The following is a 60,477-nucleotide window of genomic DNA, read 5'->3' as shown; positions in this document are numbered from 1 at the left end:
CGCCCCCCCTTCCCCCCTCCCAACTTTTTACCGCCGTTTTCCCGCTTTCCTGCCAAGCGAGGCAAGTTTAGGGTTTATCTCAGTGTAAACTGAGATGAAAAGCTCTTTCTGATGCTTTTTCTTTTCAGTCTGTAGGGCACACTCGCAGGGAGATGCCATTCTTCGCAGCTGTTTCTGGGCTCGAATGACTTAAATCCAGAGCTGGCTCCTTCACGGCGAGCTGCCCAGGCTTTTTGAAGCCTTTCACCCTTAAAAGCAGCAAATCATTTGTGTAATGATTGAACACCCTTTCTGGAGCCACTTTTGTGAAGGGACCTGGTTTTGTCTTTATCGCAGCCCCTTGGTTTTGTTCCTTTTCGGTAGGAATTGGCAAGCCCTGCGCGAGAGGGTATTTGGCTTTCTTTCTGCGTTTCTCCCCAGCAGGAAGGAGGGGTGTTTAATAAGTTGACATAAACCAGAATCACACGTATTTTCCGTGACAGCTAGAAGAGTGGCCTTGGCAGGGAAATGAGGGAGGGAACAGGAAAAGTCGGTTGGCAGCGGGTGGGGAGCGCACCGGGACTCCAGACAAAGTGCGGTCGGTGCGGTACGCGGGTGGACAGTTCCGCGGTCGGTGCTGTAACCCCCTGTGGGAGCATTGCGCTTCCTTGCGGGCTTTACAGGCGGTAGGGTAAAACGAGCGTGATGCACAGAAATGGGAAGCACGTGAAATTCCCTAGAGCAAGTTATTTTAGCAATGCTTACATTCGTTTGTGCTCAGATTTGTAATGCAGCCTCTTCCCGTTTCCAGTATGTGGGCAGCAGGTGCAGGTTCTGCCGTTCGGCAGGGATGCCCTCCTCCCTCTGACCGTTTGGCTTTCAGCATTGATACTGCTAATTTGAAGACCTTTGCCTGGAGGCTAAACCTTTGTTGTAATTGATTTTCTTCGAATCTCCTGGCTGTGCTTAGCGCGTTATAATGCAGAGTAATTCTGCCTACTGGTCTTTGATGTGATGGGAGTGTCCAGCACTGTTCAGGGATATAAAACTAATCTGATTCAGTCATGGGGAATCTGTAAATTGATACAGAAAATACACTTTGCCACAATAAGCAGTATGGGATGGAAGACATTTAGAAACAAATACCTACTTTTTTGGGGGAGAGGCTACAAATGCTAGAGACAAGCTAAAGGAGCAGTGTAAGCAGGCATAATCCTTTGAGTGACCCACAGCTACTGAAAGGGAGTGGAGTCAGGCTTTTACTTTTATAATCTCCTGTTTTATTCTTGTAATTGCCGTGAATGCCGAATCAAAAAAGGCACAAATTACGTGTCTAATCAGGTAGGAAATGCAGGAAAGCAAGGAGATAAATCCGCCTGAAGGGTTAACCTTGAAAACTGCAAGCACAAGTGGCCAATCTGTTTCCTTTTGCGAGCAAGAATGGTAAGTTCGGCAGGCAGCTTCTGAGGGTTTGGCTGCTGGGTAAGAGGTGTTTATTCTGAGCCCCCTGTTCACAGGCAAACACGTGCATGAATGAGTTTTCCCTGTGAAAATGTGGTGCTCGGAATGCCCTGTTATGGCAGCGGAGGAGGCTTTTGCTTCAGTGACCACTGCAAGTTCCTGTGACTGTGTTCCAGGGGTCACTAATGAGCGGTACGCAAGGTCTCTGGGGCGCCGGTGGTAGCACCGCGGGGAATGCTGTGTTGACCTGGCAAAGTTAGCAGAAGTCCCTTGGCAGGCTTCACCAACGGGATGTGCCTTTACAATGGGTTGGAGGCTGTGTTTGGAGATAGCTGGTAGTCTCGTTTTCAGTCTAGGCACTGCTTGTGAGTTGTTACATTTTTCTTGTTAAAAAAACCCCACAAAACAACCTTCTCTGTCTGTGTGGATTCTGGCTTGACAGCTGTGTAGTAAATCCGATCTCCCCTTCAGGAATTGATTGATTGATGAGGGTAAACCATGCTCATCTTCTCCAAGAGGACCGCTTCAGAACACATCATGTGCAGATGAAATCTGGTAGTAATTCCTGTCGTGAAAGTAATGCTGATGATACCTGAGAGGAAGGGTTTTCTCAGTTTGTTACTCTGCCAGGAACAATTCTCCAGACCTGCAGTTGTGAAATCCTGAAGGAGGTCTGATAAACTGTAATCTGCGTGCTGGGGAGGGTAGTGTAAATGTAGAGGGATGAGGCGGGGCCCAGGGACATGTGGTCCCCAAAGTGCTAGCAGACGCTAGCATCTGCCCCAGAGCCGTTGTGTACCTTTGCAGGCTTATGAAATAGTAGGTCTGACCTTGTAATGTCTTTTTTTTTCTGAGTCTGGTTTCAGTAACAGCAGTAGGGGCTTGGGAGGAGGGAGGGTGTGGGAACCAAGGCTAGTTAAAACCAACATGAGAGAAGTGTTGGCATCAGGAGCGCGTCTCGCTCGGAGGTCGGGAAAGCATCACTACAGAGCGTAAGGTGAGCCAGGGAACTGCATGTCAGTGAAGGATTATATTTAAAAGCAGCTCCGTTGTGGGTTTCCCGAGTGCCCCTACAGAAGTTGGAGCCTTTTTAACAAGCAAAGTCAGCAAAGGCTTCACTGTTGAGTGGAGGCGTGTGAGCTGTGAGGGCATGATCAAAAAGGAGTGTGCTTTAACATGAAATGCTGTGGGATACTTGTGAGAGCTTTTGATGACAAAGTTCTAATCTCTGTCCAAAGTACTTCTGTCTGGTACTCATAAGAATGAGTACCTTATATTTGATGTAGAGTGAGCTGGGCCCAGTAGACCGGGGCAAAATGTGTTTCATGGAAAATGTGAGGGGAAAAAAAGACAAACCAAAAACAGCTTACAGAAGTGTTTATCTGGAAAATGTCACCATCTGTAGTAAATCTGGAACCCTCTGGTGCTGTTTATAATTGCCTTTTTTTCCTAAGATGTACAATAATATGTGGGTATACAGCTTAGCTTTTGACTGGCAAAACTATGTCCTCAAAGTGAAAGGGGACAGGGTCTGAGCAGGTTTGTTTATTTCTAGAATAAGGTGCGAGATTTTCTTTCTGCTGCTGCACTGTATTCAGCATTGGCGCATCTGAGCATTTTGTTAGGAAAACCTCACCTTCAATGGAAAGGACTAATTTGTTCAGTGATTGTGAAATTCTTTAGAGTACTAACTGGGAGCTGCAGCAATGATGAGGAAATATTTCCAGGAGTGGAGGTGTGACCTTTAAGTTATTCCCAGCTCTTTCCTCTTGGAAAGTATAATGGTGGTCAGTTAGAAAATAATGCTTTTACTTTGATGCTGGTGGTTCTGGCATGCTGTGTTTTGTCATTTGTTATTTTGGAATCCAGACCTTGAAAATTGTTTGGTTTTTTTCTGCTCAGATATGATCTATTCACCTAGAGGTGTGCATCAGAAACAAAGTCCACTTTCTGAAAATGTCTTTTATCAGTTGAACATCAGCCTGTGTTCATAACAAAGCCAGTGAGGGGCCTGAAATCCCAATTACTGTATCTGATATGCTTTACAGATCTTTCTACATGATTCAGCATAACACCTATTTTTTTCTTTACTATAGGCTGGGGTTTTTTGCAGTGACTCTGTTATAGTTTCTGTTGTGTTTGTGCTTCATCTTGTTCCTGAGTACAAGTTATTGTAATATTGTGATTGATGCCTAGCAACTGCCAATTTCATATTTTTAGCTTTCTGGAAAAAAGAAAAGAACTTAGATAAACCTGGCATTCCACCTTCACAGATTTTAAAAACAAGATTAGCCTAAGCAGTGGAAACCAAAGATAGACATAGCTAAGTTCCACCTCCCTTAACTCTTCACATTGTTCATGTGTTTTTATGTCTCGAGTATTTTCTCTGCCTCATATTTTGAGTAGTTGGCCAAAGGCCACCATTTCCTTGGCCAATGCATAGCTATGTATGCATACTTGAGAAATTATTGTTGGAGGTACCCTCTGCTGTTGAGTGTGCAGGCTCCCCTGAAACCTTTGAGGGCGAGCGGTGAGCTGCTTAGGGATTACAAAGAAGAGGAGTAAAGGTCTTTAACATGGCTGAGAAAGTGGACTTGCTGCATTCAGAAATGCATTGATTTTTAGAGATTCCTTTTTAGGTTGTTATATGTGTCACTTTTGCTTGTATTTTGCCCAGACACCTAAAATGAGACACACGTGAAATCAAAATGCTCAAATCTAACACTGTGATCTCCCTTACTGCCGCCCCTGGCCCTTTGGTCATTGGTGTCTAAAATTTCTTAGCAAGGTTTGCTACGTGCCTAGAGCGTGCACATGTGGCTGGTGCCACCGTCTTGCCTGAGCGCAAGCTGAGGATTTGCCAACCTTAGAGGAAGCCCTGCTGCACAGCGTGATCTGAATGCAGCCTTGCAGCATGGAGTTCAGAGTAAGTCACAGCATTAACTGTCATTTCTAAGGGAGAGAAAAAAAACACGACAAACTTTTTGTTTAATAGCTTAGTATTTAGCTCTCCTGCCCATTGAGTTGGGGACCAGAATTCAGTTTGCTGTAGCTCGTGCCCACGCAAGAATTCCCTGACTGTGGTGGTAGAGTTGAAGCTGGAAAGCGGGCAGGAGGAGAGGGAGCTCAGCCCATTCTCCTGAAGTTGAGGCAGTCTTTACAGTCTTATTCATGGAGACACAGAGAAAGTAAGAATGTGATCAGTGAAAAAGATGGTCAGCTGGATTGCTCCTCACAGGAGTAACTTAAACATCAAATGAAACCAAAATTCCCCAGTTCCTTGAGGTTGGAAAAGAACTCCAAGATCATCAAGTCCAACTGTTAACCCAACACCACCACGACCACTAAACCCTGTCCTGAAGTGCCAGGTCTGCACATTTTTTGAACACCTCCAGGGATGGCGACTCCACCACTTCCCTGGGCAGCCTGTTCCAATGCCCCACCACACTCAGTAAACGTTTTGTATCGGCTAATGGGTGTCACCTTCTCCTTGAAGGCGAGGGCTGTCCAGCTCCGGTAGTTTTCACAGTGGCACTGTGGAGCAGAGGGCAAGTTGTGCGAGTGATTCACACTGAAACCGTTTTCTTATGTCCCTACCCTTTGCTCTCCCAAAAGGGGCGTATGAAGGCAGCAGATATTCTTATGGCTCTTAACAGTTTGGAGCCTGAAAAAGGAATCCTCCATGTTAAAATAAGAGGAGAAGTACTTGCAGGCATTGTGGGTCACACGGGCTTCAGTTTTCCCATGACTATCTTTGCAGAATTTTATGAGAGTGGCTCAAAAAAGTCATTACAGAAGAGATGGATATTTACTATTTATTCCAGCTTTGACTAGTGAAAGTTTAGTGCTCCTTCAATAGCTTTGATATAACTGTCCTAATCTTTGTATACTGTATTAAGCTAAATTCTGTGCATTTTTTTAAGTGATATATTTATGCAAAAGATTTAGAAGTAGTATAATTGAATCTGTTAATCTTTGAAAAATGTGGAGATCTTTTGATGTATCTCTTGGAGCTGACTGGAAAAATCAAATTTTTGCAATAGTCTTAAAAATAACATTCAGTAGTCTAGACAGAATTAAATATTAGCTGGCAGTCATTAGCGATCTTCTTCATAATAAAAAAGGATCTAAATATGAGTTAGCAGTGCATTAAATACCTTTCTACTATATAAATGATTTAAGAATACATGGCAGATTTTAAATGCACGCTGACATTTCCCTTGCACATATTCATGTAATACCTATGCTAAAGAGGCTGGATTAGAAAAGGCTGGTAGAGAAACAATTAGCTTTAAAATGAGAGTGAGCAGTGACAAAAAAAAAAGCCATTTGAAACAGATTTATCCAAGTGAGGGACTCTGGATTACAAATTGCCAAGCACTCTCTGTTTCTGCACTTTGACAGCAGTCTTCTTACGTATGAAACTGATCCCGTTAATATAAAATTGATTCTTCTTACCTGTGAAACTGATACCTTAACTATAAAATTGATCACAAATGGTCAGCGTGTTCTCAGAGGTACAGTAAGCACAACCTAGTAGAGGAACAGAAAGTAGAACTGGAGAAAGAATTAATAAGTAGAATGACCAAAAGGAAACATGAATAACAAATGGTTTGTAAGTCTTGCCAGTCCAGAGAAATTGGCTCCTAACTGCTTTAGTTAAATTTAGTACAGTTTTCTCCTACAGGGGAGCAATATTGACATTTGTGCCCAAGCAGGCTGGTATAATTTAGAAGCATTAATCATCGGATCTGATACGTAAAATGTTGCTTGAGAGAAGGGGGAATTAATCTATCCTCCCTCTGCAGTGTAGACTGAGTATGAATCAGCAGAGGAGGTTTAAGGCAGATGTTTAGAATAAAGCTTTCTGGACCCTTTCTCTAGATTTTCCCATGGAGACATACCCTTTACAGCCAAGCTTACTGACAACAGGCTTGCTTTTTGAAATTACTATCCCTGAAGCGCCACAGTCTCTGAAATGCAAGAACTTCTGGCACCGATTTTCTGTGACTCAGTACCTCCTTTGAAGTAACAGTAAGCAGGGGCAGAAACTCCCTGTAGTGCCTCAGTCAACGGGCACAGCGTTGCTGCAGCCAAGCTGTTGCTCCGGCGTGGGGTGCTGTCACGTAAGTTTTGTCGAAGCAGAATTTGGCTTTACGTGACCTGCGAGTAACGCAGGATGCCTGTGTGAGAACTGATGGAGAACGTGGCTGTTCTCCTGCTTTAACCCCTAATGTTTTCCCCTGTGGAAGAGTTGTAGCGAAGGAGCTCTAGATCCCATCTTTGGTAATATTAAATCAGAATTTTGCATAGAAATCTACTTGAGTCTTGCTGGGGTAGAATCATAGAATGGCATAGGCTGGAAGGGACCTTCGAGATCATCTAGTCCAACCTCCCTGTTTTGGAGGATGGTGGGGGTGAGCCTGGACCAGCAGCCTGACCACTACAGACCACAAGTTACAAGGGGGCTGAAGAAATAGAGAACAGGGAGAGGAAAATGACATGATGTGCGGCAGCCACATTTGCATTTCCTGAGAGTTTTGAATCCCAAATAGAGACGCATCAGCGCCGTGCTGCAAAAACATGAGGGTGGTTGTTCCAGCCTGGAAGCCTTCTCACTGTGTCCTTCTGTCTGTCGTTTGCTTTCATTCCCTTCGGGCTTTTGTATTTTGTTACTGCTCGGTATCTTTCCTATCCATTAGTCTGGCACACCCCATTAAGCAGCTTTTCTTGATTGACTAATGAGGTGCTATTTTTGGCAATGCTTTTATCACTGCCTTTTATTCCTCAGATACATCTTCTGCATTTTCACTTGTTATTCTTTAGTGATTCCTCTATTGCTACTGTATTTACTGTTACATGCCCATCACCTTTCTCTGGTCAGTTGTTACTCCTCTCTCTTGACATCTCCTGACATCTCTCTTTCCCAGTTACGTACCCCCTGCTTCATTCTGGTTTGTTCTACCATCTCACAGAGACCTTTTCTCATCTTCCTCCACCTAGGACATTGTTCTTCTCTTATGCCCAAGACCAGCTTTCAAATAATCAGAAAGAAAATAAAGGATAAAAGCATTTCTAAGAGAGAGATTCATCCCACCTTACAATGGCTGTCTAAGCCAGGCAGGTTGAATCACATCAGTGAGTTTTTATCTCCGTTAACTGCAGAACTCTTAAATAGGATGGACCAGATGCCTCACTTAGGAGTTAAATGTAAGCAAGACAAATATCATTCACGTAAGCTACTAGGACTTAAAATGCTGAATATTAAGACAGCATGTGCTACCACACATTAAAATGACAGAACAATAATTTAGGAAGCTGTTTGTAAGTTATAGGATTTTGGCAGTTGTTTAACTCACTGCAATAAAACTGTTTAGAATTAACATGGTTTTGAATCCCTTTTTTTGTGTCCCAGTGATTAGCAGCATCAAATTCCAGATGCAAGCTGGCTTTTTAATCCAAATAATAGCTTTCTCACCATCATACATAAATACAGCCTTAACACATCAGTATGTTAACTGCAGTAATGCTATTCTCAGAAGATTAAAAGAAATATTCCTGCTTTCATCTGCCTAGTGTATGCTGAGGCTATAAGGTATTTCAGAATTAGCATAAATACTGGTCTAGATGTGCCCTTTCAGTTTGTGCTTAAAGGGATTGCTGTATTCTTGACGCCTTCTTATTTCATTCTCCAAAAATGTAACCTGTGAGAATAAAGAAAGTAACCCAAGGACAAAATAAAGAGCTCTGTAAAGGGTTATTTACGTCCCTCTGATGTGTGGTGTCTTTACTGACTTTATTCATAGGCACTGAGATGGACCCAAGACTGCAGTAAGTAAAACTTCTTGGGTCATTTCATGCTGGTTTCATGAGGTCAGGGAGACACTTGTCATTTTCCTTCACGGTGTGTAGGGCAAAATACTAATGTAAACCAGGGTGGTTCTGCTAACAGATGTCACAGCTGCTGTTGACCCAGTTCAGAACTCTTCTGTCATCTGGCTCATTTTGCAGGGCAGCTGCCCCAGCGGTTATTGGGAGGCAAGGCAGGGCATGGGCTTGATGGGCAGTAGCTGCGCTCTCGTAGTTGGAGCATCCCTGCCCATCTCTTGTGGCATTTTACATTTACCCTGAGTACAAGCAGGTGTTGCAGGGTAGCTAAAGTGCTGTAAATTAGGGCGCTAGGAAATTTTTTCAGGTATCCATACATATTAACGGCAACACAAAAAAGTTAGTGGGCATCTGGGTGTGTACTGCGGTTAATACTGGTGTAGCACAGTTGGGCATATATGGCTTGATCGTGCCCTTGGAAGGCGGCTGGAAACTTCTCGATGTAGACGAGCCGAACAGGATGATGCCCCATGTCCATGTCTCATGTATTTGGGTGCTAACATAAACACCCTGTTAGAAAAAATTGTGAAATTGATGTATCATTAAAGCCAGAGCTAAAAGATCTTCATGAGGTTTGACTGATTTCCATATCCAAATAGTTAATTGCTAACTCCACATTTCCTAAATGGAGGAGTGGGAGAGACTGGAAAAATAATCTTATGCAGGGAGGACAGTCACAGACAAACTCATTGAACAACAACTTGTAGAGAGATTTGTGGCAAGTAAAAAGTCAATGGTCTGGATAGAACTCTTATCATGAGAAACCTCTTATATCGCCAATTGTGTGCACACCCTGATCTGACACAGGCCAGACTGCTGCTGCTGCGAGAGGTGGTCTGACATGCTCCAACAGTTAATAGGGTGGAAGTGAGAAAATTTTGCTAAACACATTTAAAGATAGTGCAAAGAATTGGAAGGAGAGAAGGTGCATGCCTCTCTTTGGTGTGTAAATACATGTTTTTTAATTTTTAAATATGTATTTTATGCCTTCCCTTGTGTGAAAGTTCTCCGAAGAAACTGTTAATGTTTCTAGCTTAGAAACGTGAACCAGAGTGATGTGATGTCTTTGTTTTTTTCTGTTGCATCTTCTGGGAGTCTAGATGATATGCATGACAAATCTTTCACCTTGGCAGAAAGAGAGGGAAGTGTTTAATATTTAACCAAGGTTGTCTTTTCCTTCAGCATCTATCAATAGGGGACTGCAGTTACAGATATGTAAAACTGTGTTTGTTTTTGCTAAGAGGAGTGCTTGGAAGGAGAAAGGGATAACCTTTCCCTAAGGAACAGGCGTCAATGATAACAGGAAGACAGGAGATTGTTTTAAAGATTGAAGAAATTGAGCCCATGTTACACCAAAATAGTTTAATACTTGCTTAAACAGGACCCTATTTAAGCACAGCAGTTAAAAGTGGCTTTTGAATCAGTGTGGTCATTAAATTGTGAGAGTTGCTGTGCCCTTGTCATCTCAAGCTCTCACACCAACCTGTCAGTGATTTTCCCACAGGGAGCAGCGTGTCAGGGTTCTTGTCATATTATCTCCTGTTTACTGAAGGAAATGGTCTGCTAACCAGTGAACCGAATTCTCTGACTCCCAGTCATTCCTCTATGTTAGATAAGGACCATGTTTCCAGAATTGCATTTAGTTATGTTTACACTGGTGGGAAAAACCTCCTGTTACCGATAGCAAACCAGCAGAAGCACCCTGCTCCACTTGCTTTCTGTCCTTCCCAGAAACTTAGCAGAGCTTTTCAAGAGAAGAATGTAGAAACTAGAATGCCGTAGCCCAAACAATCTTTTTATTTTTTTTTGGTGTGTGAGCCTTTAATCTGAGCTGCATCATTGGTACAAATCTGGTACGTTGCAGGGAAGAGTTGTGTGTCACCATTTTCAGTGTATTTGTTTCTGGTTTCAAACTAGTTGTACTTGTCTTTCTTATTGAAGTGTGGATTTGTTAACTGTTACTATAATATTTTCTCTTGTACCTCAGCAATCTGTAGAAAGAAGCCTACTGCAAGAATGCTGTAGTCCTGCAGATAAAAAAGATCTGCTACACCATTGAGAACCTCAACAAAACAGAAAACAAACACTTTTTCCATGGCTTTTAAATTCTTTGTGTTAAAAAATAATATGGATAGGGTATTTTCAGTAGAATTGGGGTGCCTGTGGGGAAGAGAGCTGGAGAGTTCACAGAAAACAAGTGGGCACAGGCAGCTTCCAGCCAACTCTGCTGGGCTGAAATGTTTAAGCTAGAATTGCTTTTAAATAGTCTTGATGATTAATGTGTAGCTTTTCGACTAATGCTTACCAAAAACAAATAAAAAAGCCTACTAGGAAAACACGTGTGCAGTCACCCTGTGCCTGCCTCTTGTCCTGCAGATGCGTACAACCCGCAAGGTGTCGGTGTGGCCGGTGGGGCTGGTTGGAGGACGACGGTATGAACGCCCAGTCGTGGAAAACGGCAAAGTCGTTGGCTGGTACACAGGCTGGAGAGCTGACAGGCCCTTTGCTATTGACATGGCAGGTAAGGACTAGGTTTCATGATACGTGAACGTTTCTCATAATAACTTTTTTTTAATAAGCGGGACAGAAACAGGTGTCTCGGTGTAAGCGGCTTTTAAACCTTCTGAAGTGCATCCGCTGTGTGTAGCCCTTCAGCACCAAATATCCTGGAAGTCTTACCTTGCACATCTTGTCTAAAGAAGCTGCTGCTTGGCAATATCTGAACTTGCTTTCACTTGTTTTCAATCTTATGCAGCAACTTGGCTTTTATGTTGTAGAAATTATTTGTCTGGAACAATTCAATTGTAAATTAATTCATTCAGTTATTTTTCGTGAGGACCTCCCGCCTTTCATTGTGTCATCGACACCAGGCAGTATAAATGCAGGCCCTTCGTAGACCTTGTACTGTAAAATGCTACTTTATCATGAAATTATTTGGTTTTTAGTTGGTTATTTGGAATGTAGATGGATATAGTTTGAAACACTGGGCTTAGGAGAAGAATTGCTGACAGCTGTAGCCTAGTAGATGAAGGCAGAAAAGCTTCAAAATGGACCTAATCAATCTTCTGCTGTGAAGTCAGCACACCACATAGCTATGACTTGCTGTCAGACCATTCTTAGACAATCTTTTGTGTATATTCACAACTACCAAATGTATCACCACTGTGCTGAAGTCCGGCTTCTGATGCAGCAGCATCTGGTTTCCCAAAAAATTATGTATTTGCACTTCAGTGTCTTCTGTATTCAGGAAGAAGAGGGAGAGGGAAAACATGGGAATACAAGGGCAAGAAAGGGGTAGAAATAGCCAGCTGTTTTCTTCTTTCTGATACCCTTCTGTTCTGGGAGAGGGAAAAGGACAGTGCTTTGTCAACTTAACAGAGTATTTTTATATGGGTTGAAATGTCTGATAAAAAATATGTACAGTAGTTAGAGTACAATTGGTTAAAAAGAGGGGAACTAATAGTTGTTAACACCTCAAAAACAGAAGCATCAACAGGTGAACTTTCCTGCACTGCAGAAGCACTTCAACTTAGTAGTATCACCTGGCATGAAAATAAATATTTGAGTGTCCAGGTTGAGGCATTCCTCAGAGGAGAAGTAGGTGTGTCAATCACCAAACCCATGCAGCCTGTTGAGGACCGCAGCTGTGTGTTTTAACAGTCTCTGCCTGTGGACTTACAGATACAAATTGATGCCGTGCTGTAGAAGTGGTTACTTATGGGCGTTATAAAGATGATGGTGCAGTTTGTAATTGATGAGCAGCAAGCAAAAAGCCAAAGCCATTACACAACGTGGACCAAAGGCCTCTAACCCAGACAAAGACAGAAACGTTAAGAGTATACGAAATTATCACAGATCCACAAACAAGGAGTAACTACTTTGCAAGAGAACTTTTATTAGTCTTCAAGAAATAACTGAAGAAATTAAATTACACTTTTAATTTCATCGAGAGAAAGGGATGCTGTGTTGCCTGGTAAAAAGTTAAGTTTGCATCTCACTGCCCTCAGGAATATGATAGATGGGCACAGAACTGCACAGGTGTCTGAACAGGCATGGTGTACAGGATGCGCGTTAACCCTTGATTTTCCACCCTTGCCCTTCCCACCCCTCCAACATACCCCTGGAGACTTGGAGGACTGGCTAACAAACCCAAATCAACGCGTTCCTGTGTGACCTACTATAGGTGATCTCCATCTGGCGGGGCGGTTGGACTAGATGATCTTTTGAGGTCCCTTCCAACCCCTGACATTCTGTGATTCTGTGATCTGCTGGCACCAAAGATAGAAGCAGCTTGGGTCATACCATGTGCTGCACATATAGAAGATGAAGGGTCTATTTTGAATTACCATGGGAAAAAAATAGGTGCATATATTAAACTGCCCGGCTGTCTACTGCTGTTTATAATTCATGGTCTGATTCCCAAGGAATGGTAGGGAGGCTCCCTTTGGTTTACAGAACCATCTTTTTGCAGTGATTTTCCACAAGAATTTGGTCGTGAGGCTAGGTGTGAAAAGAATGACTGCTTAAAAGGGTTGGGACCACTAATTTAACTTCTGGCTGTTCAGAGGAAGGGCATCCTTGCTTTTAAGCACATAAACTTCTTATTCTAGACTGAAATACAGGGCTAAATTCAAAGCTACTGCAAGTGGAGACAGGTCCTGCTGATTTCATTGTGATCTGCTCAAAGACCCTCGCTGGCCAACTTCTCTAGACCCTTTTTTGAAATACACTCACACAGGATAATCCCCCTTAGATAGTAAACATTGGTCAGTTTGTTGGGGTTTTTTTGAGAACTTTGTGGTTGACACTGCTAGTCTCCAATGCTAAACTGCATTCAGAAAGCTGAGTAGCTGTTTTCTGTGTTGCTTCTTGTCTGGCAACCAAGGCACTATATGAATTAGTTCAGGTGATTTTTAAGTTCTGCCTCAGTTTTAACTGTAGGTGGGTTCTAGACTTTGACTTCCTTATCCTCAGGGAACAAAAGCAAGGGAGAACTGGGTGGTGTAAGTAAAAAGGAACATCGATTCTGAGGTAGGCACTGTGTTGTTTATTATAGCCCTGGTTTTAAATCTTCTGTATTAAATGATGCTGCTAGTGACTTACTTTTGGCTTGTTCCCAGGGCCAGAGCTTTTGACCACCCATGAGAACAAGTCAGATTGTGGTTCTCCTAATATTCAGATTATTCAAGGCAAATAGATGCCTGCTTTGTCAGCATTGCAGGAGTTACTCCAGTCATAGAGATCAATCCATGCACCTGTGAATCACTGGACAAGCAGATTTTGGGCTTGCAGTTCAGAGCTCATTCACTGTGCCTTAAGTTATTCTGCTAGGCCTGAACAACCACCTTTTATTTATTTATTTAGTTAGTTAGTTAGTTATAGTTATGAGATCTGCAGTACATCTCATCTTTTCTCTGGTTCCCTGAGTTAACAGACACCTCAAGAGGTGGCATATTTTGTCTGAATCTGAGAAAGTCACTGCTGGAAGTCATAAGCACAAACTAACTAAATAAAGTGAGTGTGGCAGACACCACACTCAAAAGCCCCCTGCAACCACCCCTCCATCAAAGGGTAACAACTACCTTAAAGGTTGAGTTTAAAATTGAGACCCTCTTTGATGTTGAATTGACTGCCAGCAGACGCCTTTGTTTGGAACTACAAAAAAATCCTGGCTGAGCACCTCCACTTTACTGCAACACAAACAAACACAGGGAGAAGATAATTTGAAAGAAGCGGACCCCGAGCTGTGGCATGTTCAACAAGCCAAAAGTAGAACAGCACCCTGAACTGGGCAGAAACCAGTATATCCATTTAAATGTCAGCACCGAGCATTATACGCTCCAGAGATGAGCAACCGTCTCGGTTTCTAGCTTGCTTTCAGCTGCTATCCTGTCTGGAGCATTCAGGAAGCAGAGGCATTAATCACAGTAACAAAACCTTTAATGACCAGCTCAGTCTAACTGGATTAAGAAAAGCTGTTTTGCCTTTTAACAGGAGCCATTGATCGAGCATGAGTCAAGGTGTGAATTAACAGAAACAGCTTCAGTAGAGAGCAGCACAGATGTAATCTTTGTCTCCCAAGTATCTCATCCTCCAACAAATTAATTCTTATCTAAGTGGCTCTTCAGCCAATTAATTTAGAGCCTTGCATTAAACGCTAAAAACCCCAACACACCTCTTTGCACTCTGGCTATGAAATCGTCCGGTGGCATTTCATGTGAACTTAAGCCCGATATCACCTGGTGGGAATAATGATCAAGTAAAAGAATTGTAGGTGTATAGCACTATTCAGTCATGCTACACTGGAGACAGTAATCCCAGATTAATCCCTGTTTGGCGTTTTTCAGCTGTTACCACAGGATGGTTATCTGCTGGAGAGAAATAACTAGAGCCAGTCTGGTCAAGACCTGAGCCGTGTCCTTTCTTTCTGATGCCAAAATGATCCACAATAAAAAGCCAACTGAAAGTTGTCCCTAGAAAGTGGTTTTCCCTCAAGTCTATCTGAAGTCTATCTACATAAATACAAAATTTCATACACGTGAAGTAAAAGCAGTTATAAAGCAGATCTGAAGAGATTAAGAGAGCCAAGAGATTAAGCCTCCTATAATTATATTCTCCAAGTTGCTGCCTTATTGGATCACTTTAAGAAACAAAGACTACATGATCACCAGTCATGGAAACAAACCACAGTAGTCCATGTCCTTGCCACGTACAACACTTGGTTTAATAATTTTACTTTTATTTGATACCTGAAGACACAGGAGGATTTTTGATAGCGCTCTAAAATGGCAGTTTGTGATAGCACAGTAGTAAAGGTACGCGTTCCATGCAGGGGGCATGGCACATCTGAAGATCTGTGTTTAGGAGAAAACTGGAGAAATTGGAACTGAATCCAATTTTCTCAACAGAGGGGCAAGCTTTGCCACAAGAAAACCCTGGAGAAATGGGTAAGTATGGGCTGTGGGTGCTGGGAAACCAGGGAAGCAAGAAAGGTGAAGACAAACCCCTACTACCTGGGAAGAAAAGCCTGAACTGCTTTCTTGTGCCTGGCACTGCTTGCCTAAACCCAGCAGCTGCAGCAGAGAACAGCTGGATCCCAGCAATGGGATCAGCCACGAGAACAGCTGGATGTGAGCAGGCAGCTGCAGAGCAGAAGCTGCACAAGGTCACCCACACAGAGTGAGGACAGGCTATGGCCAGTGTCTCACACCTCCTGGAGGTTTTTTACTCACTGGAGCGCTCTGCAAGGTGTGGATAAGCCCTTTGCATCAAGACACCTATTCTCCTTTGTCTTAGGCAGGATATAAGGTGGAAAGTTAAGCGTGTTATATTCAGCCATGTCCGTCAATGGTCCCTCAGTTTGCATCCAAGCCATAGTCTCCACCTGCAGTGTCCAAATGTTTATTTAAAAAATAAAATACCACTTTCTGGTGTCATCTTGTGCTTTGCTGCAAGAGCACAATAGTTAAGATACAAGTGGTTTCAGTGTGCTTTCTTTATATGTGATGTAGTAATTACTGCCTTATGTTGTCCTCTTTAAAAGGCTCCCATAAAAGCCACAGATACTTTCAAGGAAAATACAGTTAAGAAAATATTAATACTGGCTTTAGAATTAAATGTTCTTGCGGTTCTCCAGAACAGATGTCAAAACTGTTGCTACTGCTGTTATAAAGGGACAGCTGCAACCACTCTGAGCTCTTGAAAAAAGGGTTTCTTTGGTAGGCTTGGCAATTAGACATAAGGAGTCACAAATGTAATTTCTTCTTACAAGTGTATCAGCCAAGTTTTGAGTCACACTAAGAGAAGGACAGACATGACTGAACCTTGCTGAACGAGAACTGCGGAGTTCTATAAATAACGGCAAATTGGAGATGCACAAGAGCTGCTTTGGAGAGGGCGAGTTTGTCAAAACCAGTGATTTCTGTGTTTGCAGCCTCCCTTTGAGGGACCCAATGCGTGTTATTAGAGGAACGCAGTGCGAGCAGAGGCGCGTGCGCTCACAAGCCCTTTCAGCAGTGCTGCGCCTCGCATGGATCAGCGGAAGCCCGTCTGGCAGCCTGTGGCTGAGGAAAACATCTCGTCAGTGCAAAAGAACTACAGGGAGTACAAGGCAAAACATGAATGTGCCTTGTTTCTCATCAGCAGTAACACTAAAACTTTCTGAAGCCTAAAAAATCCCCAAGGACCAAATAACGTATTTTAACCTTTTTTTCCAACTCTCGCCTTTAAACCTGAGAGTGTTTGTACAGTACAAATTCTATGCATTTACTTAAAATTCACTTTTCTTTCTTAAGAGTAGGAAGGATAATCTGAGATCTCAGCAATACTCGACTTCTCAGGCAAAAAAACGTATGTTCTCTACATGATGGGAAATGGATTAAATGTACTGATGATCTGGTGCAATTAAAAAATTGTGATTGCACCTTCAGGGCAAATCAAAACCATGTAGGATGTACAAACCTACATACAAATACTGTCTATCCCTATAATGAAATTTACCTATTTTTAAAAAAACATGGGAGATTCCTAGGCTTAGGTGTAACCTGCACAAACACGTGGGCTTTTCTCAACTTTCTTTCCTCCTCCTTCTCTCTAAGGATTTGCTGTGAGTCTCCAGGTGATTCTGTCGCATCCGAAAGCCGTATTCAAACGTCGCGGTTCTCAACCGGGAATGCAAGAATCTGATTTCCTGAAACAGATAACAACAGTGGACGAACTGGAGCCAAAAGCAAACAACTGCACAAAGGTACCCATTTCTGCACTTAGTGAAAACGCTTCCGTGTCCGCTCTGCAGACGCCTGTACTAATGTTAACAAATGTTATTTTACCAGGTTCTTGTATGGCACACGCGAACAGAGAAAGTAAACCTAGCTAACGAGCCAAAATACCACCTGGACACAGTCAATATCGAGGTGTGATCCGGAGACACGCACTTACACAGGTGAAGCATAAGCGCAACCGGGTGCGTCAGAAGGAGTTGGAATTCAGCCAGTTAAAAAAGTTCACTTCTGTGTGAGACCTTTCCGTAGGCATCTGATGGGACTTCTGTGGAAACGAAAGGAAGCTGTCAGATACTCTGATAAAGCAATCAAGTGGGTGTGCTTTGTTCTAACTTATTTGCATGCATTTCTGAACTCTCGTCTTAATAAACTGGCACTTACCTTTGTTTTGAGGCTGTTTCCACATAGTAAAAACAATCAAGAGAAACGTGGCTGCAGTGGAGCGTTTTCAAAATCATTGTTTGTGTATATACTTTTTGTATTTATCCAGCTTAATGGTGTAATTATAAACTGATTTTAAATCACGAACCGTTGCTCTAAATAATATTTGCGTGAATGAATCCTCCAAATCGAACGTGTTTTTCCTTCATTAAAAGTAGACTTAAAGAAACAGTGGTCAAACAGCTCATACGACAATGAAATAAAAACCCACAATCATTTATGGATTTATCCTTTTAATATAGGGAAATAACATTTTATCATTACGAGGCACCATAAAATGTAAACACAATCACTGTCATAAACCTGGATATCTCTGCGAGGAAAAAAATCTATCTGTTCACATCGAGTTACCTTGTGTACGTCATGTGCCGCTCGCTCTCGGCATTAATACTGTGTACGTGCCTCGTGAGCCAGATTGGATGCTTTATCGCAGGAAACTCAAATGGATCGAACGCTCATTTTTAAAAGAATAAACTATTGATTTGTAGAACGACAGTAACATCCAGGTTTATCTTTCTTTCAATAAACCGTATTCCCTGGTACGCACACCGTAACAACATCACAGTGAAATGCATGATGAAACAAAATTTGTTTGATACACTAGAAAACATTGCTCAGTGATACATTTACATTCTATTTATATATGATTAAACGGTTGTTCATACAGTACCTTCTACAGGATTACTGGGTAATTTGGGAGGGTCGGGGTTCATATTTTTGGATATTACTAACATGATAGCTACATCCCTTATATGCGAACATTTGATCTAGAATTTTGAGGGGAGGGGGGAAATCAGTATGTGCTTAAGCAGCTTCTTAAATATATGGTCTATGAATCGTATGCATTGTATGAAAACGCTGCCAAGGATGTATAAATGTATTCTTGATCTGCTTTCACTACATCAAATTTAAATCAATATAGACCACACCACGGTCAGTCAGTTATATTCTTAATCTGAACAGCTGGGGGAAAAAAAAAAAGAGTATGTACATGGGAGGAACAGCGAAAGTAAAATTGTTTTGAATGGGGAATGTCAGGTGGCTGTTCTGGGAGGGGGTTCGATTGCAACTTTCATTTCCACAGTTGTGTGCTCAGAGTCTGACCCGAGGAGCTGCCGGTCCACCCCGCCGCTGTGCTGGGGGCCTGCCCAAAGCCCATCACGTTGCTGGAAGTGCTGAGGTTCATTCCGGCCATCTGCTGGTTCATCTGGGAAGCAACCACAGGAGCCCCGTCAGCCGTCATGCCGAAATGCAACACACCCCCAGCTTGCAACCCCCTTAAAGTACATTTCCCTCAAGTTCGGATTTCTCCTTAAATAAAAGTACTGACTCAGTGTAAATTTCTAAGCATTTTTTAAGACAGCAGCACTTCGTGTCTGTGTAGGGTCTGTATCAACACTCCGCTACTGAGGCTGCAGAGCATGTGGACAAAGGAGAGCAACGTGTCAGCTAATAAAGATCTTGCTTTCCAAGCTAACCCACAAAACTGTGGCAACTGCGATAAAGAAATGTCAAGCAATACAGCCTTGTCTGTATTTGCAGTGCTAGATGTTTGTTGTTCCAGGGATATTTCTTCGGACACCTGAAAATCCCAAATACTAGAAACTGTCCACTTAGGTGGCAATTGACAAAGTGAGGCGGATTTAGAAACTTAACTATTACCTAAATCTAACCGTTCTTGCTAAAGAATCTACTCAAGATACCATAATTTCTGAAAAACAAGTGAAATTATTCACATGAAATTAAAGACAACATCTAGCTAAAGGTGGGAAAAAGTTCAAAATTCAGCACATTCACTTTGGAGATGGTGAAAAATATTTCTAGAAGTATTATCTAGTGACTGTAATTTTCAGTGCTTAATGTAAAAGCATTCTTCAGGTTACTCTCTCTTGCCTTCTAAAAAATTAACACTTTTTGACAAGTCAAAAACCTTGCTGTACAGACAGAGTAAAGACGTCCCCCTCCTGTGAGGAACCGGTGAACAGGGATGTTGGATAAGAACATTAGATCCACGTCAGAGACAGTATTAGGCAAAAAATCAGAGCTCATGTAAACATGAGCAAATGACAGCAGGTTGCAAACTGAAACTGAAACACTGGTGAAAATAAATTGTTAAATGAATTACAAACTACTATTGCAAGGTAAAACACAGTCCTGGATGCTTTCACACGTGTATCTCAATATGGAAATTAAAAAAGCTGATGAAAACACCCTTTGCCTGGTTGTTAATCTCTTCTGGAGTAGGATTCTTAAGAAATAGACTATATATACATTACAAAGCACGTTATTCTGTAAGGAAAGCAATCTCTCGCCGCTTTGGCTGGAGTCAGAGGTGAGAGGACAGTTCCCTCACAAACCACGGAACGTCAACGTGCTGCAATACTGGATGCACCACGAACACAGAAACGTGTTAAGAGCTTGTTCTATGAGCCAGCTTTTAGTATATATTTGATAGGAAGCAAGAGTTCAATTTCAAAGCCGATATGGGTCTTTTTAAAGTTAGATACCTAGAAAAAGGCTTGTTTGCAGTAAATCCACAGATTTTTTTGGGGGGCTGATGTTTTGAAATTCTCACTTTTTAACAGTTACTATTCAAAGCAGAACGACAGCCTGTATTTTCAAGTAGGGGCTGTTTTATCCATCTAAGAAATGCTGCTTGTCTCCATAAATGTTCGTACCACAGGACTGAGCAGAACAGTCAAAAAAACCATAATCCAATCTAAAAAAGTCACTAGGGTTCACTTCCTGAATTTCTAGAGTAAGCAGCATGGAATTATTATATTGGTTCTTATAATTCAAAGAATATTATGAAAAAAAATTAATAACTTGCTGTCATCCACAGTGAACTTCAAGGGAATAATTTAAGTTTGTGTGCCCTCTCCTAATAACCTTTTGCAAATACCTGGTTTCAAGGTGATTCAATGGATAATGTAGAAATATAGTACTAAGTGCACACCAGCACCTTCAGAGAACCTTTTAAACATGTTTAAGAAATAAAAAATAGCACAGAAATGCTACAGATAAATAATAGATTAGCCTAGCAAATTGTCTACAGGAGAATGTCAGAGTGCAAAGCACTGCGCATTCCACTGAAATTTATCCTGAAGTCTGTAAATGAAAGTATTTAATTGTTAATGGCTATCCTGGAGTACTTACATTCTGCTCTTACTTACAAAGCTGTGTTTACATTTCAGTATTTTATAACTACAGCTAAGCTAGCTTTTTCCCTGGCTAGCTCAGATGACAGGATGAGAGTAGCTACGGAAGCAGAGAACTGAGTTTGGTACCTGGCAAAATTTATTCTCTGATTATATGTTGGTTATCTTCAATATAATCATCAACTATTTTTTTTTTTAACATGTGCCTCTGAGCAGTTTACAGCCCAGCAGTCCATAACCTGTCTACAGCGCAACTTTCCTCCCACAGCCAATCATTCTGTATCGGAAAAACAGCCTCGTGTCTGGAAAAGCCCTCTGGCCTGGGGACAGCAGGTCTTTACCTGAGAGAGGTTCCACTGAGCCTGCTGGTTTTGTTGCAATCCGTACTTGTTTTGTGGCGTGGCCATCTGTCCCACCATTCCACCTTGAGGTCCAACGACGTTCTGAGGCAGTCCCATCACACCAGTCTGTGTAGTACCAGTAAATCCATTGGGCATTCCCATTCCTACCATCACGCCTGTGCTCTGTCCCAAGACCGGCACCGATTGTCCCATCATGTTTCCCATCATCCCAGTCGCTGCGGGCACTGGAACTCCCATGGCTGGAAAGCCTTGAAAATGAGTTGACGGTTGTGTGGTAAATGGCATAGAAGACGACCCCATGAACATACCTGGACCAGAGAAAGGAAGATTTCAGCAAAAGCGTTTTGTGATCTTTTTCCCCCAACCCCATAGGCCAGAAGTGCACCAGAAGAGTTTTAAAGGCTAGCTTTGTCCAGTTGAATGTCAGCACTGTTAGCTTCTGGTAAAAGTTAAAAATCGCTTAAAAAGGAAAGGGACTTGACACCAGAGGTTAACTGTCAAAAAGAGTTTGGCAAATCCCTGTGGTGAACCAGAATCTATTAATCGCCGTATTGGAGGTCTTTGTTTTCATACAAACGTAGCTAAAATCAAGATATGACAGCTCTGCACTGATCCTGGCAGCCTGCTGTTTGCACAGTGGAGACTGAGACCTGAAGCGATGAATTAAGACGGCAGAAGCTGAATGCACAACTCTTTCAGTGAATCATATACTTGATAATCTGAACAGCTATAAATAAAATCAGACACTATTCTTTAGCTCCTGTATTCCACTTCAGTAATTTTCTCATTTTAATAAATGTTAAAAAATTAAAAACCTCCGTCTGAACACAGGTAGGAGTGCATCCAACCTTAGTTTTACACTTGAAGGAGATAACGATTCTGGGTAGAGCTTCACGTAGGACTGCACAGAAACCTTTCCAAAATGATTTACCTGGAGCGTTTTGCTGCTGCATGGTTCCCGTGCCATACAGGGATAAGATGGAGTCTTTGGAGAGTTGTTTCTTTGCCGACTCTTCAGATTTTGTTGTTTGCTCAGTGAACAGATCCAGATCCCCGGATGCCGCAGACAAGGTGGCAGCTGCTGGTTTAGTGGAAGCGCTCTGGGAAATAAAGGTCACGACAGACTACTGAACGAAACCGGCAGAAGACGTAACGCTAAATATTTTCTGCACATCCTCACTCCTGAACCAAATAAAACCCAGTCAATCTACAGAAATTAACTTTAAGGAAATGAGAATTTTAAAAGATGTAGTATGACTAAAGATCAAAAAAAGCAGTATATACAAGAAGGAAAGAAGACCAGATGGAGGTTATAAAACACGCAAAAACTAAAACCCCAACCGGCTCCAGGGCGTACACATACAGTTTATTCATTCCTGTTGCTCTTACATTTTTCATCAGTCAGAAGCATAAATCATGAGCTGTAGTTAGATTATGAAAAATAATTAGGAAATCAATAAGGATATTACAATTCACATCTCATTAATCCTCTCATAGGCAGGATAGATTAGAGAAGAGCTAAAACAAAAGATTAAATGCTTTGGAATGTGCTGCTACAACTAAAATGAACAGGGTTTTTTGAGAAAAGGCAGAACTAAAATTTCGGTTGATCTACTTAAGGTAATAACGTTTCTATAATACATTGTTTGCAATTAGCTTAGAATTCTTCAGGCACATTTCATTTACTGAGAAAGCATAATTATCTACAACTTACTGTAGTCTATGACCAAAAAACTAAAACACAGGCAGGGCTGTCAGGTTTTTTATTGCTCTTGCACCAAAATGTTTTGTCAACAAATTACATCCAGGTGTCTTTCTGGCTGTTACTTTGCTGCTCACACACATACAGTCCTCTCTGGGGGCTTGCTTAGGTAACTTAGCCAATACGCTTCATTCTTGGTTTATTTCTCAAAATACCCAACTCACCCTGTTATCAGTGGGAACTCTGAGTACAAATCAACTGTACGTGCACTGAAAAAGGGCCAGGGTTGCAATGCATACCTGAATTATGGCCTTATTTCAGTCCAGCTAAATGATCCCCAGATGCTTACCTTACACCTCCCTGCATAATCCAGCAGTGTGTCCATCTATCAACTCTTCCCAACACTGAAGAAAAATCCTCTGTGTGCTGCCACCACCAACAGGCTGGATGTGCAGCCACATCCCTCAGTTTGGTGTCATCGCACACCCAACTTTATCAAAGAAGCCACCACAACATACTCTGACAGGGTTAAACACCTACACTGTTCCTCTAAGTAACAACCTCCAAACTTGCCTGTTTTTGCAAGCAGGCTCCTGACTAACACTCTGCCAAATCCATTATGGCCACACAAGATTTGTACAAATACTGCCATACCCCCCAACGGGGGTTGGTCTGTTCTCCCTAGTGGTGAGTGATAGCACGAGGGGAAATGGCTTTAAGTTGCACCAGAGGAGGTTCAGGTTGGAAATTAGGAATAATTACTTTGCTGAAAGGGTTGTCAGCCATTGGAACAGGCTGCCCAGGGAGGTGGTTGAGTCGCCATCCCTGAAGGTGTTTAAGAGAAGGGTAGATATTGTGCTGAAGGATGTGTTTTAGTGGTGTTGACAGGGCTAGGGAAAGGTTGGGCTCGATGATCTTGAAGGTCTCTTCCAGCTGAAACCATTCTGTGATTCTATGATTCTATAATAGGCAGCTTCAGAAAATGCATTTGAGCTAAAAAGCTCTCGAAAAGCTAATATGCTCAGTGTTATAAATTGGAGGGTAAAAACCCTGCGAAACAATTCTGGTACCAACTCAACTGCCCAGAAACCATCAAGAGAAAGGAGTGCAGAATCACATGGCTGATGGTTTAAACTCTTCACAAACTACTGTGGAAAGGGAACAGAAAAAGACAAGAAATGGAAACTTGGCGGCAGCTGAAACCCTGCATTTATATAACAGTCAGTTTAGGCCAAGGTCACCAGACCTTAGTAAGCAACAAAGGGTAGGTTGATGGCACTACAACAGGAAAGCAGATGGAACAAGAGCAGGAATTGTTCAGCTTCAGTGACACCTTCACTCTGGCCAATGTACACTTAAACTTCGCCAGGTACATATATAAAAGCTACCACCTCTTGCTTATTACTGACAAAACCTTCTGATTGCAAAGCAAAATCGAAGTTTTGTAGTAGGTAGTAGGAAGCCCTCTCCGACTGAGACAACACGTTGTCAGCGTGGCATAACCAGATATTTGAAAACACTACAGTCGCCTTTAATAATATGTTCAGGTGAAAGTCCATCCTCAAAAGTCGTATTTGTTTTATAATGCATGTATCCAGGCAGTCTCATTACTGAATTACTGCACGTTGGCACGGTCCTCCCACCACGGCATCTGCCCAAGATAGTCCCTGGACGACAGTTGTGCCCAGCAGAATGGAGAAGTACATGCAAGCGGTGGGAGCCAGTTAGGAGGGGAGGCTTCCTCTTCGCCACTCACACAGCAGTAAGGGGTTTTTTGCTTTTCTCTAGAAGGGGGAAAGCAGACACATCTGGGGTTGTTGTTGGGTTTTTAAAAATAAACAACAGCATCAGAAGAACAGCTCTCATCTGGGATCACAGAATCACAGGATGTTAGGGGTTGGAAGAGGCCTCTGGATATCATTTAGTCCAACCCTGCCACAGCAGGTTCACCTAGAGCAGGTTGCACAGAATGGTGTCCAGGCAGGTTCTGAACGTCTCCAGAGACAGAGACTCCACCAGCTCTATGGGGAGCCTGTGCCAGGGCTCCACTATCCTCACAATAAAGAAGTTCCTCCATATGTTTAGATGGAACTTCCCATGTTGAGTTTTGTGCCCGTTACCTCTTGTCCCATCACTGGGCAGCACTGAAAAAACACTGGCCCCATCCTCCTGACACCCACCCTTTAAGTATTTGTAAGCATTGATAAGATCGCCCCTCAAGTCTTCTCCAGACTAAAAAGCCCCAAGTCCCTCGGCCCTCATCTCAACTAGAGATGTTCTAGTCCCCTAATCATCTTTGTGGCCCTTTCTTGTCCCCTCTCCAGCAGTTCCCTGTCCTTCTTTCTAAACTGAGGAGTCCAGAACTGGACACAGCACTCCAGATGCAGCCTCACCAGGGCAGAGCAGAGGAGGAGGATGACCTCCCTCGACCTGCTGGCCACTCTCTTCTTGATGCACCCAGGATGCTGTTGGCCTTCTTGGCCATGAGGGCACAGTGCTGGTTCATGGTCATCCTGTTGTCCACCAGGACTCCCAGGTCTTTTTCCCCTGAGCTGCTTTTCAGACAGTCAACCCCCAACCTGCTCTATCACATGGGGTTATTCCTCCCCCCTACACTTGTCCTTGTTGAATTTCACAAGGTTTCCCTCTGCCCAAATCTCCAGCCTGTCCACAGGATGAACCACAGTTTAGAGTCTAGGACGAGCTGCCTGATCTAGTCGACAGCTGGAGTCCTTGGCGACAGGGAGGCTGGATTAAAATGATCTCTAAGGTCCTTTCCAGCCTAGGCCATTCTATGATTCTATGAAATACTGCTACTACAGGTGCTTCAGTGCTCCATGTGTGCACAGAAGAGAAGAGCTGAAGACCTCGAGGACTGATCACCTATTATGTTTACATCATGAGATTAAATGTTCATTTAATGTCTTTTCATTCAGTTTGGTTTTGGAAGATGCTGAGAGGAGCCAAACACTGAACAAGTACTCCCTGAAGTGCTCATCAGCTAAATAAATGAAAGGTAATGCAAAATACATGGCAAGAGAACAGCAGGTGGCATTAAAGTAAAAAAAACAAACAAACAAATACAAAACAACACAAAACCAAACAACAACACTGGCATAATTTTCACATATCTAACATTCTCATGCTACCCAACACCTCCGTAAAAACACGCCTGGCATACATATAAAAATTATTCTTTAAGAAAGACTACATGTAGTGCCCTCAAACAGTCATTACACTAAAACTAAATGCTCACCAGGAGGTTAGGGAACATACTGCTGAGGGGTTCCATGGTGTTAGCATAACAGAATTTTTCAGAACTAATGGAATTCATCTCCAATAGGCTTCATATTTAAAAATAAATAATTTCTGTCATCAATAGTGTTACCTGTTGTCATGGGTTTGAGTCTGGTGGGGTTTTTTTGTAAAAGTGGGGTTAGATTCCTGCACAACTTCGAGAGTCTCTCGCACCCCCAGGTAGGAGCTGGACCTGCCTCTGGCCAGGGCCAGGCTGGTCAGTGCCTCTGCCATCAAGGTATTTAAGAGGTGACCCCATTGCTCTTTTTCTCTCTTTTGGTTTTGTCTTGTTTTGAGCTCTCCTGACTTTAATGTTGGGGAGTTTTTCTGTTGGAGGAGGGGGAGGTGAGAGGAGAACAAAGGAACATCTCCCTGAGAAGAAAGAGGGGGAGAGGAATCCCAGAGGAGAAGGAGAGGGAGAAGGCTGCCAGAGCAAGATCTTTCCCTGAAGCCCGTGGTGGCTGAGACAGCAGGAAGGTGACTGCCTGCCAGCTGAGGGAATTAACGGCGGCGAGAATGTCCAGGATGCGTCGGAACATGCAGAGCCCCATGTGAGAGGGGAGAGAGCCCGAGCATCAGCGAGAGAAGCAATCCATGGCCCTGATGGACTCATGAGGAGGAAGAGGATTGCCTCCTGTGAGGTGAACACCATAAAGCAGGAAGGAGAGACTGCAAGGAGCCCTCTTTCTCAAGCAGGAGCTGCCATGGACAATGAGTAATGGCCAGATGGACTGTGCCACCTATTCCCTGCATTATTGCGAGGGAGAAGGTAGCCAGGAAGACAGTGAGGTGGGGGCGCAAAGTGTATTCAAGATTGGGTCATATTTATTGATGTATTCCTCTCACTATCCTACTTCGTAAATGGTGGTGGTGAATTAAATCTGTGTTTTTCTCCCCAAGATGTTCTGGTTCTTTACCTGTCATCTTAAATGGTAGATTATTATCCTCCCTATCCTTAATCTCAAGCCCTTGAGCCTTTTTTAGCTGAGTTTTCTCCCTCCACATCACTGTGGAAATGGGGGTGGGGGGGAGGAGTGAGCTGTAGACCATGTGGTTTTTTTTCCCCAGTTGGCTTGAACCACAACACCTGTATAAGGCAATATATACTGAAAGAAAGTTTTCACTGGGAAATACTGGTCGGATGCATCGGGACCTCTTTAACCTTGCCATCTGACTACGCAAATAGCATGTGGATGACAGGAAGTCTAGATTAATGCATGAGACTCAAAATAAGTGATTTCATTTTGGCTTTGAAGTCCCCAAAATACTACAGAACAGCACATAAAGATCATGACATCCTCAATATTTTAGGTCGGTCTGACAGTTGTGGCAGTCCAAATGGCTTTTTTCTGTTGCCTGTGGTCCTTTCACTGGGCATCACTGCTAAGAGCCCAGCTCGATCCTCCTTGCACCTTCCCATCAGGTATTTATATACACCAAGTATTATACACATCAGATATTCATATACATTGATGCAATCCCCCATGCCTCGAGGCTGAACTGTGCCAGCTCTCTCGGCCCCTCCTCATAGCAGAGATGTTCCAGTCCCCTAATCATCTTAGTAGTCCCTTGCTGGGCTCTCTCCTTTAGAGAGCCCAGAACTGCACACAGCATCTAAGGGATCAAGGTGAAGCCAACTGGCCTGTAGTGCCCTGGGTCCTCCTCTGGGCTGCAACCGCTTGTTCTTCCTGGTGAGGCAGCCTGCAACAGACACCCAATACAATATCACCTCTACCTGTCTGCTCTGAAGTCCTTATCCCATAAACTCTCAGCTGGATCAGCAAACATTCCCAGGCAGAGCTCCATGCATCCCAGCTATTCCCTCACATCAAGGACAATTCCACCTGCTTGTCTTCCCAGTCTGTTCTTCCTAAAAGGCCTAAAGGTCCCTCCATTGCAGGACTCCAGTCGTGGGAGTACGTGATCACCTCTCCATGACCCATGAGCTGAAGCCACTTTCTCAGTGCTGGAAGTCACCACCTTCCACTCTTCTCCTCCTGTGCAGCTTGCACCTACTGCTCAGCTAGGAGCAGACTCTGCCTGTGTCTCCACTGCAGTCGGGGTCCAGGGCTCTTGAAGCTGCTGTATCTCTGAGAAGATTCTGCCTGTCTGTCATCCTTTCTGCTCACCTCTTGCCATATCTCCTTCACCTGGTGACACGGCTCTTGAAGAACAGCACACCTCCTGCAGGAAAGACCATCTCTCATGGCCACAGGGAGAGGCTCCAGGCACGTCCCACAGCAGCCTGCACGGCTGCACCCACCACCTGAAGTTCTGACTGGGTCAAAGCCTCTGCCCTGGCAGGAACAGCTGCTTCAAATTGAAAGAGAGGTGGCAGCAGTGGAAATGAAAGAGGGAAGTGATCTGTGGGGTGTGTGAAACTGAGTGAAGGACTGCAGAAGAGAAAATGGCCCACATGCACTTCCCTGCTGCCTGCAGGTTCCTGGCGCTGGCTGGTATCTTGTAGGTAAGCAGACGGGCTGTGGGAAAGCCAGGCCTCCACTGCTTCTCTTACACGGTGATAAAGAATGGCCCCACATGACATTTTTTATTTCTCCCTGCTGACTGGAAAAGCTACGGGCATTTCAGGGAAACATGAAAAATACAGCCTAGCACATCATTATTCTTGTGTAAGCAAGTAAGGCAATACACTATTAAGGTCTTAAATTCTGTGTACAATTCTCAGCCTTTTTATTTTTGCACTATCAACGGACTTGCTGGTTATTTCAACTCCTCCTGGTTTTGATTTTGCATATTTTTGGTTTTAGGCATCTAGACAGTTCTACTGAAATACATCAAATCTTATTTCCTAGTAATATCTGATGAGGGAATAAGCACTCAACAACTATATTCAGTTCACAAAATCAAAGGAAAACACTGAAGAAATCTCATCTGTTCTCTTGCTTTAAAGAATTATCAGTAATACCTGAAAATGTCAGATGAAGACTTCTATCACTGTCTCGGGTGGTACATAAGAACATAACTATCCTTACAGTAGGATTAAAAATTCAAATTTATGCCTTGATGTATGTCCAGTACTCACAGCAAACAATGTAGCCTTTTCTTTGCAATCAACCTTCTCTAGGCTTGAAGATATTTCTCTCCCCTGCAGTCTCACTTCTAACTCTTTCTTCAGATTTCCCTTCTCTAGAACTTAAAATATTTTTCCTTTCATCTAGACCCGTCCAGCTGGTCCCTTCAGGTTCCGAAGTATGATGCCTGCTCTTCCACTGTGCTCCATCTAAGGCACTTCAAGCACAAAAGACAAGATAATCATAGAATCATAGAATGGTTGAAGTTTGAAGGGACCTTATCAACCATCTAGTTCCAATCCCCTTGCCATGGGCAGGGAAACGTCCTGATAGACCAGGCTGCTCAAAGCCCCATCCAGCCTGGCCTCGAACACTTCCAGGGAGGGGGCATCCACAGCTTCTCTGGGCAACCTGTTCCAGTGCCTCACAACCTTCAAGTGTAAAAATTTTCTTCCTTGTATCTAATCTAAATCTACCCTCTTCCAGTTTAAAACTATTACCCTTTGTCCTATCGCTACACTCCCTGATAAAGAGTCCCTCCTCATCTTTCCTATAGGCTCCCCTCAGGCACTAGAAGGCCGCTATAAGGATCTCCCTGGAGCCTTCTCTTTGGGCTGAACAGCCCCAACTCCCTCAGCCTGTCCTCACAGGGCGGGTGCTCCAACCTCTGATCATCTCCTCTGGACCTACTCCAACAGGTCCATGTCTTTCTTACACCGGGAGTCCCAGAGCTGAACACAGCACTGCAGGTGGTGTCTCACAAGAGCAGAGCAGAGGGAGAGAATCACCTGCTGGCCACGCTGCTTTTGTTGCAGGCCAGGATACGACAGGTTTTGTGGGCTGCGAGCACATGCTGCTGGCTCATACTCAGTTTTGCATGCACCAACAGCCCCAAGTCCTTCTCTGCAGGGCTGCTCTCAATTCACTCATCATCCAGCCTGTATTTGTGCTTGGGATTGCCCTGACCCAAAGGAAGGAATTAAAGTTTAGCTTTCAGATACCTCAAAATGTAGAGAGGGGTAAAATAAACATAAGCAGAAGCTACAAACAACTCAACTAATCATATTAGAGTATGACTAAACAACTCTCAAGTAAGACTCTGCTTCAACAACTCTCACAATAAAGCAAACCTCTGAAATAACTAATTTTTACATAAAAACTGAGGACTTTGACACATTATCATCACCAGAATTTATTAACAAGTTGAAGCTTGTCTGCTGATCTATTCCAGCCACACAAGGAACACACACTTGGCCTCTGGGGAAAATGAGTATTTGAGAATATCTCGTTATCTAAAACAGAGTAGCACTTTACATGAAAGTTTGCCAGACACGAATCATGAAGAATAAATCCCATCTCTGCAAAAACATATTTTCGTAGATGCTGAACCAATTGTCAGCTCCCAATACAAGTCAGGCACACATATACAAAATCTAAAAATGTTTGAGTCGACAATTTTAGTATCCTGCTTGGAGAAAGATTTACATTCAGTGTTTCAGTGAACTAACACTTTCAAACTTATTACTTCACAGTTCTCTTCTTCCTCCCCTCTCTACAATTTCCAGTTAAGAATGAAGATGACTTTTGCTGGAAGACATACCCATACAAAGTCTGAAATTAAAATGTGGCTAAAATAATTTAGGCAATTGTTTTAAATATACCTGAGAATCTTTGCTCAGTTCCTATAAAATGTTTGGCAACAAAAACCCCTGTTCTAATAGTTATAATTTAGCCATGCTCACTCCACATGAAAAAGCATTGCTAAAGGTACAAAATGTCTTTTTATTCTGTCCATTAATACTGCATAATAGGTAAATTTATAGCATATGCCTTTTATCTAGCTTTAAAGTAGGAGCTGTTAACTCTTTTTAAATCCCCTTGAATTTGCTAATAGGTTAAACTCTAGAAAAATGTTGCTCATTTACATATTGTTTTTTACCAGTTCTTTACAAATTCACCAGTTATTAGCATCCAGCTATACAGAATAGTAGGAAGAAATATTCTAAGTGGTTTTGAAAACTGTAATAAAGATACATATCTGAAAGCAGGGCAAAAGTGAATATGATTCTGAATGCTGGTCACATTTGAAAAAGGAAAACCAAATGCTTTTGTTCTCATTTGAAAATCATGTCTTGGCTATGTCAATGGTCATAAATCCTGAGGTTTACAGACATCACATTGCTTCAGTCTCATAATAAAACATTCAAACAGACATTTCTGTACTCCACAGTGCCATAAAACCATGTGCATTTAGCACTAAATGCTGCCTTTCAGGTTAAGCTGGAAAAGGAAATCAATCCTCTGAAAAACCAACAGTCATACATTGCCCCTGCAAATCAGTTTGAGGAGCACCATTAAATTCCTTTCTCTTTTAATGTTCACAAATACCACTGTAATATCTCAGAATCACCTACTATGCAGAACATCACGGCAAATATCTCTGAGTGAAAAAGTGAGCCACACCATTCCACATTTGATTCCTCCTTCTACTTATTTTTTTTATTTCAATATATTCTGTTAACAGATATTCAAACAAGTGTTACCCATTTCAATTTAAGAATTGGCTACGGATTTTTACTCTAAATTTTCCAATTTCGAATGCAGGAACCGAATGTTAAGAGTTACTCGACTACAGGACTGAGTTCCAGTTGATGCCCATTTGCAGTCTCACTCAAAATAATCACACAACCTAATCACACCACTTTTTTGCTTCAAAAAACTGAAAAGAGTCCTTAAAATCTCTCATCATGAAGCACCTTTTCCAGTCTCCAATATTCTCTTGACTCTTCTCTGAAACCTGTACAATGTTTATCCATACTAACAGGTGAAAGACCTTACAAAATACTTGTACCACTGCCAAATGAGAGGCACCCTCAACTTCTGCCCAGCTTCGGTTCCCAGACTAAACACCACTGTCCTGAAACCCAAGGCCTGCAAGGCCTCATTAACCCTAAAGCAAAACTGAATATTCCCTTTGCTCCACCTTACCAAGCAACCCATATAATCAGTGTCAGGCACCTAACTTCTACTGCTTGCCCCTGTTCCTGACTCTTACCTGGGGAAATTACCTGATTATACCACATTTTCTTTGAGATTACTGATTAATAATGGAAGACAATCAAGAATTAAATCTTGCGATATACTGTAAGGATCATGTACTTGATAAAATTTCTGTTTGCTGCTCCTGACTATGGCACTCAGAAAAAAGCGAAATGTCACTAAAGTCACTAAAAATCTAGACTGGTTTGTTAACGGCAGGTAAATATATTCCTGATTTCTAGTAAACAAACAAGGTGACAGCTATCAGATATTGAGAATCATCCTTTCTACCACTTCTTAATTCATTTAGTAAGTGCCATACTGGGTCTAGAAACTAGCACAGCAAAAAATAAACTACATTGCAAACCATTTCTCTCACAGAAGGTCCAGTGATCAATTCCTTATCACAGAAATGCACTTTAAATCATCCATGTTCTTTAATTGCAAATACATGTCATCTAGCGTGCTTTAACAGTCATTCCATTATTTAACCCATCATCAATCATCACCATCCAGGGAATCAGCCTTCACTTTGCTTTTTCTCACTCTTAAATATGTAGCGTTCTTTTAGATTTCCTGTATTCTACAGCTAAATCACTTGTTTTACCAGCAGGTCACCTCACTTCTTCATGGAACAGAAGCAAGAGAAGGCTTTGCTCTTGTTTCTCAGGCTGTTCTTTTCTCCTGAGCAGACAGTAACTACACAGAGAAGTCACTTCCAACTTCAAAAAGACAGGAAAGGGTTAAAACTGAAATCTAGCCCTATTCATTAGGTGTGTAACTACCACTGGCCCATTTATTTTGGGGCCAAGTGGAAACTTCACAATTTCAGGTTCAAATTTACTTAATCTACAACTACGATACGTTAAAAAACTCCGTGAAGCTGGAGAAGGGCCACTGCTTTTTGCATCTAGCTCTACAGGTAGGTTCAACTAGATCAATTTTGACATAAGGTGGTAGAATAGCAGACAGCAAGCACTCAGATATTGTTCTTTCTGGTACTTTGAATGGAGACTTCTGCAAGAGACAATAAAACCTCTCTGCAATTTTAGCTAACACATCCAAACCTAAATGAATGTATACAGCTCATTTCCTTCACCATTTACATGTGGCTTACAGTATTGTGAGAAGTTTGCTCTATCTGTAGTTTTATGTTTAAAAAGAAACGAGGTTTTAGTCTCTAAAATCCTACCTAGCACGCTGCAGAAGGTCAGCCCTCACCAATAAGTAGGAGAAGGGAGAGTAAATAAAAAAAAATCACAGCCAGATCTGCTGAACAACACAGATACGCGTTGAGGCAGCTACAATGATCAAAAGAACATTCAGAAACAAAATTACAGTACATCAGTTCAATCCGAATTCCCTTCCATCACCATCCCTTCCACTTTATATATGATGAAAATTACTTGGTAAAAGGGAACAGGTGCAGATTTACAGGTCCCAAACCATAAACTCAAGAATACATACATTTCTTTCTGGTTCAGCCAAGTGAGGGAGGAAGCCTTCTGCAAAAACGAGCTTCTAAATTACCTTAAAAGGGCCCCACAGACAGGGCGGTTAGCTGAGTACTCCAGCCAGTCCAGGTAAGGAATCCTGCACAGGTGCATTCTGATCTGAACCAGGCACGTTCATCACCAACATCTCGCTCTTGCAGGCTGACAGCTATTGTAACTGAGTGGAAGCTTTAAGCAGTTTCTTTGTGTGTCCCAAAGCTGCCTTTCTCAGCTACAATAGGCATGGCAACAGGGTCACTTCCAAAATACTGTGGCTATTAAGGGAGGGTGAAGGCCAGGTGCAGAGGTTATGCTATGCTTCCTTGAGGAAAGAAACGCATACAAGTTCCAAGATTTGACAAAAGACAGATCAATCCAGGTAGAAATACTGTTTTTCTTAATACCCTGTCTTGATTTTGAATATGAAGCTTGAGACCTTGCATTTTTAGCAGCTATAAGACAGAAGCATCAACTGTAGCCTTTCCTAAATATCAGCATCACAAAGTAGTAAGAGGTCTTAAAAAGTATGACTTAAGCACAATAACCTGACAACATAAATTAAAAATTACTCAGCAATACTTATTAAAAAAAGAACAAGACAAAAGAATATAAATTAAAAGAAAACATGACTACCATTCACCAGAGTAAGACAGAATCCAATTTAGATGGATAACCAGGGGGAATCAAAAGGGAAGACCACACTACCTCCTAATTCAATACGCAAGTAGTATGAAAGCTTTGAAGAGCTGAGAAAAATACAGCCATCAGAGCAAAAGAGCCTGCAGCCAGGAGCGATGAGGCGTGTGCATTCCTTCTGTGTGAATGAACAGTTTCCTGAAGGAATTTATGCATGTGCACGCACCTATTTATGCCTGTATATAACTAAATAAATTTTACCTGAGCAGGAGGTACAGCAGCTGCTGGTAAAGGATTAGAGATCATTGGGCCAAAGATATCCAGGTCATCATTCAGCGCTGCGACAGCAGCAGTGCCTCCATTTGCAACAGATGTTTCAGCTGGACCATCTTTAAAAGACAACAGAATCACATTTAAAGTGAACATTGTTAATATTTTTAACAGCATGAGAATAATTAAAGCTGCACATTCCCTCCTACTCTGTCCCCATCAAAGAAGTACCCAATTTCTGAGATAAAACTTTTTCAGACTGTGATATTATTCAGATCTTGTAATGACTTCTTCCCCTAAAAAGATAGAATAGCAGCGTGCTTCAGAAAAAAAAAAGAAAAAGCAAAAAAATAACAAAACACTTCCCTAAGGACAGCCACACCAACTTATCAGTACACATTACTCATTTTTCAAGTGTCTTTTTCAAGCACGCCAAAATTTTTATTGAGAATTTAAACAGAGATGTCTTACGGAGAAGGCTCAAGCCATGTATCAGACAAAATACACTGACCTGCGTTCAGGAACTAAAACTTTTATTTTAGAATCCACAAAGTTATTCTTGATATGCTAATTTACTCAAGGGTATGTAACTAAAATTTGCATGAGGAAAAAAGTCCCTCCTTCTCCCTTTTTCAAAAGTACTTTGCACTGATGTTCTTCTACAGCTGCTAGGCCCGTGGAGCTAGTGAGGACCTACAGCTCCATGCAGAGTTAAACCTTCTGCAGCCTTGGTGACTGTAACCACTCTAACACACGAATACATTGAGTGATCTAGGTGAAAGCAGGTATGTGCCTACTGAAAAAAAGGGGAAAAGAATTAGGCTCTGAGGAAAAGTGCAAGAAAATACTTTAAAAGATGTAAGGATGAAAACATGATGAAAATGTTTTTAAGGAATAGAGCAACATTTCTCATTTGTTTTCAAGCTGAGAACATCCGGCTAATAAATTATACTCCTAAGCATACCACAAGTGGGTTGTCATTACACAGAGCTCAACACATACAAAAGTGAGTCTCAATTCTGCTGAACACAATGACAACTGCATAACGTTAGCAGCAAATTTAAGAAAGCTTTTTTAGGCAAAATAAGAAGTCTCAAAGTATCCAGCACTCACTGCAGAAGTTGGACTCCTCTGGCAAGAACAAACGAGATGAATTAAGTCAAAACTTTCTCTCCAAACGAACCACCATGACAACTGGCATGGCTGTTTACATATCATGAGAAGATTAGTATTCTAAAATCCCCAGATTACAGTATACTGAAAAAACCTATTAATATCATAAAACAATTTCTATCCGATGCTTTAGGATGTTTAAAGAATAAAGATCTTTCTAAGCTGCACGAGCTGTATCCACTGTTCTCACTATTCAGAGTAGATTTCTGTAAAGCAAATTTTAACTTACCTAGCATCCTAATTGAAGGATTTGGATTGTTTTATTTGTTTTTAAAGTCACACAATTACACGTAGGTAGCTAACTTCACATATATCCCTCAGAAACTTCAGACATACATTTACAAACTAACACAGCAATATATTCCAAATTTTAAACACAACAGAATGCAGATTGCCACCTTTAAACTTTAAAAAGCATCAAGAACATTAAAACCCAGTCATTATATATTTAAGAAGAACAGTCACTTCCTCCTTTTACTAAACTGTAAGAAGTTATTTTCCAGTGTCCTGCCCCCATGACAGATAGATTATCTACCCAGGTGAAAAGATCCATTTCAAGAGCAGAGATTCAATCACTGGTACATCAGTATTAACAGTTTAGTGATGACATATGAAACATGTGCCTCACCACCCCAGAGAAACATGTAAGGCTGAGGGCAGATGGGAGTTTTAGGCTCTAGCGCTAGGAACTTGAAAGTTTCTAGAACTCTATCATGGACAGAGAACTGGTCTGACTAGTAAAGAGTATGGTGGTCAAGACCCAGTATTTAACTAAAATCAAATCATAAGAAGTTTCCAACACTTATTCAAAATAATTCAATGCCATCTCTCATGTAATTGCAACGCGCTCATCTGCTATAGACTAATCACAGAAGAACAGGTTTGTTTTTTTTCTAAGAAAAAAAGATGTAGTGGAAAAAACCAGTGAGTTTATTACTTAGAAATAAGGTCTCTTTGCTCTCCTCTACTTTTTTATTGAAGCAAATAAATAACTGGCAGGCTTTACCAAGCTTTGTCTCCCTGCACGTCAGATATTATCATTTTTCATTACTTTGTTGTGACACATGCAAACTTACTGCGGTTGGAGACTCTCCTTTCCGGTAGTCTAGGACACTGACAAGTTGGAGCAAAATAGCAGAAGCTGTTAGACTCACCAGTCACTTCACCAGCCTGGAAATCACTTGACTGAGGAAACTATCACAGGAGACTGGCAAGATTTTGGGCTGTTAAAACAAGAAGGCACTGCACTCTGAAACGATCTGCTCATAAATTCATCACTCAGATGGCCTTCTCATTTCTGTCTGCCTTCCATCTCCATGGGAAGGTGTTCCCCCTCTTTGGCTGCCTTGCGTGAAAGTGTTTGTTTATTTTAAAGGTAACGACTGTCAGTGCTCTATATTTGAAAACTTGACACAGAAGTCAAAATCTGTCAATGTGGAACATGTCAGAAGCTACCACTGTCCATCCATATCTGAATTCAGTCTTACTGTAGAGATGCTAACCTTTGTGTCTCGGTACATACAGGAAATGTGGCACAACTACAGAAACCATAAACTTTGAATTGACTGAACTGACTTCAGTATACGTAAAATCCCCAGCAAATATTTTAATTTTTAAAATATTTTTTAAAAAAATATTTTTAAGTACTTACTGCACCTTTTTCCTACAGGGAGTTATGAAATAACTAAGTGGGAGGGTGCTGGTTTGTAATTCTGTGGAAGCTATATGCTTGCTTTTGTGACTACACCATATACACAAATTATTTTATATTCTAATCTGGTATCAAACATGAACATTAATAGGCTGGTATTTGCTAATTCTCAAATCCACTTCATATCAATGGGAAAATGGTATCAAATCGTGCATGACAGCAATGGCAAGCAGACCCAGTAACAATGACTGAAATACCTTGAAGGCAGGGATATCAGAAAGACAAAGCGAGGGACACTCACGAGGGACATTCAGCAAGTTTATTTATTGCCCAACTTGCACAAAGTTTGTGAAAATCCCTGTGCTGTCCGCAAAAACTAAGGCCTAACAAGTCCACCAAAGCAAAATAACCATGTGAATTGCTTGGCAACATTAGACCTGCTGGGTAAACCGTGAGCAGCATGAACGACCACCACAGGACCGAAGTAGCCACTTCAGCCAATTTTTTTGCGTCATGATTTGACTTTTGCTGGAGGATTGCCGTTCTGACAATTCTGAAAAGCAAAGTTACAAACTCATCTATGACGATGCCAAAGCTACTTACAACTCAGTGCAAAGGTCTCTTCCTTCCCTTACTTCTGTTCCAATGAATGGAAGTCAAAGGACAGCAAAACAATCGTATGTATAATTTGCTCCACCACTCTATCCACACTATTTTTTTAATATATATGTAAATAAATATGCTGGGAAGTTAAGTAACAAGCTTCTTTTGAGGTCATTTTGCAGACAGGCAGTTACAAAAACATCTCCCAAAGGTTCACTGTTTCGGATTAATTTTGGAAGGAACTGTGCATAATTTTCATGCAAAAGGATTGTCTGCAATTAATAATTTAACGTTCTCATTTTCTCAGTGAGGCAAATGTATTTAAAAAGTATCTCTCTTGTTGTATTCCAAAGTGGTTCAGTTTCCCTGAATGTAAAAATGTTTAACATAAGACTGAAAATTTAAATGTAATCATTTCCTAAAACAAGCATTTCACATATTTAGAACATTCACAACAGAATGCGCTTCCAAGAACAACAGTATTTTTCAAGTATTTAATATGCTGCTTATAAATTAATACTAAGAAAACCCAGGTTTTTGATAGATCACTTCTGTAAGAGTGTTATTCGGTAATGTACATACCTTTCATCTCTTACTGAATTCCAAACTAAAAATAAGTATTTCCCTGTCTGTATAAGAGCAGAAACTGCTGAAGAATTACTGTTTACAGCACGGTTTTAAGCCTGTATGAGTACTATCAACAGCTAATCTTGTCTTACTGATTTCTCAAAAATGTAATAGTTGGAATATTTATATCTATTAAAAAGCAAATCTGAAAACATCTTCCCCTCATGAAACTGAAAGATTCCATGACCAAATTTCAGAATATAGAAGAAGCCTAGCAGTGTTTTCACTCCATCTTATTACATGCAGCAATACTTCTTTTAAAAATATATGTGCAGGCATGCAGCTATACAGACCTGTATTTCAACATAATAGTTTACACTTCTTACACAGATTATGGATATTCTCAGTTTCAACGCATCAGGTCATGGATTAGGTAGCACTTCCTCCTTCCCCTTCTCATTTTAAAGTATTTCTATAGCATAGGAAAGATACTCCAGAAGAGTTTTGAGTTCCAAATTATCCTAAGTATACAACTTCCCCTTCATTTTGTGCTGCCTACCATTAAAAAATTATTAGAAGAGACGGTGTGTATTTGACAGAAGGCAACACAGCTGTAGTCTTTAAAGGGAACAAGCAAAAATAAGATAAAACTACATAGGCCTGTCCGAATATTTTGAGAAATTTATAGCTTCAATCCTCACAGAATTACTTTGCAACAAGTAAATTTTAATCGACAGTACTTCCATCCCTTCTCAGGAGAACACATCTGTAACTCAGAATGAAGCATTTCAAGTGGCAGAAGCCACTGGGACGAGAGCATCGGGACGGCAGAGCTTCCACGCTCCGTCACAGAAGGTGACACGGAAAGGCAATAGATGCTGCTCTTCACTGCTGCTCCTAGCTATGGTCCCAAAACTTCTCACCATTTATGACATTATGACAGATAATATCCGACTGCTGTCTTGCTACACTGTGCAACAGCAGATGCTGCTTCTGATTTCAGATTAGGAAGTCTTGTTTAAATTTGATAGCAGAAACAAAAGCTATTTATCAGGATGCATTCAGTAAGTGAAGGGTTCCAGTTTACCTCTACAATGCTTTTCTGTATGTATTTTTTAATGCCTGACATGACAACTTCCAATTCAGTGCTGCCTTTGTTGAGAAAGTTTTCATATATATCATTAATCCTTGGTATATTTATCCATACCAACAGGGAGAATGACCAGCAGTAGGGCTTCAAAGGGACAGTAAGAAAAGGAAACAGCAAGAAAGAAGACCTGCTCTTAAACTTGGCCTTATGTTCCTGAAACTCATTTCCTATGGGGCAAACTATATACAAGAACTTTGTTACTAAGCTGCCACAGATTTTTGTATAAACAATCATTTATGACAGCCATACCAAGACTTGCAATAGAGGGAGAATATGCATATGATTCTGCGATTACATCAAATGACTAGAAAGGCAGAACTAAGAGAAATAATTCCGTACTTTGAACAAAATCTGGGGCAAAGATACAGGCAAGGTTTGTCTGCCTGAAATTATTGTGGCATTATTTACTGCATCAATAAAATTTTATTTATTGCCCTCTGCAGAAGTGAAAAAGTATTCATAGGGAGGCCCTCTCTATATAACATTTCTTAAAATAAAATGTGGAAGGCCACAAAGCTAACAACGCTATACGCCTCAAGTGGTTGTAAATGTTTTCAGTTTGGGTAGATATATTGCTTACGAAAGCGTAATCTTAGCATAGCAGCATTACTGTAAATGCTAACATGTTTAAAAGCTCAAGAAGTGGGGCTACGACCCAAAAGTTAACCCCATACTCAAAGCTAGCACCAAGGCTCACTCCAGAAAGTATTCTGCAAGAAGCTGAGCTATTCTGAAAGCCAAAATTATGCTAGCATAGATAGTGATCCACTAGAATTACTTAATTTGCTATCGCATGTGATTCTGATCTGCCCTAGTAAAAGCTGCTCCTGTTCTTCGTTTGCAGAAATCAAGTCCTAAGAGAATGAATGAATCCTAATTAGAAACACGTCCTCTCAGCAAGAAGAATGAGCTATGCAATCGTATCCATTTTAATATTGTTTGATATGACATATCAAAACATTTTAATCAGCACTGCAGCAACAAAGGCCAATGGGATTCTGGGCCACATCCGCAGGGGCGTGATGAGCTGAGATAGAGATGTGATCACTCTACTGAGCACTTGTCAGGCTGAGCCTGGAGTCTGTGCCCAGTTCTGGTCTCCACAGTTCAAGAAAGACATGAACAGACTGGAGAGGGTCAAAAGGAGGGCCACGAACATGGTCAAACGGCTGCCCTATGAAGAAAGACTGAAGGATTCAGGTCTTCTCTCCATGGAGAAGGCTCAGAGAAGATCTCATCCCAATATACCAGTACTTAAAGGGCAGCTACAAAGAGGACAGAGGCTCTCTCTTCACAAGGAGTCACACGGAGAAGACAAGGGGCAAAAGGTACAACTTGCAGCAGGAGAGGTTTCATCTTGACATAAGAAAGAAATTTTTTACAGTGAGATCAACTACTAGAACAACCTCCCTGCAGATGTGGTAGAGTTCCTGTCACTGGAGGTTATCAAGATGTGATGGAACAGGATGCTAGATAATCTCTTCTAGGTTCTTCTTCCCATAGGCTGGACCAGGTGATCTTTTGAGGTCCCTTCCAACCTGGACTATTCTACGGTTCTATGATACATCAAAGTGATCTCCCTAGTGGCGAGTGACAGGATGAGGGGAAATGGCCTTAAGTTGTGCCAGAGAAAGTTCAGGTTGGATATTAGGAAGAATTTCTTTACTGAGAGGGTTGTCAGGGATTGGAACAGGCTACCCAGGGAGGTGGTTGAGTCACCATCCCTGGAGGTGTTTAAGAGACGGGCAGATGTTGCGTTGAAGGACGTGGTTTAGTGGTGTTGATAGGGATAGGACACAGGTTGGACTCAATGATCTTGAAGGTCTCTTCCAGCCAAAACTGTTCTATGATTCTTTTAACATTATCTGAAGTAGTCTACTGTGGGCATTAATTAAAATACAAGTTTCCAAATGAAATATGCAGGTCTGCTCTCATTAAAATATCTCATTTGCAGCTCAGTGGATTCCAAGTGTTACTAGCTTATTACACTGTCTTTCAATTTGTTATTTAAAAGATCTTTAAACACTCCCTCCTCTAAAATTACGGGGTTTTAACATACAAATTATAAACTTTGCCCTTTGTATATCTCAACGAAGAAGCACAGCTGTTGAACACCAATTATAATACTCCTTCTACTGCATATTACATCTCAAGTTAGTCTATGTAATCCAAGTTCATTATCATATCATAAAACAGTGCTACAAAGATTCTTTTAAAATCATGACTAAAAGGAAACAGAAGCCTAGCAATCTCAAAACCACACATTGATTAAATTTTAGTTCTTAATTAGGTCGTTGGTCTGCTACAGGAAAATAAAGGAGAATCAGCTTTCCATCAAGTCTAAAGTATCTTTTTTTTTTTAATAGGTTTATTCTACTTCCATAATCTAACAATTAAGATTTACTTGCCTATGATAGCAGATTATTTAGAATGAGATATGATAGACCACAATACATACACTACCACTATAAAATTTGTATTTTACAGCTACTCTTCTTCCAGAGAGAAAATATGCATTTTGAATGATAGTGTGAATTCTAAATAAAAAATGGTTGTTTTGTTGCTACATTATTCATAACTAAAACCCAAAACTTAAAAATAATTTTTCTACAAAATCAAGGTTTTAGAATAATTAAATTTAAGAGACTTATCAGCCTCCTCCAATACCCTGTAAAAATAAAGCAGAATTTTAAAATAGCCATTATATTAATATAAATTAAATATTCTTAATATCCAATCAGAACTCTTAAAAATTTTGTAACACTGAGCAATGAAAGGAAATGAAAATAGTTACTGTAATATTTCATTTTTCCAGTTCCATTTTAAGATTCTGTCGTGTGGAAAAAGCACATGGTAACATTAGTTGAAAGACAAATTTTATAAATATGGCCCTCAACAAGCATGAAAAAAGTGTAAAACCCAACATTGTAGCCAGACAGTGCAAATTAAATTATTTGGGTCCAAATCAGTTTATTTACAAGACAAATACAGTTACCTGCCAGTCAGAAAATAAAAAGTATATTAGATAAAACTGAGTGATGGTGACAGTCAGTACCCAACACTGAAATGTCCGATGTATTAAGTTTTACAAGATACTACTCAGCTGCAGTCACACAGTTTACTGTTCTTTTAAGTAATACAGGAATTTAATGATATAAGGCATTTTACAGATACACAATTCAGACGATCTCAGCATCTTCATTAAAAAGTACGCCTGTACCATCAACACTGAAATACCATAATTCACAAGCCCTTTGAAGATCACTTTGATAACACCCCCCTCCCACAGGAGCTCATTACTCTCCTTAGCAAAGCACGAGTATTGATATACTCAGATCCCTATGGCATATTCCTTTATAGTTCTAAATTCATAGACTCAATCTTATGGTTTTCAAATTTATCCAACTATGCATAAACACAGAGAAAATAAAAGCATATCTATTAAAGTATAACACAATGGCCCTATGGTTGATCTAAAACCAGGTGATTATATATTGCTTACCTAGTCCTAAAAGGTCAATAGTGGGTTCTGATGACTTTTTTGGACTTGCTTTAGCTTCTGATTGTTGATCCTCCTTCTTCTGTGGCTTTAAAGGAAACAACACAAACACAACCTTTCAGAAAAAGATACAGTGCCTAAAATGCTCTCATTAAAGATGCTGTTCCAGTATCAGAAGTAAAAGCCCTTTTCTGTATTTGTTTATCATAGTGAATTTGATTTGTAATGAAAGAAATTGCAACTATGGTCCTAAGGGACATGGCACATGACTGTGAAAACACTGGTAGTTTTTACATACAGATAGATTAAAAATAAACTGAAGTCTTAAATTGAACCACTGCATATTGTGCACTAGGCAAAAAGCTGCCTATAATTTGATTTATCGTCTAATTTCAGTATCCATATCACACAGTTCTATAGCATTAAAGAGAACAATCTTCAAGTCTTTAAAAGCTTAATTTTAAAAATTAGAAGCAGACTAATGACCTTCCTGAGAAGAGCATCTGCAGAACATGCAGATTTTACAGATGCTAAGCACCGATGGACACAATCTGTTTTCATAATCTTTTCCTTTGTAAATCTGAAGGCAAATAACAGCATTCTTCACCTTCGGAAAAGGGAACTCCTTGTCTTTTCTTGCCTAGAGACTTCATAATGTAACATGGTATCGACGCGAAATTTGATTAGGAAAATGACTTCATAAAGATGTTTATAGTTCTTCTCATACCAATATCAGACTGATCAACCAAATTCATCACAACATCCTTTTTAAAAATTAATATAAACTGGCTTACAGTAGTGACATGACAAATGCATTCTCTCGTCTGCATTTAATATGCATTTACTTCTCACTTATGACAAAAACATGAAGTGGATTGGTTGATCAATAAGTACAGCCTTTAACTGGAACAGGTTACAAAATAACATCAGTGGAGCACTGTCAGGATGGGCACTGTGCTGACACCAAGAGAACCTGCTTCACTCCCACCTTTACTATGCCCATAATTGTGGCTTTGACAGAGTCACTGAGGCTCCTGTAGTTGATAAAGTCGTTAAATCTTAGTATTTAGTATTAGGAGAACTTTAGAGTTGAACACACAAGTATAAAGTTCTTATTTAGGTAATCCTTTATTTTCCTCTCCTGCAAACTGGGGGAAAAGTGATGAGCTTGGTGTTTGTAAAGAGTGTTCAAAGATGGCCCAGGTGAACAGAAGTCTGCGATAGTACTGACACTCCGTTTAGGTGAGAAGCCCCCAATGAAAACCTCCAGGGAAGAGCTCCAAAAAACTGAACTCCACATCTGCAGCTACAGGAAACAGGTACCTTCCAAGGCCAGGCTGGACGGGCCTCTGAGCAACCTGGTCTGGTGGGAGGTGTCCCTGCCCGCGGCAGGGGGTTGGAACTAGATGATCTTTAAGGTCCCTTCCAACTCAAACCATTCTATGACTTTATGACCTTCACACTCCAAGTGATCGTTGCTAATGTCTCACACAAATATCTGCTTCCTCTTGCCAGAAATCCTTGTGTTGTATTTACATATCTTGTTCAAGATCAAAATTGTTAGGGAAACTGCCTGCTAGGAAAACATTCCATGGATTCCCTGATTCTATATTGCATTGCAACTTTCACCTTTGAGCATATGATCTGCCGAATACCACACTGATTCCAAAGGAGATATTCCAATATTCAAATTCCAATATTGCAAGGAAAAAAGCCCTTGCATTAGGTAAAAGAAAAAAGTGTGTGTTTTTTAAATAAAGTGTTTTCATATCAAGATTTTTCTTTAAGTGACCATTCAAAATGAGGTTTTCTACAACTGACCAGATCCCAGCAAATATGCTGTATTTATCATTATTATTATCATCATTATTAATAGTGAGTATTTCAGAACAGAATTTATCATCAAAATTTGCAATTTGCAAATTATTAAATGCATATTTCTGTTTCATCGCCCCGAATAAGAAAAGCAATGAAGATACATGATGTATAAAAAAATTAATTTCTAATAAAAATAAGATCCTTTAAGAGACCTTTTTCCAGTATCATTACTATATTTCTTGATCATCACTTTCTTTCCCATTTTGCTCCCTTGCCAGTACATAAATAATAGGCTTTAAGGCTACTTGACAGTTACTTTAAGAAGCTACTTTAAGAAAGACTGTAAAATTATTTTCAAGCTTTTTAGTATGGCAAATATTTCTAGCAACTAACACTGCATTCATTTCCTTCATGGAAATTTTCTACTTCAAGCACTATTCAGCTGCTTTACACCTATACAGTTTTCACTAACACTCCAGTCTGAAAAATGGGAAAAAAAAGCTATTAGTCACCTAACAATTTACCAGGACTTCATCTGTACAACAGTGGTCACACAAAGCAATATTCAGCAACTATCTGAAACAAAAAAAACCTTCCTCTTACGCTATTTTAACTGCAACACTATGTTGTTCCCCTCATTCTCTCATTGTAACAGATACCAGTTGCTGGAATTTCCTATCCCATCAGAGATTTCAAACAATTTTAAAATTTGGTATGCCTTTAAAACGTTTCACGCCCCATACGAGGGCTTTTGTGCAAATTCAGAAGGCACTTGTTTGGTGGAAAGGGACTTCTCAAAAGTCACCCAACACTTAGGCATAAATGAAGTAAGGTTGGCACTAACGGTAAGAGTTAGAACAAGAAACTTGCATGCATGCAATTAATTTAAGAATACTTACATAACCCCTCTTTGCCATATCACTTCTTAAGACAGTCTTGTTCCCTCTTTGCCCCTTGGATCTTGGGCTACCTGACTATACTGAGGTCCACTTGAAGAAGGTTTAGCGGAAAGCAATGCCTTACGAATGCGTGCTGTAGTTCATGTCCCAATTCTGAATTAAACTAGGTGTTGAAACTTTCAAAACAGAACAAAAACTGAAGCCACTTGAAAATTTTGTTCTAAATTGCAAAAAGAAATATGATGTTTAATTTCTTTTTAGTAGATTTGCTCCAACAGGACTCATGTGTGACTATGCTTTATGTAAAGAGTGGTCTTTTGAAATGGTAAAGCTAAATACCACACACAGCAAGCATAGAAGTGTGCAACAGGCTAAAACCTAGAGAACAAGGCAGTAACATTTCTTAAACTTGATGTTTCATTTATCTAAAAATTAAGCTTTTTGTAGAAGTGCAATATAGCATGACAAATGCTTGGGAATCCTGCTGCACTGAGATTCATCTCGGTTTCTATTACAGGCCCGCTTAACTCCCATAGCAATTAATTTTAAGTATTGACACGAGTGCTAGATAAACTATTCTTTGTAGGGTTCTTTGAAAAAAGGCTGCATAGAAATAGGAGACTAAGCAACATTAAATAGACTAAAAATAGCATTAAAAATCTACTATGAAAAAGCCAAGTAGAAGGGAACAGGTACACAATTTTCCGCATTTATTTTCAAATGGAGCCTTCAAGGCTACTGGGGCTACTTTTTTTTTTTTTTTTTTTTTTTTTTTCCCCCCCAACATTCAAGGTTGGCTTAGCAACATACATAGTTTCATTAAGTGAAGTACATAGTTATAGCAATTTATAGATATACTTACTTCAGGTTGTATATTAACAGATTCTCATTCAACATCATTTTTATGGTACTAGAACGTTCTTCTGAAACACTGTCCTTGCTAACACGAGAGCATCAAAATATCTTTGATACGTGGGCCTTACATTTCCATTTTTCACAGTTGTCACTAATGGCCACTACACTATTCTTCAAGGCCGTTCTCACACTGAAGTATCTATTGAAAGCAAGCACCATCCTCTGCCTTAAATTATTCTGAGGTTACTGAAAATGGTTTATTTGCAAATATCACTGGAAGAAACTGAGGCCAGAACAAGCTTCTAGGAAGTCAATTCTTTTGCATCGTTCACATGATAAACTTACTACGTAGCATGACTTATAATTTTCTGCCTTAAGAAAAACTGAGCCCTTGTTCTGAAAAGAGCCACAATAATCCGTTTAGGTTATTAGGTTTTAAGTACTTCAGCCAACTTAAGGAGGCAAATAAAGAATTAACCTTGCAACCTCTTTCAAATATTTTCACCTTATAGGTGAAAATAGCACATCTCTTCAACAGGAGAGCAGGGATATGCTTATCATTTAGATCCATTATGGGTATGATAGAATTTTGCAATCATGCAGATGACAGATAACTGGGATACAGTAATCCTTTATTGCGTTGATGCATTTTGTTTTTTGCTTGTTTTCCCAATGCTTTCCCCCTTTAACCTTTTATTTAAATATATTCGTCATTTCTATCTTCAATGCCAAGAAGGAAGATCCAGGGAACTACTGGCAGCGCAACCTCACCTCGTACATAGGAACGTGATGGAACAACTAATCTTGGAAACAATTTCCAGGTACATTAAGAACAAGAACATAATTGGGAGGAATCAGCATGGCTTCACTCAGTGGAAGTCATGCTTGACCAACCTGTTAACTTTCTACAGTGTCATGACTGGCTTGGTAGACAAGGGAGAGCAGGGCATATTGTCTACCTTGACTTCAGTAAGGCTTTCGGCATTGTCTCCCATAGGATCCTCATAGAGAAACTGATGAAGTATGCATTAGATGAGCAGACACTGAGGTGGATGGAAAACTAACGGAATGGCCGGATCCAGAGGGGCGTGATGAGCCTAGCTGGAGGCCAGTCACTGGTGTTGTATACCAAGGACTGATACTAGGTCCAGTTCTGTTCAGTAGCATTAACGAGCTGGACGATGGGGCAGAGTGTACCCCTCAGGAAGTTTGCAGGTGACACAAAACTGGGAGGAGTGGCTGATATGCCAGAAGGTTGCGCTACCATCCAGAGACCTCAGCAGGTTGGAGAAATGGGCTGAGAGGAACCTCATGCAGTTCGGCAATGGGAAGCACAATGTACTGCTCCTGAGTGGGAGTAACCCCAGGCATCAGTATGCTGGGAAATCACGAGCTGGAAAGCAGCTTTGCAAAAAAGGATCTGGAGGACCTGTTGGAAACCAAGTTGACCATGAACCAGTAATCTGCCCTTGTAGCCAAGGCGGCTAATAGTATTCCCTTGGCTGCATCAGGAAGATTACTCACTGCCAGCAGGCCAAGGTAGGTGATCCTTTCCCTCTACTCAGTACTGCTGAAACCACACCTGGAGTGCTGTGTCCAGTTCTGTGCTCTGCAGCAGAAGAGAGACATGAATATGCTGAAGCAAGTCCAGCAATGTGCCACGAAGACAATGAAAGGACTGGAGCATCTCACACAGGCTGAGAGATCGGGTACTATTCAGCCTAGAGAAGGCTCAGTGGCGCTGCATCAATGTATACAGATATGTGAAGGGAAGGTGTGCAGAAGACAGCCAGGCTGTTTTCAGTGGTACCCAGTGACAGGACCAGAGGCACACACTGAAACACAGGAGGTATGAACCTAAGGAAACACGTTTTCACTGTGAGGGTAACCAAGCACTGTCATAGGTTACCCAGGAACGTTGTGGAATCTCCCTCCTTGGAGATATTGAAGAACCATCTGGATACGGGCCTGGTAACTTCCTCTAGGTGACACCTACTTGAGCAGGGAGTTGGACCAGAAGACCTCCAGAGGTCCTTTCCAACCTCAATCATTACGCAATTCTGTAGTTCTTTCAAAAGATAGCTGGCAATTTCTCTGTACCCTTTTTCATTCACTCTTGGCAAATGCTTTTACCAAAGCTGAAGGCCTTTCATGCTTTCTGGCACCCTAACAATCTCTTCATTTTCTCAGCAGAAGGGGCTAAAAGCAATCTTCTCTGGAATACTGTGATTTCACAGGGACTCGTTGCTCTTGGCTGGTGCAATGGTTAAGCCATAGAAACAGTTTCAGATTTGGTTTGTAGCAACAAGCCCTTTCCTCTACAAGTAATCATTCCTCCTTAGCAGATTATATTTCATATTTATGTACCAGAGCCTTGTCCTGAAACACGCTCCTGGAGATCATTTTAGTAGCAGCTCTTTAGAGATTGCTTCAGCAAACACGTGCAAGTATCTTCTGCAGGAATAGTATCCAATATTAACACTCCATATTTAATAAAAGGAATCTGGGAAAAATAATCAAGCACTACTGCAGGAGAGGTTAACAGCTGCTTCAAGGACCCTCTGAGAGGCGTGCCACGCTTAGAGTTATGGGATGGTGAGTGTGAAACAGGAATCAATAAAGAATGGACTAAAGGTCAAGATAGTTTTTTCTTCTATTGTCTGATCAAAACTTCTTTTATTCCTCTGAGAAGACTGGGTTTGATATCTAGAAGACTAATACAAATGCTACTCTTTCATAAAATATCTGAATTTTAGCTTAATAGCTAGAAGGTAGACTAAGTACCTATAAACACTAGTTAATCACACGTATTTCCTTGTCTTGACTGTATTTTATTAGAAGTTTATAAGACAAATATATGTGGTTGTGTATAGAAATTGGTAAAGGTGCTACCATTGAAACAACTTTTCAAGTTTTTGCTCTCATTTCACCTCTCCATTTAGTATCCAGTGATGACTCCTAATTTTATACTGAAATCATGCTACATCTAAAACCTGCCTGCTGTATACCTACAATAAAATCAAAACTTAATATCATAGCATAGTACTAATACCCTATCTGTAACTAGTCTTTAGGTAGACAAGATTAATCATCTTTCAGTAACTAAAGAGCAAATATTTTAAAATAGTTAGGAACTTCCTATAACTTTACCTCTAACAAAATGAACTGTTGAAAAATTATGTCTACAGATAAGAAGCAACACTTTTTCCTATTTAAATAAAATGGAAACACGAAATTAGTATTTGAATCTTCATTTAATTTCCACACACTTTCACTGGAATTCAACTGCCTTGAAATTAGTGGCTAGAACTATATACGCTGGCAATCTGCACATACCTCCACAGTGCACCTCGGTCAACTTCAATGTTGTATGTTAAGTAACATAACAAAAATAAAGACAATTCAAAAGCAGACAACTGTGGAGACAATCAGGCCACCTGCAATTTATTACAACTTAAAAGCAAGCAAGTGCATGAGTCTGTTTTAACATTTTTATGCAATGTAAGTTTCTTAAACTCACGTTGAGCTGATGCCTTCATTATCAGAAACTACACCAGCCAGTCTGCTTCTAACTCACAGAGATACTGACTATATTTAAACAATCTTATTTATTTTCTTATAATTAAGAAATGGTAGGATTAATCACTTAGCAATCTTGTTCATTTTCTTACCATTTCATCTCTAAAGATTTGAAAGGAATTTCCAGCCCATCAGGTTTTAGTAGAAAAGTTACAAAAATTAGTACCAAAGTTTCAAGTATTAATTTTGCTCAAATTCTGACTACATCCTTAAAGATCAAAATAACATCATTGTAGAAAAATTCCAATTTACATAAAATGAGAAAGTTTTCCATTACTTCATGAAAGAGCATGTTTTAATTCAGCTATCTGCATTTAAAGTCACATTGCTGTTCCCTCTCCCTATTCTTTCTTCACTCATTTTGTGTAACAACAGACAACAATACAAGTTTTCTGAGGTTTAATTTGAAAAATAGGGTAAGAACACTAATTTAGGCTAGCCAGAAAAAACCTAAAAGGACAAAAAATTTATTTGTCCTTACTAAGTCTCAATTTAAAAAAACAAAGCTCAGTTTTATACAAATCAGTAATTCTCACAATGCATTGCTCTCAACATACCACTAGTAACACCATTCTAGTTCAATCTAATTTATGTGAAACACTTTTCTTCAGTTAAATTAAACCAAATAAATCAGCAAGTAACAGTGTTAATTACTCTATTCACACATTACGTTCCAGAGTTGATTTTACAGACTTCTTTCTCTCTCTTGTATGTCACACTAAAGCAAATTATCTAGTAAATAAGGATGTTTCTTTGAGGACAAGAGAACTATTCACTGTATATTTTGCAAACTAATTGCCTGCACGGGTCTAGCTGGGATGGAGCTAACTTTCTTCATAGCCGCCAGTACCGTGCTCTGGTTTGGATTTGTGGCTACAACAGTGTTGTAACACACCAGTGTTTTGGCTGTTGCTGAGTGCTGCTTGCACAGCATCAAGGCTTTTCCTTTATTCCCAACTCTGCCTCTGCAGCAGGTGGGCTGGGCATGGGGGTAAGAATGGGGGAGGAGATCTAGCCAGGACAGTTGACCCCAAGAGAGGTGGCGTCCCTGGCGGCAGGGAGGCTGGATTAAAATGATCTCTAAGGTCCCTTCCAGCTTAGGCCATTCTATGATTCTATGATATTCTATACCCTATGATGTTGTGCCCTCTGAACTTTGCCTCATCAACACACGCCACATTGATGTAATACTTTTATCATTTTAGTTCTGCTGGTTTTGCACAATTGTGTTTCTTGTCTTGCTAATTAAAGGAAATCAACCTCCAAGGACCTTGCTTAATAAATTCAAGCATTATAAATGCACACACTATACAAATTACACATACAGCCAGCAATACTTCACCACTGTCATTTCCTTCATGATCAAGTGTCCTGGTTTGTGCTAAACAGAATCAATTCTGTTCAGTGATTTTACTTTTCAGCTCAGCGTCTTCCAAGAGGCTGCACTTTCTGAAGTTCGCAGCATGTTTTTGCGGGCAGTGTGTGCTACTGGCAGTGGTAACACCTGATGTTTACAGTTAACAGGGATTGGGATGCAGAAAGGATCTTGCTTATACTTGCTCCTGTAGTCACCAAGGCCACTGCTGGCTCTTGTGTGCCACGCTGGGGGTGCCAGATAGTCAGAGGGGTCACAAAGAAGTAAAAAGTGTCACCTCCAGGGAGTAACAGACAGGACAAGTGATCAAGCAAGAGTATTCCACTCACATACATTATATTCAGTGTAAGACTGAGGGATCACGGGGGTTAAGGCCAGCGTCCGAGGAGGACGCAGTCCAACCTTCTGCCTTTGATCCCGATGCTAAGTTCATGAATTCAGCTCCTGTGTCTGGTTCTCCTCTGTCGCTGAGCCTGGGTCTTCCCAGGTACCTGGCCTGCTCTGCAGCATCAGTGCAGACTGAGGGGGAAGTTGTGTTCGATACTAGTTTTGTATACATTTGCACACAGTTCATTATTTTTATTTCCTTGTTAGTACTATTATTGTCTTATTAAAGCTGTTTAGTTTTCTTTTCCAATCCATAAGTCTCTTATCTACCTTACTCCCTTTCCCCTCCCATTTTGGGGAGGGAGAGGGGTTGGAAAGCATCTGTCAGTTTTCAGTGGCCGGGCCAGCCCTAACCCTGGACAAAAGGTAAACTCCCATTCTCTGAAATGGGCACCTGTGCCTCGCAGAGACTTAAGACAGCAAGTCTACAGGAGATGGGATTGTGAAGAACATTAAGTAACACCAGAAGCATAAGTCACCTACTGAAAAAGGTCCAGCGTCTCAGTCAGGCATTTCATCAGATTTTACTCTGCTAGTTATTTTTGGAGATAACTATTAAATGAGTAATTCATTCTGCCTCAGAGAAAAGAAACATAACAAAAGCCTTGCCAAGCCTATTCTCCCCCATCATCTATACAAAGATTACGGTGCAGCACAAACTACATTGTCGATAAGGGACATGGAAAAGAGAGAAAGAAGGGTCAGTACCACCATGACCGAAAGTCACACATATACAAAATTCATGAAGATAACAGGATGCTATGAGGTCTGCAGCTGGGGTTACCAATGGTCCCTTTCTGCAAAACCACAGCTTGTCCTTTCCCACTTCACATCACTGTGCCCATGCACATGTCTGGCTGCTAGGTGTAGAACATGGGTATGGGAAGAGAGACCTGGAAAACTTTCCACCAGCTTGTTTGGTTGACAGAACAGACAAACATACATCAGGTCTTCTGGTATCAGACTTTGAAGAAAAAAAAATATTCAGACCTAGCAGCAACTACATTGCTGCAGTTAACCCTATTATTTTATTTTTTTTGTAATTACTATTGCAGCAAAATAGGAAAATAATTCCAGTTTGTGAAATGATTAAGGACACTGCAACCCTTTCAGAACACTTTTTAATACGACTATACACTCTAGAGCTTATGGTAAATCTAAACTCTGTATTTATGGGCTACTCCACATTCCTCTTCACCAGATTACTTTCTTCAGAGGCAGCTGAGGGTGTTTTGCACTGGAACTAACAATGGTGAAACTAATTTGTTGGGTCAGGCCTGCCTGGTTCAAAAGTGTCAGCACACAGTGAAAATACTGTACTTTTCACTGTAAGTGAGTGATTATAATGTCAGATAATTCAAGTTTCTGTTTTCTGTTTCTGTAACCTTATGCCAATTACCTTCATATGCATAAGCTTTAAGGGTTTAACAGTTCTCAAAGACATATGACACCCAATAGATATGTAAACACCCCAAAATCACTTTAAAAACAAGGACAACTTTTGCTGAATTCACTATTACAAGATATCAATGTAAATAATTTAGCAGGTTTCAACACCAGCATTTCAGACTAACATTGACCTTATTCTCATTTACATGACCTGAGAGCATTAGAAGGGGCAGCATGCATGGTGCAAGACGTAAGACACGTGACTAATAGCTCTCAAATAGGAAAGCTCTCCAGTCAGAGCAGTCGTAAATTAATAGCAAAAACATCTCTCCTACTCAGAAGCAAGGCATCAGTCACTGTCAAAAAGCTGATGCATCAGCTGTCCAGTTCAGTTACCTGATCCTACTTTTGTACTTCAGTATTATACAGAAAATATACTTCTCTGCACTTTTTCCTCAGTTTTCTACGTCAATGAAAAATTCATGCGGATCTAGACAGAATTCAGGGTTTCATGCACATCTGGCTACCCAAGCATTTGTTATTTCTATACACTACCTTAACTACAGGAAGCTTTACAAAACCTGAAGATCCATCAAAGAATTTAGTGAAAAGCATTTCTAACTTACTTAAAAGCAATTTCCAGTTTACTCAGTAGAGCTCATAAACACTTCTGCGGTTACTGAACAAAAGTCTTCCTTTTATTAGGTAGGAAATGTATGTCTTGTGCATGAAGTAATTGGATTCCTTCCCTCTTCATTACCTGCTTGCAATAAACCTTGCAAGACAGCATAAACACTTGAGAATTCCCATATGAGAAAGTAATGCTAGTAATTTACTATAAGCTTGCAACAGGCTTGTAGATACAGTTTTTCCTGACAGCTCATATACTTCTACAAGTTAGTTTAGTCCATATCTTTAAGCATTACTCATGCAGGTATCCTTGAATTTTCAAAGAACACTTTTGCAGCTCTTGTATCTGACACATAGATAAGGAAAAACTAACCCTTTCATAATACTGAACTTAAAATCACATTAGATGAAATGCATTATTGTTTAATCTCCTATCATACACTAGCATTTTTTTTCAGACTTGTAACTAAATATGAAGCAACTTAGATATCAGACTGTTTCCAAAACTTAGGATACTTTTAGTAAGTGATGAAGCTCTAATTTGCCTAATAAGTAAAATGTCAGAAAAACAATTATACTTTATGGAGTCACAAGATATACTACAGTGGCATCATTATGAAGTTGTACAGACAACAACAACTTTGATGCATTTCTAACCATTAAGAGAAAAAACTGCATCTCAATCAAATAAAACAAAACTGACACTCTTATTTAAAAAACTAGAATTAACCTCAAACAAACAACTAATCTAAGGGGAAAATGTAAGTTTATTATTTAAGAGCCTATTGTGATTATTCCAGTGAATCACTCTCAGATAATGAAATATAGCAATGTAAGGTAAGGTAATTTAAGATATTTATACTAAGGAAACCAACAAAACCAAATTGTCTTTTTTTGTTTTGTTAAATAAGATTCCATACACATGAGTATCATTCAGCTGAAACGCATTACTGAAGGAAAACATTTTTAAGTGGTCCTTGATCTACATTTTCACTTAAAAACCCTGGGTATATGGATTTCATTAGATTTTCAGTTAAGGCTTGTACAAGATTATGTAAAATGTGTTATATCTTTAGACATTCAAATAAAAAATTTTATGGCAGAACTAACAGACAGCTGCATCATAATCTGACTTCATTAGTATGATTTTATTTGGGGCTAGGCTAATACGCTAATTTTCATGGAAAGTGGATTAAGACTCTTCCTTTGTTATTACTTATTGACCATCCAGCACCACCATTTTATTTTAACTGAATTTAAAATGTTAGCTCAGATCTCATTTACTTTAGTCAATGTATTCTAAGAAGGCTTAACATCTTTCATGTCTCGTACTTAGCTGAATCAGTTTAGCTCCTGTCCAATACATCACAAAATCTCAGGTGCCCATTTTTATCTTGCTCAAAACAAGGCATGCAACTATAGAAGCATAATTTCCTAATACGAATCTGTCTTTTTCATTAGGGGGCCGGTTAGCTCAGTTAGTTGAGCACGGCGCTAACAACGCTAAGGTTGCGGGTTCAATTCCCGTTCCGTCCCCATGTGTTGCCTGATCTAGTCGAGAGGCGGCGTCCCCGGCGGCAGGGAGGCTGGATTAAAATGATCTCTAAGGTCCCTTCCAGCTTAGGCCATTCTATGACTCTATGATTATACTTACTGCTGAAACTATAGCAAATTATCAAAGATAAAATATTTCTCTTTAAATTCTAACATTCATGTATTAAATCTACGTAATAACAAAAATATCTGAAATACTAGTTGTATGCACTCATTTTCAAACGTATTATGATTGTTCTTAAAGCTGCCAAGTTCAGAGCAAAGTCTGTAAAAAAGAAGGGCAAGCTCTTTCTCCTGAGTTTGGCTCTTGAAGAAAAGCATCAAAAGGTTGAAAGATGATTGTCAGCACACAGTCAGGACAAGAAGTAGGAACCTGAGGTTGAAGTAGAGATGGCAAGACCGCAGAGAAGGATAGGCACACAGAATGAGTGCAGAGGTATGAAAGTTTTCTAGGGATTCTAGGGCAAAGGATTGGAGCAGAGTTTGCTGCAGCTCTAAATCTTTGAAGTGACTGCATCTGAGCCCAGAAGCAAGGACCTGTTTAAAAGGACACAAAAGGCAGAGGAAAAAGATGTTTATCAACCCTTTTCCTATTTTGTATTATTTTGTCATGGAACTTATTGTAGATAAAACACAAGCATTTTACTTTTAATCTCATAAAATCTGGTTTTTAAATCTTTTAGAAGAAATAATTATGAAGTAGAAAATCTAGACAGATCCATCTTAAAGCTGTAGCTGATACAGTGTCCCATTACAACATCTGTAAATCAGATTAGGACCATCTCAGTTTGCAGGCTGTGAAGTGCAATAAATACGGTCTGTATTTTTATGAGCTGTTTTAAATATATCTTCAGTTCTAGAACCACATATTATGGTTATATGAACTCAGCTTACATATTTCTATTCTATTTCTATCACGCTCATTAGTCTGGGCAAGATTACAATAATGCGGCTATATTAGTTCCAGTTCCTCATTAAACTGTTTTCCTTTATAACTTTTCTTCTAAAAATCCTTCAAAGTAATATATAATACAGCATCAGTGCACCCAATCAGAACTAAAGAGGTATGTATTTGCAATTCCTTTTTCATGTATCTATCTCCAGCCAAAATGAGCTGTTTCAGGCATGGCAACTGACTGAGCTCACAGCAATCCAATACAAGCGCTGCTTTCCATCCCTATTTGCGAAGGTATCCTTTGCAATCTCCTCCTTAACTATAAAAGTGCTGTTTTGCTAAAAAATGCTTTTTGCATGAAACTTAAGTTTATACAACATCAAGACAGTCACCAGCTAAGACCTTGGATCTTTCCAGATGCTGATATGCTACTGACCGGCTAGCCCAGCGCGAAATTTGGTAGCTGCTGCACAGGTGTGTGAGCACAGAGTGGGTGTCTCCCGCAGCAGGTCTCAGGCACACTGCCTCTGCAATACTTGCATTTTAGATGCTGGTCTCTGTAGCTGCTGACCCTTATGCCTCTCAAACCTGCAGTGTCCTGCCAGCGGCCGACACCAACCTCTTATCATAGAAACACAGAATCATTAAGGTTGGAAAAGACCTCCAAGATCATCAAGTCCAAACCATCAACCCAATGCTAACCATGACCACTAAACCATGTCCCCAGGTGCCACATCTACATGTTTTTTGAACACCTCTGGGGATGGCGACTCCATCACTTCCCTGGGCAGTCTGTTCCAATGCCCCATCACTCTTTCGGTAAAGACATTTTTCCTAATAACCAGTCAAAACCCTTCCTGGTGCAACTCGAGCCCATATCCTCTCCTCTTACTGCTTTTTATCTGGGAGAAGAGACTGACTTCTACCTCTCTACAATCTCTTTTCAGGTAGTCATAGAGAGCAATAAGGTCTCCCCCCAGCCTCCTCTTCTGCAGACTAAGTAGCCCCAGTTCTCTCAGTTGTTCCTCATAAGACGTGTTCTTTAGACCCTTCACCAGCTTCATTGCCCTTCTCTGGGCCTGCTCCACCACCTCAATGTCCTTCTTACACCGTGTTGCCCAACACTGAACACAGGACTCGAGGTGTGGCCTCACCAGAGCTGAGTACAGGGGGACGATCACTGCCCTGGTTCTGCTGGCCACACTATTTTTGACAGAGGCCAGGATGCTACTGACTTGCTTGGCCATGTGGACACACTGCTGGCTCATGTTCAGCTGGCTGCCCACCAGCACTCCCAGATCCTTTTCTGCAGGGCAGCTTTCCAGCCACTCCTCCCCAAGCCTGGAATATTGCCAGGGGTTGTTGCGACCCAAGTGCAGGAGGTGACACATGGCCCTGTTGAGCCTCATATAATTGGCCTTTGTCCATCGATCCAGTCTGTCTAGATCCCTCTGCAGAACCTCCCTACCCTCCAGCACATCAACACTCCTGCTCAATTTGGTGTCATCTGCAAACTTACTGAGGGTGCACTCGATCCCCTCACCCAGATCACTGATAAAGGTATTAAATAAGATCATACTTGTCTGGTAATTCAGCTTGAAGTTTGCTCGTGTTCATGCACAGACATGGAAGAGACAATGTACTCACACAGAACATGGCTGCAGACAAGAGTTAGGTAAGAATATAGGGTAGCCTGCAGGGATCAAATGCAGAACTCAGACAATCAAAATGCCCAGCAGCCTGTGTCTATGTGACTGCCCCTTTTTACCCCCTTCACACCTGATTCCTCATGTTTGTTCCACCCCAATCCACCTCGATTCCTCCATCCTCCTGCTTTTGGACTACCATCTAAGCATCCCATAAGGAGCTTCATACAGTACTCTCTAACCTATTCTCAAATTCTTTTCTCTCTGCATCCCACAGTAAGTCCTATAGCCTAATATGCACTCACCCCTTACTTTCCTGGAGTTCCTGGGAAAGAATCTCATTCCTTGACCCACACCTCACCACTATCCCAACACTCAGAAATTTTACAACTGACCCTTCAAAGTGATGTTACACAGGCTCTGACTTGCTTGTTTAGGCACCCATTCCAACATTTCTGCTGATTCAAGAAAATTAGTTTCTTTTACACCAGTAAAAGAGTCTATATTTAAACTAAGAAAAAAAGATATCTTGATATCTACTTACAGTCTAATCTCAGAATTAAGTATATAAAACAAAAAAATCTGCAGGTTATCCTGAGCAGAAGTTACCCATGTTACTACACGGTGTAAAATACACTGTCTGCCCATGAGAAAAGGCTGCAGCATCCTGCTCTGACACAAAGTACAACATCCTTAAGTTGAGAGAGACCATACTTGCTGAGTAGAGAGGCTGGACAGATTTATTTTTCAACAGTATTGACATGCATGGGGACCAACCTCAGAACTGCCTTCATTTTCCAGCTGCAGGTGCCAATTTTTTAAAGGAAAAAATTCAAGTAAAGCTGTAAGACAAGCTCATCCAGTTACAATCCTTTATTTTCAACAGAAACAGGAGGCAATCGACTGAGGATCAGTTAACAGTGTTGACTGATATATAAGGAATTCAGCATTAAAGAGTTAATAATAATAAAGCATTAAAGTAATTTGAACAACTAGGTAAGCTGATAACTGAATGCTGTACCACAGTTATCTCAAAATTATCTTCAAATTCTGTTAAAAGATCCTGCTCCTACCTTATCTTGCTTTCACCTCTACCACAGTGGCGTGCTATCTTCCAAACACCTTTGAGGTAATTTTCTGAAGAAACAATTATGTAACAGGATGAATGCTAGAGCCATAAAGTTTTCTGTGCAACTGTTCTAGTGCCACAAGCAACTATCAAAAGATAAATTCAACAGTCCAAATAAATACTCTTATTCCTTTAAGTAAAAAGCCATGCAATGAATACTCATGTCAACTAAAAATTTAAACTGGAAGACACTGAAAGTTGCACGGCAGCGTTTGGAAGCCTGTTGAAATTTCTTACGACATTTTATTATTTTTTAAAAAAAACTTCTAAAACTTAAGCTAATGTTGGAGCTTCCAATACTGTCAGCTGCATCAAAAATTATTTTTAACGGAAAATACAGTTACTATCTTTACTCTTAAGTAAGATTTTTACATCTGACAGTGCCTCTCACTACCCCATTGCCCTATATCTTGATAGTCACATACTGGAGTGAGATGTCTGCCCCAAGAAGTTTAATCATGCTCTAGGTTAATTGCAGTAAAATGAAACAGAACACACAAAGACACTTGATTGCTTTGCTCCTGCTCCAATACTTGCATTATTTCAGGAAAACAAAGGCAGCCTATTATTCAAAACAAGATAAGATTATTATTTTGAGTGACATTATTTAAATTAAATGTCTTTTTCCCATTATCAGCTTCATCTCATCCAATCCTTACCCTCCTTTAAATTCAGTTCTGTGTATCAGTAGCACTTCTGTAAAAATGTCATGCTTTTTGTTCTTGAACATTTGATTGATTGTACACAATCTCCTAACCACTACTATAATTTTTATAAAACTTTTTAGATAAGATTGTATCTTTGTACTTTCAATCACGCCTGCTCCCATCCATTTAAATGTGTGAATGAATAATTCTTGGCCATACAGATGTTTTTATCTAAAGATAGCATCCATCCATGAATAAGACTGATTTAGTTCACACTGATTTAAATGTGCCCACTTTTTTGTCGGTGTTCAATATACACATAAGTATATGTAGATCCTGCCTTCCTAATTATCTCAAGTCACCAGGAAAAAAGGTAAAGCTTATCACAAGCAAGCAGGAGAAATTCCATAATAGTAGGTATTAGCAACTGAAAACCCAGGGCAGCTTTAAGTTTTGACCATGCATAGAATCACAGAATCACAGAATGTCAGGG

At 40.6% G+C, this 60,477-nt stretch overlaps 2 protein-coding genes across 2 annotated transcripts; one reads left to right on the top strand and one right to left on the bottom strand.

Annotated features, from left to right (window-relative positions):
• Positions 1-10,704: 10,704 nt before the first annotated feature.
• LOC104278149 (galactosylgalactosylxylosylprotein 3-beta-glucuronosyltransferase 2) lies at positions 10,705-17,246 on the top strand (the record flags this gene model as incomplete). Its single annotated transcript, XM_009875043.1, has 3 exons — positions 10,705-10,849; positions 16,926-17,074; positions 17,160-17,246. Coding segments are annotated over 3 exons (381 nt in total), but the record flags the coding sequence as incomplete, so codon positions are not given.
• A 519-nt stretch (positions 17,247-17,765) lies between these two features.
• On the bottom strand, positions 17,766-43,269 carry SMAP1 (small ArfGAP 1; the record flags this gene model as incomplete). The annotated part of the gene is made up of 5 exons (XM_009875044.1): positions 17,766-18,756; positions 21,049-21,377; positions 22,001-22,169; positions 34,530-34,657; positions 43,185-43,269. Coding segments are annotated over 5 exons (846 nt in total), but the record flags the coding sequence as incomplete, so codon positions are not given.
• Positions 43,270-60,477: the final 17,208 nt, after the last annotated feature.

This window comes from Apaloderma vittatum, unplaced genomic scaffold (assembly GCF_000703405.1).
Source record: "Apaloderma vittatum isolate BGI_N311 unplaced genomic scaffold, ASM70340v1 scaffold3678, whole genome shotgun sequence".
NCBI lineage: Eukaryota > Metazoa > Chordata > Aves > Trogoniformes > Trogonidae > Apaloderma > Apaloderma vittatum.
Note: the sequence above shows the minus strand (reverse complement) of the source record. Positions and strands in the feature narration are given on the sequence as shown.